The 72,089-nt window shown below is 37.0% G+C and overlaps 1 protein-coding gene across 1 annotated transcript; it reads left to right on the forward strand.

Annotated features, from left to right (window-relative positions):
* Positions 1-35,715: 35,715 nt before the first annotated feature.
* On the forward strand, positions 35,716-36,329 carry LOC137771595 (large ribosomal subunit protein uL22-like). The gene has a single exon (XM_068555117.1). It carries the CDS (start codon positions 35,734-35,736, stop codon positions 36,286-36,288), a length of 555 nt encoding a protein of 184 aa, XP_068411218.1. The 5' UTR covers positions 35,716-35,733; the 3' UTR covers positions 36,289-36,329.
* The last annotated feature ends 35,760 nt before the right edge of the window (positions 36,330-72,089 follow it).

Here is a 72,089-nt window from a genome sequence, read left to right on the forward strand (position 1 = left end):
AGGGAGACAAAAGACCTGTATGCAGAAAACTGTAAGACACTGATGAAAGAAATTAAAGATGATACCAACAGATGGAGAGATATACCATGTTCTTGGATTGGAAGAATCAACATTGTGAAAATGAGTATACTACCCAAAGCAATCTACAGATTCAATGCAATCCCTATCAAATTACCAATGGCATTTTTTACGGAGCTAGAACAAATCATCTTAAAATTTGTATGGAGGCACAAAAGACCCCGAATAGCCAAAGCAGTCTTGAGGCAAAAAAATGGAGCTGGAGGAATCAGACTCCCTGACTTCAGACTATACTACAAAGCTACAGTAATCAAGACAATATGGTACTGGCACAAAAACAGAAACATAGATCAATGGAACAAGATAGAAAGCCCAGAGATAAACCCACGCACCTATGGTCAACTAATCTATGACAAAGGAGGCAAAGATATACAATGGAGAAAAGACAGTCTCTTCAATAAGTGGTGCTGGGAAAACTGGACAGCTACATGTAAAAGAATGAAATTAGAATACTCCCTAACACCATACACAAAAATAAACTCAAAATGGATTAGAGATCTAAATATAAGACTGGACACTATAAAACTCTTAGAGGAAAACATAGGAAGAACACTCTTTGACATAAATCACAGCAAGATCTTTTTTGATCCACCTCCTAGAGTAATGGAAATAAAAACAAAAGTAAACAAGTGGGACCTAATGAAACTTCAAAGCTTTTGCACAGCAAAGGAAACCATAAACAAGACGAGAAGACAACCCTCAGAATGGGAGAAAATATTTGCAAACGAATCAACGGACAAAGGATTAATCTCCAAAATATATAAACAGCTCATTCAGCTCAATATCAAAGAAACAAACACCCCAATCCAAAAATGGGCAGAAGACCTAAATAGACATTTCTCCAAGGAAGACATACAGACGGCCACGAAGCACGTGAAAAGATGCTCAACATCACTAATTATTAGAGAAATGCAAATCAAAACTACAATGAGGTATCACCTCACTCCTGTTAGAATGGGCATCATCAGAAAATCTACAAACAACAAATGCTGGAGAGGGTGTGGAGAAAAGGGAAACCTCTTGCACTGTTGGTGGGAATGTAAATTGATACAGCCACTATGGAGAACAATATGGAGGTTCCTTAAAAAACTAAAAATAGAATTACCATATGACCCAGCAATCCCACTACTGGGCATATACCCAGAGAAAACCGTAATTCAAAAAGACACATGCACCCGAATGTTCATTGCAGCACTATTTACAATAGCCAGGTCATGGAAGCAACCTAAATGCCCATCAACAGATGAATGGATAAAGAAGATGTGGTACATATATACAATGGAATATTACTCAGCCATAAAAAGGAACGAAATTGAGTCATTTGTTGAGACGTGGATGGATCTAGAGACTGTCATACAGAGTGAAGTAAGTCAGAAAGAGAAAAACAAATATCGTATATTAATTCATGTGTGTGGAACCTAGAAAAATGGTACAGATGAGCCAGTTTGCAGGGCAGAAGTTGAGACACAGATGTAGAGAATGGACATATGGACACCAAGGGGGGAAAACTGCGGTGAGGTGGGGATGGTGGTGTGCTGAATTGGGCGATTGGGATTGACATGTATAAACTGATGTGTATAAAATTGATGCCTAATAAGAACTTGCAGTATAAAAAAACAAACAAAACAACTAATACTAAACTTTCATTGGGTTATTTGTATGGAAATATGTTAATATAAATGTTTCAGACATTACATGAAATTTCTAAAAATCCTATATTTGTATTTGTATGGAAATATGTATGGAAATATGTTAATATAAATGTTTCAGACATTACATGAAATTTCTAAAAATCTTATATTTGTATTTGTATGGAAATATGTATGGAAATATGTTCATATAAATGTTTCAGACATTACATGAAATTTCTAAAAATCTTATATTTTCTGGTATAATGTTATAAGTAATAATCCTAGTTATTACTTTAAAATGTATATCTCAGAAATAACTAATATTCTTGTCAACTGCATTATTATGAACTTTCATCAAATCTTTAACCGTGGTCATTTTTAAGTCTTTTGTCATTTACAGACAGTTCTGGGTGTACTCTGATGATTTTGCAAATATGTTCCTATAAAAGGGTTTCATCTTCAAGAAATTCATGGAAAAGACTCTGACAAGTACAGGTTTCTGGTAACTGACTGTACTGCTGAACTGAATGAATAAGCATTTTCAGAACTCTAATGAAAATCTGATGAACTCATAAAAGTGCTAACAAAAGATCAAGATGAAAAAAAAAATTAATTACATGGGACTGAGTGAACTGATGAGGATGAGTATAATTTTTGTGACTTTCTGTCTGAATTTAAAAAAAAAAAAAAAATCCCACAAGGACTCAGAGGCAAAGAATATACAAATCAATTTTCACTGCAAAGTAAAGGAGCTGTTACAGTGGAGGATTACTGGACTGAATGTCAATATTATGACATAGTATGAGTGTGTTTCATGTTTGGTAATTGCAATCATTGTTGCTTTTGTTGTGGTCATCCATGTACAATGCTTGGTGTCAGTCTATTTATCTCTTGTAAAAATAAAATACAGTGTGTGTGTGTGAAAAAAAAAATAAACAAGACCACCTATTCCAAAAAAAAATAATAATAATAATCATAACTTATACTAATGTTAATTACAGTATAACTCCTAGTAAATTTGGGGATTTTTCCACACCCAGAAAATCAGGATAACATCAAAAATTAAAGATGGATGCCAGAGCATCACGTTCACTACTGATAAAGGCTGAGTTTGAGTATGTGGCTTTACTCTGATAGCGAGTAGGCTTGTTAATACTCAACCCAAGAATCAGACACCTCTGTACCCAGTCCCAGTTAGCACTGTATTGAGGTAGGCATGTCCAATTTTCCCAGGTAGAATTCACAGCATGAAGTAGAGAACTCGTGTTCTTTGTGAACATTCGTTCCAAGGACTAAGGGCAGAGCTGATCTGACCAGACCAATTTATTCCCTCCACATTTATGAGTAACTTCACTTCTCAGTGGAGGAGATAATAAAGTAGTAAAAAGAGGCAAAGACTAGATTTAAAGAAAATGATTCCTCATAAGGTTGCAGTTTGGGGAAAAGGAATTACCTTCTATCAGTAGTTCCTAAAAATGGCAGTGTTTTAAAACGTATAAAGAACTTGCTTATATGTAATCTTACATGAAAGTGATATATCCTCATGTTCAGGCAAGCCAAGTATTTTTATATGCATTGTCTAAATAAGAAAAATGAGGAATTTTTATAAACAGCCTCATGATTGATAAGTGCCAAAACAAAAACCCATTTTTATCTGATTCTTAATCCAAAGCGTTTTCATTATGATATATAGTATATGTCTTGGTTTTTTCCTCAAATTTATCTCACCTCTTTTAAGGAATTCTTTTTTTACTTGTGTCTATATTTCTTAAGTGCCTTCAGAAATGCTGGGGGCAGAGTAGTCATTCAATCAAGATTCATTCAGTGATGCCAGTAGTTTCTCAAGGAAACAAGTTTAATGTAGAAGTTGGCTTTGTAGTAACATTGTTGGTATCTCTCAACATGCATTTTTACTTCTTATAGCCCTTGAACAATTCCAGACAACAGTTAGGTGCTCAAGAAGTTGTGTTGTCTTTTTTAATGCATTGAATGAACTCTTAAGGTAATTACCTGTGAGTTCCTTTAGTTTACCAAAACAGTGACTTAAGATTATGATAGATCTAAGAGTATGTCACTTTCTTTCAGTTTCTCAATTAATCCAGCTAAAAAATCAGAGGGTTAATTAAATTAACTCTAGGTTTTTCTAAATTTTTGAAATTCTTTTTGCAGAGAATCATTGCTCAAAATTGCAAACGTGCAAGAGCTGGCTTGTTTTTATTTTATTCACAAGTTAATTTCAAGTCTCAGTGCACAAACTTCTTGTTTAGCAAGTAATTCACTTTTATTCCTTTTTGGATTCAAGAACTATTCAAAAGTCCCAAGCATTTATTTGCTCCCAAGGCATTGAAGATATTTCTCTATCCATTACTTATTAGTTCCTACTGGCTAAAAAGAAGACCTACATCGTCCAGCCCACTTTGTCTCTCCAAGTCCAAGTCCTGGAGCTTTGCAGACACTGTATTCATCACCTTCCTCATTCTCATCGTCATCAGTCGTTGATGTCACCTTCACATTGTCTCTATCGTTACTTAATCACCTCATCAGTAGCATTATAATCACAATCATCCTTGCCATATCACCAGTATCATCCGTCAGCAGCACTTCATCTTTGGTCACATTGCTATGCAATTGGTATTAATTTTAGCACTAGCACCACATCATCATCGTTGCCATCACCTGCTTTATAGTCCCTGCCGTGAGCACCATCCCAGTAACCATCTTTATAATTAACAATGGCAGAAGCATCAAGTTTTTTATCTAAATGTGATGCTTAGATCTCATATATCAAAGCCAAATGTTTCATATATTTTCTACTTTTCCCACCATAATAATGATTAAAACCTTCACATTAAGATTAACATTTTAAAATAACAAAGGCAAGATAGTTAATCATTTTTTTCACAATTTTTAGCTCATGTTAGTTGGTGTGTTTACCCACAGGCTTTATAAGAGGACCTCTGATGCTGTAGGAATGATCTCCTTTGGAAAGTCACCTTATGCTATGGGATCAGTAAATCCATAAGCAGATACCTAATATGCAATCCCGTTCTGCCTAACCCTTTGCTAGTTTGGAAAAACTAAAGATATTAATATAAAATCAATCCTCTTGCCTTAAAAGAGCTGACATGAGTTCCTCAGACAAAAACAAAGAGACAAAATTCTGCCACTATTTATAGAAGACGAGTTATGTTCCAGAAACTGCACAAATGGTTGTGTGGGATATGGGGTGAGTACAGTTGTTGCATGGGATATTGTACTTGCAATTTGAGAGTCACACACTGTCCTGTACTGTTATGCTTGTACTACCTTCTTTAATAGGCTTCGATCTCCTGAAGGGAGATCTCTGTGTCTCTAAAGCACTTAGCACAGAAGTTCTCTGATAGTAACAACTCATTATGTTTTTTGTTGAATGAATGCTGTTGGGATGAATTATTTAACAAAACCAACAAGAGGGCTTCTACAACCTGACTTATGACCACTGAGAGTTATAACAACTTACATAATAGATATTTAACTTTAGCTATTGGAGAGATGTATAAAATTAATTTTAAATCTTGTCAATAGATTTTAAGGTATTATGTCTATTGTGAAGCACTCTAAGCTGAGGAAAAAATATTCAGGGCAAAGTGCATTGATTATCAATTAATGAAATGTTTCCTTGAAATGAAAATTGAAGTGCTGCCTTACCTGAACTTCCTGGAAACAGCAGTCCACAGGAGACTCTCTAGATCCCCAAATATCGATCCTACTCCCACCCTTTTTTGCATATGACCTCATCTCCTTCTTTCCTGATATAGTTGAGGAAACCAGGAACAAAGACCTCTGCTCCAACTCAGGAAACTTGATTTTGGAAAAACCTTGGAAGAATCCACAACCTCTTTCACCTTTCATGGTCCTTCATTATTCCAGAAACTATGGGACTTCCGTTCCATTTTCCCTTCTTTCATTTCATGCTTTTCACTCATAATTAAACAGAATGACTTCCTTGAAAAGAGATTTTGAAAATCTCCACACCGCTTCTATAATAGTTAATCTATAGATTCAGAGATTTCCAAGTTATTGGTCTTTCTTCTTTCTTCACCTTTATTCCAGTTTCTTTGTATCTGTACTCCAACTTCTGTTACTATCATTTTAGTCTTTTAGGTTGACATCCCAGGTTGGAATATATTGTGTTGTAAGAAATGATGGTAGCACTGAGATGCAAGGGAAAGACATAGTTTGAAAAATATTTACTGCAGAAAGCATATATGTTTAAATGTTTCGGCTGTATGTTATGAATAAAAACAACAAAATTTGAATAAAAGAATGAAGAACTGGACAATATGACGTGCTTTAAAGGACCTAGATTAAACACAGGAGATAATAAAATAGGAAAGACTTATGTAAAAGAAATATGAAGAAGCTAAAAATTCACTAACAGGATTAAAATGAGCATTAGAAATGGGAGGTCCATTGAATCAATCAATCAAGGAAAATAAATGATGCGAATGGCAAGCTTCTGAAGCTCCCATAAAATAAAGGAGAAAAATACTAAATAAACAAATAGTAAGAAAATGGCACTGAGACAATAAAGAAGTGTAGTAATGGAGTAACAGGGAACAGAACCTCAGTAGATGAAAAATGTGTGTTTCAAGAGGAGAATATGGACGTTCCTGGTGGTCCAGTGGTAAAGAATCCACCTTGCAATGCAGGGGACGTGAGTTCGATCCCTAGCCAGGAAACTAAGATCCCACATGCTGCAGGGCAACTAAGCTCGTGTGCCATGACTATTGAGCTTGTGAGCCTCAAGGAGAGAGCCCGCGGGCCACAGCTACAGAGCCCACGCCCCTGGAGCCCGTGCGTCACAACTAGAGAGAAACCTGACCGCCGCAATGAAGAGACGGTGTGCCACAATGAAAAGATCCTGCATGCCGCAACAAAGATCCCATATGCCACAACTAAGACCCAACACAGCCAAATAAATAAATAAATAAAATAAGGAAAATAAATTAATAAAATAAATAAATATGTTTTTTAAAACCTGGATTGTATTATTTTTAAAAAAAGAAGAGAATGTATGTATGATATACACAAAATTTTAGGAAATGAGAATTAGAGTAAAGTACAATGAAACTTCTTCTGAACTGAAAAGGACTGTCTCTAAATCACAGGTACCCTTTTGAGAGATTAATGTAAAATAAGCAACATGGCTATAGACTGAATGTCTGTGCCCTTCCCCCCCCAGTTGGTATGTTAAAATCCTAACCCCCAATGTTATTTAGGAGATGCGGTTTGGGGAAGGTAATTAGGTCATGAAGACAGAGCCCTCATGAGTGGGATTGGCGCCCTGATAAAAGAGATGCCAGAGAGCTCCCTTGTCCCTTTCACCATGTGAGGACACAGCAAGAAGGTGGCTATCTGTGAACCAGGAAGCCGGCCCTCACCAGACACTAAATCTGCTGGCACCTTGATCTTGGACTTCCCAGCCTCTAGAACTGTGAGAAATAAAATCGTATTGTTTATTAGTCACCCAGTCTTATATGGTATTCTGTTGCAACAGCCCAAACTGACTAAGACAAACACCTAGGAATAGCCTAAAGAAGATTATTTTGAAGATTAAGAATAAAGAAATTCACCTGCAATCACTCAGGCCAGGGAATGGTGTGAGAATGGGGAGGATTATACACTGTGGAAGAAAAACTAAGTTTGCTAAAGAGCAAAGCCTTTGTCTCCATAAATTTCAACTCCAGAAGACAATGGAACAACCCTGAGTGAGTTTTTATACCCAACTAAGCTTTATTTCATCTGGGAAAAAAAATTTTTTTAAATACAAGGAATATAAAAGATGAAAAACATATTCTTCCTTGAAAACAATACTCAAGGCAAATTTAAGGCAAAACAGAAATAACAACAAAATACCACCACAACATCCAAAACCAAAAAAGGAATGGAGATTTGTGGTATAAATTGATGTCTGAGTACTAAATCTAAAAATCATGAACCAATTATAAATTATCATTTGAATATGACCCAACATAACTACTTGGTTTCATTTATTCTGCAAACATTAAGTGCCTACTATTCTGGTAGCTAGGACCCTGCCCTTAAGGAATTTATTTCATAGTTTGGAGGTGTATTGAACAAACTGTAAAAGAAATATGAAAAAATCAAGATATGATAAGCCTGTTAACAGAGAAACTGATGTGAAGAATGACTCGGTATACTTAGTTTGGGCTGGCAGTGAAGGCCATCTTTAAAGGTGACTTTAAGCTGAGGCATAAATGTCAAAAAGCGTCTTTCAATGAATGGAGCTGTTGCTGCAAGATAGGAATGAATATATGTCTGAAGAATCAGAAAAAAGCACATGTGGCTGAAACATAGTAACCAAAGCAGAGCATAAGCAGGAGATCATACTTGTATCCTCCTTTCCCCAGGATAGTCCCATTTTGTACATGTTGTCTTAATTTTAATAGCACCCTTCTTTATATTGAGTAGTGGCCTACTTTAGACAATATATGATATTGATACCCTGAAAAAGGTATGCAATGGAATCTGAAAAAGGTATACAAGCTCAAAAACAAAACTGTTGACTCCCTCCTTACATTTTCCCGAGGTTTAATCTCATTTCAGCAATAGATCAAAGAGGAATGGAATTGTAACAGAGATGCTCAAAAAATTTAGTTTATTTATAGTACCTATGACTAAGGTCAGTGGGAGTGCTGTTAAAGCCCCAGTTAACCTATAAATTACATTCTTTTCCTCTTTATCTTTTTTTTTTTTTTCTGGTGCAGAACCTCTATCAACTTTTCTTATACCTTCCTCTAAAGTATAGATAAATAGACCATGTTTTGATCCACCTTGAATTTGCATGTGGCTTTTCTACTTATTGCAGAAATATCATTATTCAGGCACTCCATCACCAAGGCAACGAGATGTGGAGCATGAGCAGTTCAACCTTTGCAGATAACCGAGATTTAATTGGTCAGTCTCCACTCTGTGGTGAGAAGAATGTAAACACTCTGTAATTCCTTATTATACTTTAGCACTTTTACAGTATGTTGCAGAAGAGTACATTTCCCCATGAATCTACTTTTTAGTTTTTTCCACCAACTCACGTTGATGTGTTTTCCCTGTCCAAAACAGTCATGTTCCTTTCTGATCTATACTGTGTACCTAACAGATAGGCTGTCAGTGTATGTAAACCTGGGTAAGGGATTTGGATTTCATTCTGAGTGTCATAGGAAGATGATGGCAAGTTGAAAACAAATTGAAAACACAGAAATGATGTGACCTGATGATGATTCTGTCATCAGTCAGAGTCATCATCAGAGGGAACAATTACAGGGTTGTAGCAATATTCCATTTGAAAGATAACTGTGGTTTTGAGTAGGATGGGGCATTAGAGTTGGATAGAAATGGATGAATTCAAGATATACTTTGAAGGTATAGGAAACAAGACTTGCTAATGCGTTGGTTGTGGGAAGAAAGATCATATAAAGTAAAAACCAAGGATATAGCCTTCATTTTGCCCAGCTATTTGGGTGGAAAGTGTGACCACCTATTTATATGGGGAGGAAAAAATGACGAAAAAAGGGTGCTAGGTATCTCAAGAGTACAATTTTGGACCCATGTTTAGGATGCCCATAAAATAACCAATAGAGTTAAAGGATACACAAGCATGACATAAAAGGACAGGTAAAAAGTTTTGGAGTCAGCAATGTCAAGACATTATTACAAAACCCTCAAACTGAAGGGAATTACATATGGAGAGAATGCAGCTGGAGATGAGAGGGGATCCCAGGACTGAGCCATGGGGTATTCCAGTGTTTAGAGGGTTTAGTAAAATAGATGAGCTAGCAAAATCTCCCAGACCACAACAAGTAGTTGAAAGATACACACATGACTATAGACACGACAGAGAAATAGAGACATAAACCTTGTTCTCCTCACTACAGTGTTTGGTTTTAGAGAGAGAGAAGAAATAGTCATGACCCTAGCAAGATTATTAAAGGATTTTTTAAAAGATTTTTTTCATACTGGAATTTTCAGAAATAATAAATAATAAATAATCAGAAAAGATTATTCTCTCTAGTCTGTAAAGCTGTGAGGATATAAACCCAGATTTCCAGAAATTATCAAGGTTCCAGCTTCATGGAGGAAGCTGGAAATAAAACTATTTATATTTATGTTAATTATTCATTTAACTAATCATTGTATACCACTCAACAACACCTGGAAAATTACAATTTCATTTCCTGTCTGTCTTTACTAAAATAGAAGCCTCTGGGGACAAAGACTTTGATTTGCTCCTGTATTTCTAGCACCTAGAATGGTGCCTGGCACACAGTGGATGCTCAATAAATATTTTGAACGAATGTGATATTCATATATTGTCCAGAACAAAGAAAGTTCTCCAAAAATATTTTCAATTAAAGGAACCAACCTACCATTAAGGTTCCTTATGCATTACCATCTGTATGACCAGAGAGCGTTTCTTCGGTCCAAAATACTCTCCCTATTAGTTTTCCATCTCTGTTTGAATTTCCCTTTCCAAATCCAAGATTAAATTCACATCTGCATCCCAGAGGATGTTATCATCTGTTATTTAGCAATTAGCATAAATTGCCTTTTTGTCTCATCTAAACATAAGCTTTCCAAGGATAAGTACAATAGACATATTCAATGGTCTGCCTCATCCAAATATCTTCTTAAAAACCTAGCCCTTCCATAGTACGGAGAAGGATCAAGCACACATATCATATATGGGCACACTCGCAACCAAGTCCTTGCTCTCTGGAGAAGAGACACCTAGACCAAAGTCCTTCAGTCTATTTTTTGTCCCGCAACCATCAGATTTTCTCTGAAGAGAGAATTTAAACTGAGAGACTGTGATGCATTCTCCTCTGACCTAACATTTATGTGAAGCCAAGGCTGGAATCAGTACCATTATAAGGTAAAGTTATGTGCCATCCAGTGTTATAGGAGAACAAAGACTATAGTCTAAGTACATAGAGAGAGACTGAGGCTATATAGAGAGCTGTTTATTTTATTCTGAGTAATTTTCCTGTTCTTGGAAGGCTGATTTATACATTTTTCTGCTCTTGGGTTATATAGGATTCTTCTGTATTCCCGTCAATGAATCCCCCACCCTTTGTTTGAACTGAAACCATAGAAACTAAATTCTCTACTAAATTATTTCCTTCTAATCTGTCCAGGAGGTTTGCACATAGTAGGGGTTCAATAAATCTATGGCAGTGTGTCTATCTTCTTGGGTCTACATTTCCCCCTCCCGAATAATTAGTTCAGTGTTTTCTCACAAATTTCATTATTATCTGTTTGTTTCTAACTGCATTCACTTCATGCAACCAACAGAAGTGATCCCTATCCATGTTTGAGTCACCAGATTGATAATGTTCAGCTTCAACCTGTTGTTTCAGTGGTTGATGATAAAGCATGAATACTAGATTCTACAAGAGCAGATTAAAAATATTTCTTTAAAATGTCAATGGAAAAAGACACTTTGAAATGGTCTCTTCATACAATATGCATCTCCAGTTTCCTGCAGTGATGGTGCCACCCTTTACTTACACACAAAAGGATTATTTTTAGTCAAGTTGTTTTCCCCAACTTGGGGAAAATATTGCCACCAATATTCACTAGATTTATTTGCCCAATGAAGTATTTTTTATTTTTATGTTCTTCATCAAAACATCTCTTGTCCTTGCTGGGCTGCTGGTCGAGGATCAGAAAGCAATATTCCAGCTGTTCTTAAAATCAGCATTTCTTAGCAGGGTTAAGCAGTGCTTTTTCAAACTCCCCGTGCTATATGCGTCATCTCCTGGTGAGTCAAACCTGTTATGTTAGTGCATCGCACAGAGAAAGGCCAGCAAACTTTAAAACTCTGAAAAAGCAGCTTCTCTTCTTGGTCTACCTAAGTTGGCTTGAGATGTGTTTATCTGGACTCCACCTGCAGCTTTAAACTCAATAAGCCTTTTCTTTAAACAGCTGATGCCTCTTTCTTTTTATCTACGGGCTCCTGAACTGCCACTACTTCCCTAACTGAGAAGATAAAGGGAATGAGGGTTTAGAATCAAATCTTTTTTTTTGGAAGAAATCCAATTGGGTGGGTTCCCCTCTTTAAGGGTTTGCCTTTGACAGAAAGCCCTGAACAGCTGGACAATGGCCCTTTTCCACCCTCACACCTGAGCCCAGACTCTGCCTCTCAGCATTTCTGATGACCACGATTCTAAACCTTAGATATGCTCTCCACTGCACTGGGCTAGCACAAGTCCGAGTGTGATCGTTTATGGAATGCAAATAAATAGAGAGTATTCCAAGGCTGAATAACTGGGGAAATGCTGAGCTAAACAACATCGATGGTTTTCTCACTACAGAAATTCTTTGTCTTTAAAATGTTAAAGTACATTCTGCATTTTCAGGAGTGAGATAATGAATGCCTGTTTCCCAGGTTTATTTGACCATAAAACTCTATATTTGGTGTGAAATATCTTGGGAGGCCTCTCTTTAGTGCAGTTCCCAGCCTTGATGTCTTGGACTCCTGACCATGGATTGGTATGGGAATTTTGGTACCTATTTGAGTCTTTAGTATCTTTAGTGTTCCAAGTCCCAAGACCCTCACATCTCCATTCATCTCACACTCATCCTTCATTTAGGTTCAATCATCCAGTCCCACTGACTCTCACCTACATATCATAATTTATGTACTGTTGCTGACATTCTCTCAACCTAATCCTTCTCCATTCAGAATCATTGTATCCCTTTTCTTTCTGATGAAATTCAGTTTCTCTTTCAAGGGGCAACTCTAATGTTATTGCTTCTGTCCTGGACTCAGGGGATGACAGATTAGAAGAGATCTCAGTAATTATTTTGGTTCAAATATCTTTTAGATGAGAAATATTTAGTAGGGGTACTCTGACTCTAGGTCGCAAAGGAAGTGTGTGCTAGAACTAGCATCCTAACTGGACCACATAAAGGGTAAGGTTTCTATGAGCTGTCCAGACTGGGTATGGAATTGTACAGCAGGGAAGAAAGAGGCAGAGTTTGGGCATTGTCCCACAAGAATGAAATGGAGTCACATGTTAAGTTCAGCTGAACAACAAATATACAAAACAGAGTTGGATAAGAAAAGCAGCAATGCCCATGGTCAAATCACAGCTTGAACAAGTAGAATTCATGGCATGAGAAGAAGATAAGTTCTAGGTTTTTAGATTAAATCATTCAATCAAGCAAGAGTAGTTGTTCATTGAGGACCCACCAGTACAGCATTCCTCACCATACCACACTCTCTCCCTGATAGGGAATTTGCTAGAACTTTAGGGGAAAATTCACTAGTTCTCAGAGAGATAGATCAGGCTATAAGATGACAGCCTTACTTCAGCAACAGCAGAGACTGCAGTGTGAATTTTGCTTTGCTAGTTATGGGGATAAATCTTCCCTGAGTCATCCTTGTCCTATCATCTGGTCCCTTGTGAACAGAGTTAAAAAAAAAAAAAAATCTGCAAGTTTCTTTGTTAGCTGTAGTTGAGATCTGCCTTCTCGCCAACAATGACAATATACCACACATTTCAGATAACTGCTTTCTACTCACTCCACAGCCATTTTGACAGAGATGCTGGACTTGTAATACTGAAGACCTATTATTTCATTATGTCTTTGAAATATTTAATAAAATCCACAGTTTTTGAGGTCAACGTCCCTTTGGTATGCTTTGCACATTAGGCCACTTGTCTGTCTTCCTCATTCTTGTATTTAGGTGCTATTACACATTTCCACTTCAGATCTCACTGATGCTTAAAAATCAACACTTCCAGAGGAGAACTTCTCTTTCCCCATAAACAGGCTTTTCTTTCTACATTTCTATTTTAGGAAATAGTATGGTTATCACCAATAACCCAACATCTGGATTTCATCCTAAACTTAGCCTTTTAAAAAAAATCTCCAGCTCTAATTAATTAGAATTTCAGATGTGTTGCTTCCTTATCTTAAACCTTTCTTGAATCCTTGCCTCCTTTCTTGAATCCATTGCCTCCTTTCTATACCCATGACCATTATCCAAGCCTTCAGTGTTCTAGCCTAAAATACTGTCATGTCCTCTTGAATTATCTCCTTGTCTCAAGCATTTGCTCCCCACTGCTGCTAGGAATAATCTATCGAAAATGCAATAGCACTATGCCACTTCCATTCTTAGTGTCATATAATAGCTTCTTATCAGCTATGTGGCAAAAGATGTCAAGGATCTTTCGATTGCCATCTCTTATTCTTGAATCATCTCTTTCTATACATCATATCAATTTACTAATTATATAGGACCACTTGAAAAGCCCCAATTTTCCATGCCCTTCCACCACATCGATTTTGACTTTTTGTCCTACCTGGAATAAGTTTTCCCCTTTTTAACTCATATTTAAGATTCACTTTATACTTTTGTTCTAATAAATTTCCCTCAGACCACACAGAATAGATTATGTGCCCTTCCTCTAGACCATACAGCATGTATCTTCTGCTTTATTAATAACTGCCCTGTAGTCAGCCATTTATGTCTGTTCCGAGAGTTCAGTCAGTCTCCAAAACCACCCTCAGGTTCAATGATTTGCTAAAAAGATTCACAGAACTCAGGAAAGTCATTATACTCAGAGTGATGGTTTATTGCAACAAAAGGATACAGATTAAAATAAGCAATGGGAAAAAGCACATGGCACATTGTACAGAAGAGTTCCAGGCGTGAGCTTCCAGTTTTCCTTTCCCAGTGGAGTCATGTAGACAGCACATACTTCTCCCAGCACAGAATATTGCCAAACAGAGAAGATTATCCAAACCTTGAAGTCCAAGGTTTTTATTGGAGGTCAGCCATGTAGACACAGGTAACCACCTGCATGGCTGACTTTAGTCTCTCTCCCCTTCAAAGGTGGAGCTGATACCTATAAATCACAGTGTTAGCATAGGCTATCTGTCACAGCCAAAGGTCTCCATGTAAACAAAGAGACTCTTATTGGGCAGAATATTACAAGGGCCTAGAGGTTAACTCCCAGGAGCCAGGGACAGATTCGCACACCTTTCTTCAGGTAAGGTTGATCTTTACTGCGCATCTTTCCACTAAAGTACAATCCCCATAAGAGTAAGGACTATGTCATGTTCATCTCTGAATCCTCATTGTCTATGCCTGTTCACCCCAGAGTAAAAGCACCGTATATAACTGCAGAATGAATGAATGAGTCAATTAATTTAAAAATGAATGAAACTTTGAACAACTCTTCAAATCCTTCCACAATTTACTCACCACCACCTTCTAAGACTTAAACTGAACTTACTGAAACTAAATATGTCCCTTTACTCTTATCTCAATAGTCATCCAATTTCTGTCTTTTTCTTCTCTCTTTTTACATAAATGAAGTATACACTGTTAACAGATGAAAGGAAACACAATAGTCAAAGGAAGAGACCTAGTTTGCTACTTTCTCCCATGTATCCCAGGTGGACCAACTCCCTTGGGACAGCTGTGTGATGGAACTCTGTAATGGAAGATGGAGAAGAACACCTTCCCTAGAGGTGAGCAGTGAGGTCTCAGGAAAGGAAACATTTCTGCATCTTCCTTGTGTAGGGCTCTCCAAGAAGTGGGCTCAGGAGAGCGTTGCCTATCTCATACTGAAACGGAGCATGGCTGTATGGTTTTCCCCACCGTGTCCTCCGCCTGCCTTTTGTCTGTGGAAAAACTTTAGCCAAATTATGTGTAATCAGAGAAGTGAGAAAGTGCAGAAACAAAGGAAAACAGTCCAACAAGACCAAATAATAGTTTAGTCATTAAGCCTAGTCAAGGACCTTTAAGTTCCTCCTTAAGGGTCATAGATAGTATTCTGAGCCATATCCTGGGAGCTGTCTTACAGATACTAAAACCCCCGCCAGGTGGAAGAAGTTAACTACATGATGACCAGACTGTAGCCATGACATAAGCTGCCACCGTTCCGAGAGCTGGCCTCAAAGAAATGGGAACAAACCTACTCTGGAACTGACGATTAACTGTACTTAAAGCAATCAAGATGACGCTGGTCAGACCACCGCATGACCAATTTCAGTTTCGAGCTGACTGTGCTGTCTCTGCATGTAGCCCCCTCCCTTCACCTATGAAAGGTCCTGCCCACTGATTGTCAGTGGGGGGGAACTGGCCTCTGGACAGGGGTCTGTACTCCGTCCCCGCCCCCACCCGCCCCCCGGTTGCCGGCCTCAGACAGAAAGCAAACTTTCCTTTCCACCAAACTTGCCTCTTTATTGGCTTTTGAGTGGCGAGCAGCTGGGCGCCCACTTTCGGTGACAGTGCTATTCCTGTGCCTCTAAGAAGGCTGTGTGGTTTCCAAACGTTTACTCCATAGGTATCTCACTCTATCGTATGTATCACCATTAGGAAATGTATTTCTCTGAGTTAATATGCTTTTTTAAAAAATTGCCCTTCTTGTTGTTATACATAATGCTACTCTCAGTGTGCCGTATAGTTACTCGTCAGGTGATCTTTTTTTTTTTCTTTTCTTTTTTTCACATCTTTATGGGAGTATAATTGCTTTCCATCAGGTGATCTTTTAAAAATGCAAATCAGTTTACATCAATACTCTGCTTATACCCTACAGTGGATTTCTGTGTCATTTAGAATATAATCAATATGCTTGCTATGGAATACAAGACCATAAATCCTAGTCTCCGACTGTCTTTCAATCACACCTACTCATTCTACTGTTTTATTTCTTAGTAACAACTTATCAACTCTCTAGAATTATGTCATTCATTTATTTGTCTATATTCTACTTTCCTTTGACTAGAATGAAAGCCCCATGAGGTCAGGAACCTTAATGACCTTGCTCATTGATTCAGCCCCAGTACTTAGAATAGTGGTGGATACATGATATTTATTATCTGTCAACAGTCAATCATTCATATAGAATCATTGATAGGTTTTTTCAGAAGATGAGAGAGCAACTCACTGAATGGCAACTTCTGTAGGAGGGGTCATGCTCACTGCCGTGGGTAAAGCTAAGCATGATGGAACTTTGAGTACCCAGTTTGTGCGCTACTACACCAGACTCCTGTAACCAGGGGAGCCTGCAAAAGAATATGAGGGGAGGAAATATAAGGACACACTCATGCTACTTTCACCTTTCCAGCTACCTCTCACTTCAGTGCCCTTCCGTCATCCTTGGCCACCACTCCTGATGCTTCCAGTATCCAGGAATAGAAGAAAATCACATGAAAAATCTTATTCTCTCTCCAATGTTAATGTCTCATTGGTACTCAGAAATATTTAGTTTTTAAACACCTTTAGTAACTGCATATTACCTACAAGATAAAGCAAGGCACCTGCAACCCTTAATAATATGATTCTAAACTATTATTCCTGGCTCAAATGTTGTCACTATTCCCAGTGATCTTATTTACCCATGGGTTCTTTCAACTACTAAGTGGTACTGGTAGCAATCAGGGCATAGAATCAAGTTTCTCCATCTCAAGGAGGAAGACACAGATAGAACAACAAAGAAGGCCATTCCTCCACCTCACTGTGATGGGAAAAGGAACATAATGGACAATCAGTAGAAATCTACTTCATACTCAAAACATCCATTTTAACAAATGAGGAGAGTGAGATTTTAGCTAGAAAAAAATTAGAGGAAAGGATAATTCTAGTTAAGTGACAAAGCTGAGTTCTGAATCTGTGTCTACTATTCCCCAAGGCCCGTACTCTTTCAGGTACAGCAGGATGCCACTTCAAGGGTGAATCCGAATGGAAGAAAGGGCATTAGGAGGAATTTTGTGGCTCTGCTAATTAATATTGCTATTTAGCAGATCTGTCTTCAGGCCCAGAATATGCATCTATAGGACTGTGGCAGCTGGGACGCTAGAAAACCTTGTGCTATGTGTTTTACTTATTCTTTATTCAAAGAAGGAGAGCAGAAAGAGGCACCTGACCTTGCACACTGAGAAGGAAACACGCTTGGTTGGTTTCCTGTTTCCAACCTGTAAGGAAAGGGTTGGGAGAGAGCCCGTGGCTCTGGGTAGAGAAGCAGCTGTCTCTCTGGGGGAGACGAGCTCTGGTTCAGCCAGGCAGGCAGGCAAGCGGCCCAGAGCTGAGCAAGAGAATCGCCCTCCTCCAACTTGCTATTATGGGGCCCTCAAGGGGTTAAGGATGGCAGGATTTTTGGTTGCTATGTGCAGCCAGAGAATAAGCAAGCAGATCGTTGCTGACAATTCCGGGAGCATCCCCCTTTCATAGGTGAAGAGTGGACTCTACCACAGCGCACTCGCTGACGTGCAGCTGGTCCCCAGAGTCGAGGCTGTTTCTGTGTGTGATCAATGTAATGTTCCACTGCTAAATTTAGGGACCCTGTCTCCTATGACAGTGGCACCTCACCATGACTAATTAACAGTAAAACTGTGGATGGTGTGACAGGTTTAATTATTTAGTCTCCAAGGTTTTGATTAAATTAAAACTCTTTACCACAGGACAAAAAATTAATAATACTCAAGTTAAGATTATAAACAATGAGGCCGATACCACAAATCACAAGACGAAAGGGTCTCATGACCCAGCTTCTCTGTGTGTATATGAGATTAGTCATCTGTGTGAGTGTGTGTGTGTGTGTGTGTGAAACCCTGAAGACGTCTGTGTACCTATATAATGCTAGACATTAGTGTGAGTGTGCAAATAATGTGAGAGATGTATATGCATGTGAATTTCTAAAAACGTAAGGTCGTGTAGAGATATATGTGTACATGACTATTTACATGCATATATGTTTATATATGTGTGAACAACTCTGAAGATTCCTATGTGCATATCCAGCATTGAAGAAGTATGTAAGTATGTGTGTACAACATTGGAGATGCATGTGTCTATAAAACTCTGGAAATGTAGCTCTGTGGGTACAAAACTGTATTTTATGTATGTCACAGTTGAGATGCATGTGGGCGCACGCAAGTCTGTGTGTGCATGTGTCCACTTTTGAAGAAGGACTTTGCTGATCCTGGGGATGTTTTTATATATATTTTGTGTACATAAAAACTCTGTATAGAAGTATGCAAATAGTTTGTATATATATGTTACATGCGATTTTTATATATTATGTATATATTCGATATATAATAATATGCAATGTTTTATATATATGTATATATATATATATATATATACACACAATGAAAATAGATTATATAATATATATTACAATATAGGTGTGAATATACCACCAGGTATACAGGTATATGCATAAAACATTGTAAGTCCTACATGTTAACCTTGCAAGATCTTTTCCACGTAAATTTACATTCAACATTAGAAGTGTGTGGTATATATGATACTGAAGATATGTGTGACCATGTTCATTATACTAGAGATATATGTATAAACATTTACTACACAGGAAGCGTGCAGAACACTACAAATACATTGGGTATGCATATAATATTTTTCAATTGTGTGGTATATACATAACATAAAATTTACCATTTTAATCATTTTAAGTTCAGTGTCATTAAGCACATTGACATTGTCATGCGACCATCACTATCATCCATCCCCAGAACTTTTTCCTCTTGCAAAACTGAAACACTCTATCAATTAAACAATAACTCCCCATCCCTTCTGCTCTCAGTCCCTGGAGTCAACCATGCTACTTTCTGTCTCTGTGACCACTCTCAGTACCTCATATGGGTAGAAAAATACAGTATTCTCCTTTTGTGACTATCTCATGACACTGGGTTCGCCCATGTTGTAGCATATGTCAGAATTTCCTTCCTTTTTAAAGCTGAATAGTATTCTACCACATTTTGTCCATTTATGTGTCAATGGACAGTTGGGTTTCTTTGACCTTTTGATTATGGGGAGCATGAATGTACAAATATCTATTCATGCCCCTTCTTTCAATTCTTTTGGGTATTTATGCAGAAATGGAGTTGCTGGGTCAAACAGTAATTCTATTTTTAATTTTTTGAGGAACTGCCATACTGTTTTCCATAGTGGCTGTACCATTTTGTATATAAGCTTTTTAATGTATGTGTTATCACTGTATAAGAAATACATACAACTATGCATTTATATTTTTATTAATAGGACTATAGATATAGAATGTGAATGTAAAGCACTGGCTATATAAGTGTATATATAACACTGAAGCTAGATTGCGGAATATATACCATGATATATAGGTGTGTTTTCGTGTGTATAGCAGTGATGTTTTCTAGTGTCATGTTTATTTTTATATCGGTTTGCTCATTAACAATTAAATTTTGTATCAGTGACCTTTGCTATATAAAAAACTACCACAAAACATAGGAGCTTAAAATAATGATAAATAGTTTGTAAACCTGAAACTTTGCCAGTGCTTGGCAGGGACAGCTCTTCCCTGTTCCAAGAAGCATAACCTGGGGTGGCTTGACTGAAGCTGGAGGATCTACTTTCATAATGGTTCACTCGCATGGCTGGTAAATTTGTGCTGACTGTAGTCTGAAGACCCTCCCACGATTGTGGGACATCAGCTTCAGTTCCTCTCCACATGGGTCTCTCCTGGGCTGATGGGACTTCCTTACCACGTGGTGACTGTGTTCTAAATGTAAGCATCTCAAGAGAACCTGGTGGAAACTGTATTGCTTTTCATGAACCAACTCCGGAGGTCACATGGTGTCATTTCTGCTAACAGATTCAAGGGAGGGAACACAGACCCTAGCTCTTGATGGGAGGAGTGTCTAAGCCTTATTGTGACTATATGTGGGATGGGAGATACTCTTGTGGCCATTTTTAGAAAATACAATCTGCTACAGTCACAGGTTATTATTTCCAAACAGTTTGAAAGATACATCAATTCATTCCTTCATTCATGTAACAAATATTTATTGAATGTGTACTGTGTGCCAGCACTGGGAATTAAACAGTAAAGAAAATACACAAAGCCCTTGCCCTGATATTCCAGTGCAAGGAATTAGGGGAAAAACAAATATTTGTCATCTCAGATGATAATAAGAGTTAGGGAGAAATATAAAGCGCTGAAATATAAAGCGCTGTAATGGGGAAAAGGAATGGTGAGGACTGGAGAATTCCTATTTTATACAGGATGGTCTGGGAAATTGTCTCCAATAAGGTGACTTTTGAGCAGACACCCAACAGAAGGGGAGGGAACAAATCTTGAGTATAAAGGCGTCAAGAGGGAGTAGTTCTAAATGGAGACATGGGTAAAGGCCTAGAGGTCTAATCATGCTGGGTATGTCTGAGAAACTGCAAAGAGGCCAGTATGTCTGAAGTGTGAGGGGGAGAGTGGTAGGACGTGAAATCATAGAGGTTATGGGTGCCAGGTCATATTGAAAGAGGAGGAAGATGATATTGTTCTTCCTGTTGCAAAAAAAAAAGAAAAATCCCAAAAGAAACATACCACTGATGACATCATTCTTTTTAGCTGCATTGTCTTTGTTTTGATCACATCCATTCCACAAATGCCAAATACCAAAGAACAAACCTCCGCGTGATAAGTTAGCAGGCATCAGCTGTCATCTAGATCAGTAGGAAGTTGGCCAACTGATGGAAATTACCTCCAACATTGGAGATGAAAATTCAGGTCTCAGAAGGCTATGAGACATCCCTTCTGTCTGAATCTGTTCTCTCTGCCTGCTTCATGCCACATCTGTGCACGTAAAAGCCAACATATTCATTGACCTGAATGGTTCATAAAGGTGTTGGATTTTCAGGTTTGTAATCATGAAGGGGACTCACTGAAGATTTTGAAGGTTGGTTTGATTGTCCTTCTGTGCATTTCCCTACTCCCCAACCCCATGATAAAATTGGGTGAATCCTTCACCTTGCCATCATTAACATCAGAAGTAATAGAGAACAAGCTGCAACCCAACCAGCCAAATACCCAGCACACTCTGCTAAGTCACTTGAGGACCTGCTTTCATGGACAGTTGTTTTCAAACCTGGTTACAGGTTAGAAGCACCTGGGGAGCTTTGCCCACCTCAAAGCTCTGGAGTGGAGCTGCAGCATGATTTTTTTTACCTCCCCAGGTGATTCTAATATGCAGCCATAGTTGAAAACCACCACTATGGCCATCATGCTATGACTACTGGATGGTACAGTATGACTCAGATTTTATTTTGTCTTAAATAATGTTGTACAAAATAAATGAATATGCCTAAAGATTAAAATCTATTGAAATCCGAATTTCCAAATGGTTTCTCTGAAGAGGCATTCTTGGCAAGGGCTAAGTTTAGAAATATCACTAGAAATGTCTGCAACATTCCTTGGCCTATTCACCACTCCACCCTTTCCTTCCCAAATCCACTCTGCATCTTCTTTGGGAGAGCAAGCAACATCATTTCTTTCTTCTGAGAGTATCTTCTGAATAATCCCGACCCCTTGCAAAATACTCTAAGGCTGTGTTTTCATACTTTGGTATTATGAAACACATATATTGATTAACTTAGAATTTTTTCTTCCATCTCTTTGCTTTCACTTTTTCTATCCCCACTTTCCTATTTGCATAATAGTTAACTTGTTGATTTCTGTAAATGAGACTAATTTGGGCAGAAATGTGTTTAAATTACTTTGGTTGGTTTGGGGTCAATGTGTTAATGATTAAAAGAGGAGAGACACACAAAAAACATTTTCTCCATTGAATTTTATATAACCATCCTCCATTACTTGTTTTTATTATTCTCATCCCCACCAAAAATGCATGAGAGCTTCTTGAAGAACAATTTGGACCATATTGTATTAGGCTATCATTGTTATTCTTCATCTCACATAGCCCTACAATAATATCCTATTGGATCTCATAATGTGCAAAACGAAGGTTAACTGCCCTGACATCTATCTCCAAGTATGCTCCTAGTCAATGTTGTCACCTTATGCAGAGTTCCAAAACTAGAACTTGTTAAAATTATCATCTATGCAAGTGGTTTTCAAACATTTTTCTAAAGGAGATTTTTCTCAAACCATATAATATTTACCAAGCTAGTAAATAGATAAAAATAAAACATTTCTTTAGGGCTTTGGAGATCAAAGTCTCATTATTTTAGCCTCCTACTTTCTCTCCAGTTACTGTCAGTATTAGTCAGGGTTCTCCAGAGAAATAGAACCCCATAGAATAGAGAGAGTTCTGAATAGAACTTCAGGTTTGGAAGTCCCACAGTCTGCCCTCTTCAAGCTGGGGAAACCAAGAAAAGCTGGTGGTGTAATTTAGTCCGTGTCCAAAGGCTAAGAATTGGGTGACTGATGGTGTAAGTCCTGGTCTGAGACTAAAAGCTCAAGAATCAGGAGCTCCAATGTCCCAGGACAGGAGAAAATGAATGTTCCAGCTCAAGCAGAGTGAATTCTCCCCCTTCCTCTGCATCTCTGTTCTATTCAGGCTGTCAACAAATTGGATTCGATGATGTTCACCCACATTGGTGAGGGTGATCTTCTTTGCTTAGTCTACTGATTCAAATGCTAATCTCTTCCAGAGACACCCTCACAAACACATCCAGAAATAACATTTTTCCAGCTATCTGGGCATCCCTTAGCCCAGTCAAGTTGACACATAAAATTAATAATTATTAATAATAATGGTTATCTCCATGGAACACTAAATAATTTGCAAATTCCTTCTCTACAACATCCTCTGCACATCCAGTCAGTCACCAAAGCCTGTGATTTTACCTTAGAACAAACACCCGAACCCAACAATTCTTCTCCATCTCTACTCACCCTGCCTGTCTTTCATCTGGACCATTGTGATAGATATAATTATCTTCCTTCCATCCAAATTTTTCCCCTCTGAGGCCCACTACCAACAGCTTTCTTTTAAAAATGAAGTCCACCATGTCACATCACTCTTTCTTTAAAGCTCTAGTTGATTTCACACTTTTGATGGGATTATGGTCAAACTTCAAGGCTTGGTACAACGACTCTTCATATCTACTTTTTACCTTATTCTCTAGATTCATTCACTGCCACTCTTTCATATCACAGAATCATCTCATCAACCCTTATGATTTAAAATGCCATGGAAAGGCTGAAACCCTTACAAATTCATTTCTCAAGCCAAGAACTCAAGAACTCTCTCTGAATTCTAGTATCTTACATCCAACTGTTTGCTCAGGATCTTAACTTGGGTCTCTAGTAGATATTGAAAACCTCTATAGTCCAAAGCAAAACTCTTGATCATCCTCTATTCCAAACTGGTTTCTCCTAAAGTACTCCCAACTTAGAGAATGGTAATTCCATCTTTCCAATTGCTTAGGCCCAACTTTTTGAGTCATCCTTGAGTTATCCTCCTTCCCTTCTAAAATGTTCTCCATAGAGCTTTTCACCATCTGATGTATTCTGCATTTTTAAGAATTATTTTTCTCCTCTAGTTCGAATATAGGCTCCAAAGGAACGGGCCATTTTTTTCCTATTTTCTTCACTATCGTACCTTCAGTGACTAGAATTATGCCTGAGACACAGTAGTTGCTCAATAAATATTAGTTCAATAAATGAATGACTGTATTACCCTGAGCTCTAGCCACATAAGTTTTCATTATTACCCAAACACACTAGATACTTTTCTAATTAGTTATTTGCACACAAGTTGTTTCTTCTGCTTGGTGAGCCATCCCTACCACCTCGGGGTCTAAGACCTCTGGTGTTACATGCTTTTGAAACCTTCAGCTCCCTCAGGCAGTTGTGGATTAGCTGTTGTATTCCAAAAGCTTTTTGTTTATTAACATTCTGATATGAGAAGTATCTATTAGAATAGTGTAACATTGTCTCAAAATTGTTTATTTCCATGTCTATCTTCCTTACTATAATAAAAGGTTCTTAGAGGTCAGAACTGGGTCTTATTTATTTTTGAATATAGAGCATAGAATGTCAATACATATTTCTCAAATGCAGGAATCAATAATTCAACAGTTCCTATCTGTATATCAATCTGTGACTTTCCAGGAATGCTGACTGAGAACAGAAGTCAAAAACAACAAGAAGTGCAAGAAAGAATACAGATGACATTTCTTCCCAAGAGTGCAAAGTGTTTGTTTTGTGAATTTTATTTACATAAAGTGATAGGAAATGGAGATTAAAGTAAAAACCAACTAGTGGAATTTGAAAAAGCAAGTCGGGGTCAGATTTGGGTCCTACTTTTTCTTTCCCACAAAGATTCTGACTGGTTGGACCAAGACAGGAGAAATGGCTTTTAGAAAAAGCTTATGTAGCTCTACTAATGAGATCTGGGTCATAGGTGAAAGCAATTTTCCAAATGTAGCACAAACTTTTCTCTTTTGTCTTGGAAATGTGACAGTAATTTTTTATGAGACTTATTCAGTGACTCTGACCAAGCTCAAAACTCTTACCCAGGCAGACCTAACTTAGATGTGATTGATCTTAGAAATAACCCCTTTTAATAGACTACGGGTGAGAGTGTGAAAGTGCATGTTGGGGTTTTTCTAAGTCTCTGCCATTCACAAGATAAATAAAGGAAGCAAGTTGAGGCTGAAAACTCCAGAGCTGCCTCTGGTAGTAGAAAATATTTCTACTACCTCTGGTAGTAGAAAACATCTCCACTTCATTGGAGATGGTGTAATACCCAAATAACCATATTACATATTTACCCAGGGTAGACTCTGAGGAATAATTTCCTGTTGATCCCTATATGTACTCTGAGACAAAATTTTAGTTCTGGGAGTAATTTAAAGCTTAGATAATTTAAAGTTCTCTAATGATTGGGGGAAGTGGGTGATATGTTAATGATATATCTTTGCCTTTATCAGGGGTTGATATGTGACATATGAAGAATATTAATGTAAAATGTACAATCACCAGGAAAGTTTTTAAAAACTCATGTGATACCTTCCTTTCATAACCTATGATGAGTAAGATACAGTTTCATAATGGACATTAGGTAATAACAACATATTTTGCTTTTCTTTTTACCTTAACTGCTAGGAAGCTTAGAGATAAATTTTATATTCAGTCGTTTTGTTCAATCAACATAAGGCAAAGTGGTTAATAGTATTTTCTTTTTCATTCTCCTTGATATTTTTAAGATAACTTCATAGAAGTATGATTTATATACAATAATGTTCACTAATTTCATGTATATAAAACAATAAGTTTGAACAAATATTTACAGACATACAACCATAGTCAAGATATAGAATACTTCTATAACTCCAAAGAGTTCCCTCACTGTACCCCTGCAGTCAATTATTATCCTAGACCCAACTCCTAGCTACCCCTGATCTGCTTTCTGTCCTTAGTGGTTTGGCTTCTCTGAAACGATATTATAGATGCAGTCATACAATATGTAACCTTTTATATCTGGCTTCACTTAGCATGACCATTTTGAGATTTTTACATTTTGTTTTGTGTTTTGGTTGTTAATAAATTTTTAATGCTGAGTAGTACTCCATTGTGTGTATATATCACAATTTGTTTACCCTATCACCAGTTGAAGGATATTTAGGTTGTTTTGGCAGTTATAAATGAGCTTCTACAAACATTTGAGTGCATATCTTCATGTGGACAAATATTTTCACTTCCCCTGGGTAAATGCCCAAGAGTGGAATTGCTAGGTCATGTAGTAGATATGTGTCTAATTGTATAGGAAAGAAACTGTTATATTGTTTTTCCCAAAGTGACTCTAACACTTTGTAGGCCACCGGCAATATGTGAAAGTTTCAGCTGCTCCAAATCTTTGTCAGTGCTTGGTTTTGTCAGGTTTTCTAATTTTTAAAAATTTTAGTCATTCTAGTGAGTGTGTAGTGATATCTCATGTTTTCATTTGAATTTTTGTAATGATTAACAATGTTAAGCTTTTTTTCATCAATTATCATTTGCACATCCCCTTTGGTGAAATGTCTGTTAGAATCTTTTGCCCATTTTTTAAATTGGGCGTTTATTTTCTTATCACTGAATTTTGAGAATTCTTTACATATTTTGGATATAGTACCTTTGTCAAATATTTGCTTTGCAAAGATTTATCCCCATTATAACCTTTTATCTTATAACCTTGTTAAACCCACTTATTAGTTCTAGAAGCATTTGAGTAGTTTCCTTACTTTATTCTAGGTAGGTGATCATCACCTCTGCAAATAAAAATACGTTTATTCCTTGTTTCTAATCTGTATATCTCTATTTCTTGATTTATTGCATTGGTTAGGACCTCCAAAACAAGCTTTGGTTGTTGTTGTTGTTTTAATTTTGCCATATTTGTGACCTTATAGAAAATTATTCCACTTATCCCTTTATGGCATTAGGTATAGATTTTTCTTAGATGACTTTTACCAATTTGAGAATATTCCCTATTATTCGTAGTTTGAGGTGTTTTTTTATTATGGTTATTATGAATGGGTGTTGCATTTTATCAAATGCTTTTTCTGCATTTTTTGAAATTACCGTATAGTTTTTCTCCTTTATTTTGTCAATATAGTGTTGTATTGCTTGATTCAATTTGTTAAGTATTTCTGTGTCTGTGTTCATGACAGATATCGTTCTGTAGATTTACTCTCCTGTAATGTCTTTGTGTAGTTTATGTATCAGGGAAATGCTGGCTTTATAAGTTAAGTGGAAAATTTATCTTCTATTTTCTGGAACAATTTGTATAGAATTAGATTTATTTCTTTCTTAAAATTTTGGGAGAAGTCACCAATGAAACCATCTGCACCTGGAGGTTTCTTGATATGAAAGTTTTTAACTATAAATTCATTATTTAATAAGTATAGAGCTATTTTGATTCTCTTTCTTCTTTAATGAGATTTGATAGTTTGTATCTTTCAAAAAATATGTCTATTTCGTATATATTTACAGAAAGTTGCTCATTATAATTCCTAACATTATACTTTTAACAACTGTAGGATCTGTTGTAAAGCTCTCTTTCATTCCTGGTATTAGTAAATTATTTGTTTGTTTATTTATATTTTCTTATTTTTTCACCACTATGGCTAAAAATTTATCTGTTTCAAAGAACCTGCTCTTTTTTCATTGATTTTCTCGGTTTTGTTTTTGTTTTCAAAACTAAATCCAGTCTCAATTACTCCATTATCGCTAGAAGTTGAAGTCCTATATATTATATTTTGATAATTCTATATTTAATAGCCTTACTGTAATTGTCATCAATTGTTGTTCAGAAGTTGGTGAAGTTTATGTTTTCAATTAAAATAATGCTGAAGGGATACTAAAAATAAATCAGGAAAGCAAAATGTTGAGCTTTTCGATGGAGTAGATCTGCTAATGACTCTTAAAGGAAGAGATATAGAAGCACAATTATATTTATATTTCTGTGACTATGAATTTTCTTCTCCTGTCCTTGATTTCTATTAATTTAATGAAAATTCTATTGACTGCAGAACACTGTCAGGGATAGTCATGAAGACCTGACCACTGTGCTAGAGTGGTTTACAGTCAAGCAAGAAGATGAAATTTAAGGAAAATATCAACAATGTGAGGTGGAATGGGATGTGTCATAGAATATATGGATAAAATATTACAGCATTTTATTTTACTATATTTGAAAGCACTTTTCATGACTCATGGCTAGAATCAGTCTGAGAAGCAAGACAGAGCTAAATATTTCCATTAGAAGCTCTAACATTTATTTCCTATAATAGATGAAAAGCTATGGAGAGTCCAGAAATATTCCTAATTGTTTACTTACAAAAAGCAGAGGCTGAGCACAGGATGGAGCAAAGTATTAGCGTGAGGTAGGGAAAGTCAATGTAACTCATAAATTGTCTTGATAATGGCTACTCCATTTTGGACGTCTCAGTGAGAGTGATGTAACAAACAATTATCTAACAAAAACTAGACAGAATACAATTATAAAAATATCTTTAGGTCCTTATTTGAAAGTAACTTCATAGTATCAAATTTGGTCCATAAACTATTTTCTGATTACCAAATTATAAAATATTTCAAAGATATCATGAACCTAAAAATTATTGCCCATCATTTAATAGTTTCCATATTTCAGGGGAGTTGTGAGTAGAAATTAATATTTCTGAGAAGAAAGAGCTCTTGCTAAGATGGAAGAAATCTGACAATTAGATTACCAAAAAAAAAAGTTTAAATAGAAAAGTAGATCTGCCCTACAGTGTCATATTATTATCATATTATATTATAAGTGGCAATATCATGTGACCCTTAGAAATTGCTTGAGAGTGGTTTTACCAATTCAGAGCAAGTTCTGTGATGTTGAGAATCTAACAATAGCTCTAAAAAAGAGACAAATTGGAAAACTGAAACAATTAAAATAATTTTCAAATTTTTTTTGTTTGAGAAAATGATCAAAATGTAATTTTTTAAGTTAACAAAACAAATATAAACAAATGTAAAGTATGATGGAAACTTCTTTGTAAAGAAAAATATATTTTAAAGTAGATTAAAAGTACACTAAAATATTACCAATGCTTATTGCTGAGATGGTAAGATAATAGATGATTATAATTTTTTCATTTAACTTTTCTGGATATTTAGGATTTTCTAAAATTTAAAAAAAAAAAAAAAACCTATGATGAAATTAGAATTTTAAAAATCCAGAATTAAAGATAAGCAACAAATATGATTTAGTGGATCATCATGTTTTAGAAAAATAATTTCCAACAAATTCTAAATTTGGGGAGGATTTCAGAATTGTAAATTTTACTTGCTAGGTTATTATTCTGTGATAAAGAGTTCACTTCTGAGTTTATAAATTTTCCCTTCATATGTTTTGTTTATTTTCAAAATTCTGCCCCTAAAATTTAGGCAAGCTGCCCCTAGAAGGTACTTAAGTTTCAAAAAGTGAGCTCTCCTTTCAAAACTGGGTAGAATTTTATGATTTCTCATACATTTAATAATAATAAAGCTAATCATTTACTAAAGCAGTTAAATGTAAACAATTGGTCAGTAATTTCTAAATTGAAAGGTAATGCTTTAAAACTTTTTTTTTAAATGAAGAGGTATTTTTCTATTTTCTCCACCCATATATCACTTTTCCTTTTCATGTATTCTAATGCTAATTTTACATACTGACCTGGATCAGAAAGTCCACCTAAATTCACTGAGTTTAAGGTCTCTTTTCAAATCATTCTGGAATATATGCAGTGTTGTGAGTGTCAGACTGGTTGGTACAATGGAAAAATGTTGATCGTCTAATCCCTTCTGTCTTACTAAAAGAACCCTGATTTTGTTCTAGGGGTCGTCCCATTTAATTTATGAATGTAACAATCCCTTCTCCTGGTTCAGAAAATGCCCCAGCTGGCATCAACCAGAACCTAGATTTTGCAGAGAGATTTTGTGGAAACATTCTTAAGGACACAAGAAGAGAGAGCCATTCTTCTGCTTATTGTGAGGAGTGGATGTGAACTGCAAAGGCATCTCTCCCTCCTGAGGATGAAGTCAACACACTGAGGAGAGCGGAGCCAAGGAATTCACAGGCAGTAGAGCCAGAGCCTCTTGATTTAGTCTCTTGTAACATCAGATCTACTTTTCAACTTTCCGTTAGTTTAGTCAAAACCGTTCTAATTTTTTGAGCCAATTTGATTTGGATTTTCTGTCACTTGGTAGCCAGAAGCCTCCTGATGGAGTAGACAGTCATATCCTCAGGGAACTCTCTTTATAGGGCTGGCACCTGGATCACCTCAGGGCCACTCATGGCCACTGGTTTTCCTTCTCAGAGGTTGTTCTCTAAAGTTTACCTTTTTCCAATCACCATGTCTCTGAGCCAGATTGATAAAACGGATGCCCAAAGGGAGTTTTGAAAATAAACTTTTCTTCTAGTCATATGAATTTGCCAATTGAACAACATTTACTGATACGTGTGTATATGTGTGTGTGTGTGTAATATACATATATATGTATATAGTTTATGTGTACATGTGTGTTTGTGCGTATAAGTATATATGGGTATGAATATATATAGTTTCACCATGTTTCCAAATGAAATTTTGGAAGACCAAATTGGCATTTATCAAGGTTTTTCTCAGGGAGATTGGCTGCATGGACCCTGGATGTAGGGTATTTTCTTTTCTTTTCTTTTTTTTAATGGAAAGAGTTTATGAAGTAAAATAAACTCAAGTTAATCCCAGCTATGTCATTCCCAAACTATGCGCCAAGGGCAAGTTATTTCATCTTTCTATTTTTAGAAATATCCTTGTTCTTAGTGGTAATAGTACCTACCTCACATGGTTGTTTACACTGCAATGTTTTTAGAAATATCCTTGTTCTAGTGGTAATAGTACCTACCTCACATGGTTGTTTACACGTTTAAATGAGATAACATTAACTTTCCCATCTTAGATCTCAGCACAGGCAATCAACTAAATGTTTATTCCCTTCTTTTTTTGTTCACAAGAAAAGCCCATGTGAATCTCATCATCTAGTTATTCTTCTACCTACCTGCATCTGCAAAGTATAAAGATATTTACATTTTTCTGTTTTATTTTCAAGAAACTGAACTCACCAAATACTTTGTTATTTGGCAACATTTTGCATATTTATGTGCAAGTCCTAAAGTTTCCATGACCTTGCAGTTTGCTATTAAAATTTTGTGTAGTCTTTTGTCCTAGCTAAAGATATATGAACACATTTTACACAAAGCCCAAAGCTGGCCAGACCTTCCTTATGTGTACAAGACAGATCTTTCCCTTGGAACTAATTTTCCGCTAAGATATATTACAGAATATGTTATATTTTTCCTGGCCAGCAAGAAAACCACACTCTATTCAATATCAAATATGTGAGTTGATACACTCAGAATTTTCAATAATCTTGGGTTTCTAGACTAGTAAGGATATGGAACCATTTTCGATTTCTAAAAATCTACTTATATTACTAGGACCAAATTAACAAAAACAGCAACAACAGCCAATATTGTAGTATCTGTTATGTGTCAAGTGTTTTGCTCTTTTGTGCTTTGTGTGCATTTTCTCAGTTAATCTTCAGAATATTCTTTCACGTAGGTACTATTTGATATGACTGTTTCACAGAAGACAAAAATGAAGCTTAGTGAGGTTAAGAAATATTACCAAGGTTACCGGGTGGAATAAGGAAGAAGAAATTTAAGGTATTATGTCTAAAAATATGTCTAAATCTAGACTTAGTGTTGCTAATTTGGGTAAGATATTCCCTTCAAAAAATAGATTGGGTTTATACTTTGGTTTTAAAACATGATCAAACAATTAGTCCAGTTTGAAATGCACAAAATTTATGCTGAGGAAATTTCAAATATATGCCTATTTAATTTATAAGAATACGTGACTTTTCTCTTAGTCATGGACATTTGCTCACTTGAACAGCCTTTACAGACACTTCTCTACAGCAGCAAGTATTTATTTCTCAATGAATTCATGTTTCCCAGTGAAACTTTCCAGTGAAGAGGTAAGAACAAATTGACACATATCAAATTGCAATTGACTTACTTTATTAATTGCATAGGCATTTAGCTAAGATTTTCCAAAAGTTAATCTATATTTTTTCTAAAATAATTCATCACTGAACATTCAGTTTTGAGCTCTCTTCAAACTTGACTTATACAAACTTGTGTAATATAACCACTGAGCAAGAGATAGTGTAGAAGGCTCAAATACTAGAATAATTATTGCATTATATTACTATGATAGAGCTTTTAATCTTAGTATATTACAATCAAGAAATATCTCTACATCCATAATCAGCTATTACCCAATCTTTTAAAGAGACAATTAAACTTTCAGTTAAAAAGGAAAGACTTATATTCTGGTTTGGTGTCACCAGTGCTGTTTTTCTTAATTGAAAACTATTTGCCAAAAATCTGTACGTAAACCAGTAAAAATCAATTTGAGTGCTTTTCAATGCATGTAGTAGTACATCTGTTTTAGTCAGAGAATTAGTATCAGACTTGATTATAGAATTAAATTTGTGTAACCCATGCAAAATCTATCTTTACCAGCCAATTTTTTAGGAAGGATTACTATGAATTCCGAAAAAAACCTGGACTATCTTTTTCACCCTTTTTCTGATATTATCTAATGTTTTGCTACTGGCTCCATAATGTAATTATCAAATTGGATTATGATACAGTCGAATAAATTTCATCTGGTATGTTTGAAGATTATCTGTGATTAGCCAAGATATAACTCTCACCAATAAATGTCTTCAACTAACCATTTTGTCCTGAATAACACACAAAAAAGCAAATGTTCTCAGGAATTCTCCATCCTCAGATTCTGCATGGATCCTATGATAACACTCAGCCTTGTGTCCTTCTTCTCTGATAGCTTTAGCATGGCATATGGATTCATATTAAATGAATGTATAGAGATTTATCAAAAGCCACACAATCTTAATGCTAGATGGTCTTGAGAATTTCAATCCTACTCTTAAATTCTACACTTAAGAAAATGAGACCTCCGAAGTGTTAACTGGTCATGCTTTATTCTTAAAGCCACACAAATAAATAGTGACAGAGAAAGGATTCTGACATTATGGGTCAGTAATTTATAAGTTCATTCGATAGCTTTCCAATGAAACAGCTAGATGAAGGCAAGGTTTTGAGACAAGAGTACATACACTTTGATACAGGAAGTAAATCTTTATTGCATAAACCTATTACAAAATACCATGAGAGGAATGTAGCCATCCCATGGTAAATAGACAGAGAGAATTTCATTGGAAATAATTACCCCAACAACATGTTATCCACCCCTATAATCCCATGACTATGCTTCCCATTGACTGATCTCGACCAGAAGCCGGGGGACAAATGAGTCCACTGAAGAAGTCCATAAAGGTCAATCTGCTGGGGCAGCCCTTCCTGGGGCATAGAGCATGGTGAGGAAGTATGGAGTATAGTAATGAAAGATCAAAATGGAATAGGTCAGCATAATCCCACACTGGATCCTCTGTGGTTGTAGAATTGTCTAATTCTCTTACACAAACGTATTTTATCCTTTGATTTTTCACCTTGGATTTAATACCTAATGCAGTACAGTTATGTTTCTACATGCCAGTTTCTTTCCTATTAAAAAATAAATAAACTTAAAGATACAGGTTTATGTAGAGTAGACCTGATAGAATTCTAAGGGGGGAACATTGCAGTGTAGTAAAGGAAAACATGAAGATGTACTAGCTCTCTTTTCCCCTCCTTCCAATAGAGAGTATGGGAATCTACCTTACACAAAGGATTGCTAAATAAAGAGTAGAGTTCTGATGTTCTTACCATTGATTTGGAAAGGAGATGAGCTAATGGTTAATATTTGGCATATATTCTGAACCATTGTGTCAAAGCTGGAATGAGTGGGATGAAAACAGCATCTGTTGCTGCTGATTTGTCCTCCCCCAGAGGCTGGGCAGCATTTGAACTTGTGACTAAGAGGCAACAGGTTTATCACACGTGATAAATTCCCCAATCTCTCTGTTAGTCTTTAGGAAAATTCCCAGCAAAAATAACAGAAAGAACCGTGAGTGAACTATGTGCACAGTTTGTGAAATACAATCGCTCAGGTAGGAATGAGCTCCCACATAAATGATTAGGAATGGGTTGAAAGTCAGGGAAATAACAAGATATGTGAGTCTTGAGTTCATTTATGAACCCAGAAAAAAGGGAATAATACATTTCTATTTTAAAGTATTAGCTCTTGCAATGCACTGAAATAGAATATGCTTTTCTGTGTGTAACTGAAGACTCTGGGAGGCCAAGATGTTAGGAAAGATAGACGTCAACTTGCTCACATGCAAACCACCATAGATTTTGGCTTGAATACACTCTCTTTCCTACGAGGTCTTAACTTACACAAAATTGGAAAATCAGCCAGGCTTGACCTAGGCATCCTTTCTGGTTCCTTTCACCCATTTTCTCCACTTCTTAGAGCCCCTCAACTAAAATATTCATTATCCTCATGATGTTCGCCCTCTCTACTTGAGTGTTACTTTACTCAAGACCAACATGCTCTGAGCCAAATCAGTCCCTCTTCTTCATGGTCCATTAACTTATACCCTGCCAATCGTTAAAAATGGCTCAACTATCTCTTAGGATATTTACATTGGACAAAAGTCTTCTAAAGCCTAAAATCATAAGGAATATATTTCTAAAGGTGTCATTCTAAGTAGCCAGGAAGCAATTTACCATTGTATGACCTATATTATGTACACATCAGACAGCTATGCCTTTCCACAATAGTACTTTGGATATTTCCTTTGTTAATCCTGCCTTAAATCACGGGGTCCATCAACAAGGATATTATACATTCTTGACTTTTGAGATTTTCTTTTTTATGCTGAACTTTCGCCAGCAAATTTTGATATGTGTATTATACTCACCCATCTTTACTATTAACTAGAATTTCTTCTCAAAAGTTATGTGAGATAGTTCTGTCCCTCTCATAGCTGTGAATTATTAAGCTGGTACTATAGAGACAGCAGGCCCTCTCAACCTTTCAGAATCTGCACAGAAAAAAAAAAAAAAAAGGCATCAAATCTAAGCCATATATTGAAAGCCAATGAAGATGAAACCTATCACAATCTCCTCACATTGCTGAAAATTAGGAAATCAAGAGTGAAATGTGAGGGGCAAACTTTTAAAGTCAAAATACGTAGACTAATTGCCACTGTAACCTGCCCAAACAGAGAATAGCAAGGGATATCCTAAAAGTTTTTTAGGTATTTATCCATTTGTTTGTTTATTTGTTTACTTATTAATTAAAAATATATATTGAACTCTGCTAGATATTTAGATACACAAAGGCAACCAGCAAAGTTCTCTGAAGGAACTTATAGTGTAGACTCATAATTTTAGATTTGCGTTCCAACCCAAACTATCACTTAAGATTATGAGCATTTGGGCAAATAATGGCTTCTCTGAAATGGGTATTTTATAGCTTCACGGAAGATCAGATTAGGTAATCTATATAAATCAGTGTTTTCTGGCACATGTTAAGCTTTGTGTGTAAGAATTTTCCGGTGGTAAAGAGTAGAGAATCTGGAGTCAGATCACCAGGGTCTGAATCTACCTCTTGACCGTAGATAAGATAATTATCCTCTCACAAAAATTAGCTCCTTTTCCAGTCAGCGGCCTGAGGTGACCTCTCAAAATGGTTCGCTATTCACTTGACCCAGAAAACCCCGCAAAATCATGCAAGTCGAGAGGTTCCAATCTTCGTGTTCACTTTAAGAACACTCGTGAAACAGCCCAGGCCATTAAGGGTATGCATATCCGAAAAGCCACCAAGTATCTGAAGGATGTCACTTTAAAGAAGCAGTGTGTGCCATTCCGTCGTTACAATGGTGGAGTTGGTAGGTGTGCCCAGGCCAAACAGTGGGGCTGGACGCAGGGTCGGTGGCCCAAAAAGAGTGCTGAATTTTTACTGCACATGCTCAAAAATGCAGAGAGTAATGCTGAACTTAAGGGCTTAGATGTAGATTCTCTGGTCATTGAGCATATCCAGGTGAACAAAGCCCCCAAGATGCGGCGCAGGACATACAGAGCTCATGGTCGGATCAACCCATACATGAGCTCTCCCTGCCGCATTGAGATGATCCTTACTGAAAAAGAACAGGTTGTTCCTAAACCAGAAGAGGAGGTTGCCCAGAAGAAAAAGATATCCCAGAAGAAATTGAAGAAACAAAAACTTATGGCCCGGGAATAAATGCTGCAAAAAATAAATGCAAATAAAAGTAAAAAAAAAAAAAAAAATTAGCTCAAAATAGATTAAAGACTTAAATATAAGACCTTAAACTGTAAAACTCCTAGAAGAAAACGTAGAGGAAAATCTCCTTGATATTGTCTTGGCAATGACTTTTTTTGGATATGGCACCAAAAGCTCAAGCATCAGAAGAAAAAATAAGTGGAACTACATCAAACTGAAAAGCTTCTGCACAGAAAAAGAAAGAACAAAATGAAAAGCCAACCTACAGAATGGCAGAAAATATTTACACACCATATATCCAATAAGGCATTAATAGCCAATTATATAAGGAATTGTACAATTCAGTAGCAAAAAAACATACCCCACAAATAATCCAATTAAAAATGGGAAAGAGATCTGAATAGACTTTTATTTTCCAAAAACCACATACAAATGGCAAACATGTACATGAAAATGTACTCAACACCACTAATCATTAGGGAAATGCAAATCAAAACCACAATGAGAGCAAGCTAAGTGTCCATCAACAAATGAATGGATAAAGAATATGTGGTATATATATATGCAATGCAATACTAGTCAGCCATTAAAAGGAATGAAATTGTGTCATTTGCAACAACATGGACTTGGAGATTGTTATATTAAGTGAAACGTCAGTTAGAGAAAGACAAATGCCATCTGATATCCCTTACATGTGGAATCTAAAAAATACAACAAACTAGTGAATAATGCCATTTTCATTATTGTTATTTAACATGATCTTGACATAAATGACTATAATACAACACAGATAATGGTGAGCTCTATTAGATATTTAAAGATATATTACTATAGGATCTTGTAAAAATAGAATATTTTTAATTTTCAATTAAGTGGATTTGTAATTACTGAGTTTTAAGATAGATATATATGATATAAAGTGTACGTAACACAAGGTATATATAACACAAGATTATATATGTATAACCTCACTGAGTTTACAAATAGACTTCAAACTTATCTATATACTGCATTAAAAAAACCTAAAATTTGGAATGTTATGTGAAATATGTCTTCTTTAAGAAAAAAATCTCATTTCACTGCTCTTACGCCTGAGTTAGAGCAGATAGACTATTTAGGACATTATAACCCTAGGGTACTTATCATCAAAGTCATACACAAAGAATAACCCATATATAACTGTGGTTTCCAAGGTAGGCAGATAAGAACAAATATAGACAAACTGAAAATATATAATTAAGTGTACAATCTTAAGAGTTTACGCTGGAAGGAAGGTTGTAGGACAGTCATTAAGTGAACGTCTCAGAATCAGATATGTTATGTCTTGGGTACAAGGAACAGAAATCTGAAGAGAAGATGGGACCAAGTCAAGGGCTGGCATGACAGGAGGCATTCCCAGAGGACTATTCTGTTTTAATTTGCAAATTTAGTGATATTCAGCCAGGCATGGGCTCAGCACCAAAGAGAAGCAAACAAGGGAGATGTGCTGGGCCTTAAGAAGCTCTTTTAGAGGAGAATTGATCAATTATCATTTCTTGAGAAACTTCTATGCGCCAGATAGTGGGCACTTTACAATGTATTACCCCATTTTATTCTGATAGAAACAATCGGGGGCATGTCAGCAAATTTAAATGACTATTGTGAGAGAGATCATTAGTGCTCACTCACATCCAGCTCCCATCTCCTTCCTGGTGCCCAGGAAGACTACAGTCCCCAGGTGCCTTGCAGTCAGAAGAGCCATATGACCAGTTCTAGCCAATGAAATGTGAGTGGAAACGAAAAGAGCCACTTTCTGGACAAGGTAGTATGAGCTTGTATGACACCTCCACACCCTCTTTTTCTCTTCTGAACAAATTCGGAGGCCACAGATGAAGATGGGAGAGACACAGGATGAAACAACCTGCATCCCTGAGTCATTGTTTGGAAGAGCTGTCTAACTCTCAAGGGCTGCCTAATCCACATTAGACCTAGTATGAATAAGAAATAAATCTTTCTTGCTCTAAATAACTGAGGCTTTAGCATTTATTTACTTCTACAGAAAAGTAGAGCCTGTCCTTACTGATATATAGAATATACAGTGGGCAAAGGGTAGATATTGTAATCTATACTTGCCTGACTCCAAAGACCAAGCTCTTTCCACTCTATCATACTGCCTCTAATAAGCAATGTAAACCACTGCTGATGGTGGTGACTAAGACTGTATATTCTATGAACTCAGAATAAAGTAGATCTCATCTTTAACTCAGAGTCCTGATTGTAAGGAGGTGGGCTTTGACTTGGATCTTGAAATAAATGGTGAAGGAGGTAGGGGACTATCAATAAAAACAAAAGGAAGCTGTGTGAAACCAGGCCTTTGAAGTGGGCGTGAGAATGGTCCATTTGAGGAGGAGATAGATACATTAGGAAACCACAGAATAAGATTAGAGTGGAAGAGGAGAGATTTTCTTAGGAATGTCAATGTCAGCCTGAGGAACTTTGATTTAAGACAGGAAAATGATGGAGAAAGCACTGGACTGAGAGTCAAGTTTTTCATGCTGTTATCAGTCGCTTCATCTCTGTTAAATATGAGCACCTTCTTTTCTTACACGTGAGGTATATCCTGAATAATCTCTAAGATCCTTTCCAGTTCTCTGTTTCTTCACGTCTACATCTCGAAGTTCCTTTGTGCGGATTCATTAGTTGTTCTACTTAGGGGAAATTAGAACCAATGATACAAGTTACACAAGTTACAACATTGGTATATGGGAAGACATAGTGAATGTGTAGTCTTAGGAATTTAAGGCGGATCATGAAAGAACTTGAATAGCAAGTCATCAATTATAAACTTTATTAAGTCAGCAATGGGGAGTCTCTCAGGGTCTGTGGAAAGATAGATCTTGTAGAATTGGTTGTAGAAGGAAGAAACAGGAAGTAGAAACAGCAGCTGGGAGATTTCTGCATAACTCAAGCTAAATGTACAGGAGAACTTCACGAGGATAGAAACAATGGGAGACGTAATGAACCTATATGTCAAAATTAACTAAACAAAATAGTTCAAATAGTGTTGGATTGGATTTTTTTAATGGATACTGCAAAATCAAAAATGCCTTTCCTTTCCTTTCTTCCTTTCTCCACTAACGCTTCACCTTTTTATGAAAGATATGCATCCTTTACCTAAGGCATTGGCAAACCCAGATGCCTCTATGAAACAGCCAGGTAACCTAGAAAAATAATGAGTGCTTGCCAGAATGAGACTGTGAAGAACTTGGGGTTTCATGACCTGTCTTAAGTGGTAGCCATGGCACTCTCGGCAATTATTGCTATGCAGAAATGTAGCCCATAAGGGCCAAGTGTTCTCATTTTTTTCAAGAGAAGTAGAAAATGTGGATCTTTAAAATGTGAAAACTACCAACGTTCACATGTTGACAACTACTTTGAAAATTTTAAAAACCCTCTGTAGGCCAAACAAAACATGTCTGTAGGCCAAATGTGGCATGTGGGTCACCAGTTTGTGAAATCTGTCTAACTCTGTTATCTGGCAAGGTAATGGAGCATTCTGGTTAGTCAACATTCTGACTGAGTTGCCACATATGTTATATAAGGCTTCGCAACCTTCCAAGAATATGAATACATCAGCTATACTAAACACTATTTAACATTACTGAAAATTTCCCTCTTGATTCAAACATATATTCAAGTAACACATATGTATTATTTAGCTATATTTCATACACAACAATAGTTATTTGGGGATATAGAAATGTGAATGGGGCTTCCCTGGTGGCGCAGTGGTTGAGAATCTGCCTGCCAATGCAGGGGACACGGGTTCGAGCCCTGGTCTGGGAAGATCCCACATGCCGCGGAGCAGCTAGGCCCGTGCGCCACAATTACTGAGCCTGCGCGTCTGGAGCCTGTGCTCCGCAACAAGAGAGGCCACGATAGTGAGAGGCCCGCGCACCGCGATGAAGAGTGGCCCCCGCTTGCCGCAACTAGAGAAAGCCCTCGCACAGAAACGAAGACCCAACACAAGCCATAAATAAATGAACAAATAAATAAAAATTTAAAAAAAAGAAATGTGAATGACCTGTTCTCAAGGAATTCACAATTGATAAAGGTAGAAACAGAAGCCACAGGGAGTACCAACACAAATCAATTTGACAACTCGGAATCCTTCAGTATTCCAAGAGCATCAATGATCAACAGATAGAAAACATGGAGAATGGAAGGTACTGGCACATTTCAACTGACAGATATTCTAAAAGTCCTGTTTTAGAACTTCAACTTTGAATACTGATAATTTCTCGGAAACACTGCATCAAACTCTCAAGCCAGATTCTGTACTAGGTCCTGTCTTTTTCCAAAATACTTTTTCTTAAGACATTTCTTTTAAAAATTATAGACAGGCAGAAACTAACACACCATTGTAAAGCAATTATACTCCAATAAAGATGTTAAAAAAATATGGACAGGATCTGCCTTTAAAAATACTAAAAAATTCCATTCTAAGATTTCTGGGCTTGTAAATTAAGTTCCATGGGTGGGAAATAGGAAGTAAGAAGAGGAATGAGTCTGGGGAATACTCTATTCCTTTTCAGTTCACAACAACAACTTCTCTCCTAAAGCCGTTCTTCCTTGCTACCCTCAAGAGCATGGTACACAGTATGTCCCTTTGCTCTGGTTAGCACTGTTCAGCAATTTGAGAAACTATTAAAGAAGTAACTATAAAAATGAGTACAATATTATTCTGCCTCTCTTCCCTAACACAGGATTTCCCTGGCTACATACCCATTTTTTGTGGGGGTCAAATTAGTTTTTAAATTCATTTCCTCCTTGGGTATCACAAGTGGGAGAAGCGGAGAGCATACATTTTCACATGCAATTTTGAATAAATATTTAGGGTAAAAATACTTTCTTTCTTTCTCTTTTAATGTAAAATCAATGAACCTCACCCACCCTCCCCAATTCTCATCATTTGGTATCACTAAAAGACTATTCCAAAAGTTCAAGTTGAAATAAATCACTATTTTATTCTTATAGTTGATATATCCAAAGAGATGAGCAGGACCATTACAAAGAAAACCACAAATCAAGAAAATAAGAATTAGGGGCTTCTCTGGTGGCACAGTAGTTGAGAGTCTGCCTGCCAATGCAGGGGACACAGGTTCAAGCCCTGGGCTGAGAAGATCCCACATGCCGCGGAGCGACTAGGCCCGTGAGCCACAACTACTGAGCCTGCGCATCTGGAGCCTGTGCTCCGCAACATGAGAGGCCACGATAGTGAGAGGCCCGCGCACTGCGATGAAGAGTGGCCCCCGCTTGCCACAACTAGAGAAAGCCCTCGCACAGAAACGAAGACCCAACACAGCCATAAATAAATAAATAAATAAATAAATAAATAAATAAATAAATAAATAAATAAATAAAAATAAAAATAAATAAAATAAAAATAAGAATTAAAAGTGTAAAGTTCTTGGCTCAATTGTATATAAAATAACTATTTTTCCTTTGTGGTAGTAAGTATAACATCATGTACTCCAAGTTGTGTAGAGAACAGGAACTGAATGATGCAAGATTAATTACTACACTATTGTCATCTCTAGCTAATAACAACATAGAGATCATCCCTGCTGTTAAAGTCTCTCTGGACATATTTGTTTGCCTTTGGCATAAATTAGGGAAGCATACAAGTAGAAAGAAGATAACACAAAATAAAGTTTGTGCCTTGGGAGGAACAGAATTTGTTATTACTTTGTCACTGCAGACAACAGGGTGTGAAACCAGTAAGAAATCAAGCCAGTTCTTGACGTCAGTTATTTCTAATTTGGAGCAATTGAGTGCATCTTTGACTTATGTGCAAGGGCTGATCATTGATTAAACTACAGGGGTGTTTCCTATGGTGTTCCTTTGGCCTTATTACTGTGAATCACAATGCGTTGTCAGGTTACTTTTTGTTTTGTGTTTTTGTTTTGTTGTTTTCTTTCTCCAGAAGACCTTGAATTAAAATCTTCCTGAAGTTAGTTACAACCAAACTTAATAATTTCCAGAGTATTAGCCACGTATTTTCCCTTGATTTTGACCTTCAAATTTGGGAAAGCAAACGTAACATTTTGGAGGTTTCATAGGTACAGAGAAACATTTTAATCTCATGTTTTCAAATTTGGATAAACGGTACCGAGAACAATCATTCTGACATGCAAAATAAACTCTTCAATTATTGCACATTCATAATAGTCTGTTTCAATTTAAATGAAACATTGCTTAAAAGAAAACACAACTGATATAGATATTTGCTCAGAGTACAGGGAAGTTAAAGGAGATTTTAATATTTGATAAAAATTAACAGCCATTATGAAACCTAAAAAAATCGACCAACATCTTGGAGTTGCCAGGAAGAAAAATGGAAAGAATCTCAGTCTCCAGTAGCTTTACAGAGCTGTTGAATTACCCAACTCCACCACTACAGCCTCTAATTGTGTTTGTTATTTGAGACTCCCATGTCCTAAAGATCTCATTTTCTACTTCTAGAATTTTTCAAGATATTTTCCTAAATATGTACAGGTTCTTCCCTAAGATGGGTTTGGATATCATTTGTTAAGATACAACTAAAAATAATCATCTCTTCTAAAATGAAAATTTACTAAACTTTTACTGTGTGCCAGGTAGTACACTAAACATTTCTCGCAAATGATCTTGTGTATAGTCCTAGATTTATGCACTATAATCATTCTCATTTGAAAATGTGGAATGGTATTTCCCTTGGAAGAAGAGATTTCAGACTCAGTAAATTTTAAGGAACTTGCCCATGTTCAGACAAAGTCTCTGACTCAGTACTGAATTACTTCTTTATGGGGAAAAAAAAAATGATTTCTCTTAGATTAGTGGTTTTTGATGTTGAAGATATACAGGATTTTTCCACTGTAAATGTCTTCATCTGAATTGGAGTGGGTCATTCCACTCTCCATGGGTTACCATCTTCCCAAGAATTGTGTCTGTATTCTGCATGCCAGCTAAGGTTTCAAATTAAAATGACCTGAATCCCTATTTCACTTCCTCTGCAAAGTCCAATGCCCTCTCTAAGATTTCTCATGGTATTGCCTGTCTTGCAATTACTGATTCCACTAGATTCTTTCACTTCTATGAGTTATCTCTTACTTCTTTTTGGTTAATGCCAACTCAGAAATAGAAATTGGCCTCTTTATGGTATTTGTGCAAATCTCTGACAAAAGGCATGTGGTTTATTTTGCATGTATTTGTACACATCTCTGACAAAAGGCATGTGGTGCATAGAAGATTTTGCTGAGGTTTTGGAATAATTGAAATGGTTTTCCTTAAGCAATCAAGAAAAAGTAAAATTAAATATTGGGTTATTTTTAATAAAAGTTCTTCCATCAATCCCTCACCAGAAATTTCTTAGGGACCATCTTGCTTTGCAGGATCATCCACCTGTCTTATGCTTGGTTTCCACTCTACTCTCTCCCATCCCTTCTCCTCTTTTACCTTCTTCTCTCTGAATTTTATGTGTATTTATTAGACAGAGTACTTTAAGTATACTATTTAAAGTACTTTATAAAACTGTGGCCCTAGAACATCAATTCCACATTCAAGCTCACTTAGTCAGACACTGTCCCTACCAAAGACGCTTCCCTCCCCTAGATGTAATCTGTGCCAATTAATAAAATAATTAATCTTTAAAAATCTGCTATACGTACCTGGAAATTTCTCTCTAATGTTTATGGGAGGAGTGGTGTGCAGAATTGAAAGAGAGAGTAATATTTGCTCTCCTCTTCGGGCAAATAACTAAACCAATATGGATAGTAAAATGTTAAAATATATAACATAACCTGAAAATAAATGTGTCTGGGTTGTTAATTCCTTAACTTTTACACACCTAGATGACTATTGCCATTGTCTTTCCAACTCCTCAGTGACCAGAGCCACTATCCATTGCAATATAAATATTTTTGGATTTATTTAAAGGTAAAGATGAAAATATTTTGGCCATTTATTATCAGATAAAAATTATAAAGAATTTTTATTAAGCCTCTGGTTTATCGTAAGTACAAACCCAGACTATTTACAGTCACTTTTTAAATTTTTTTATTTTATATTGGAGCACAGTTGATTAACACTCTTGTGTTAGCTTCAGGTGTACAGCAAAGTGACTCAGTTATACATATACATGTATTTATTCTTTATCAAGTTCTTTTCCCATTTAGGTTATTACAAAATATTGAGCAGAGTTCCCTGTGCTATACAGTAGGTCCTCGTTGGTTATCTATTTTATTTTTTTTTTAAGATTTTTTTTCATGTGGACTATTTTTTTAAAGTCTTTATTGAATTTGTTATAATATTGCTTCTGTTTTATGTTTTGGTTTTTTGACCACGAGGCATGTGGGATCTTAGCTCCCTGACCAGGGATCGAACCTGCTCCCCATGCATTAGAGGGCAAAGTCTTAACCACTGGACCACCAGGGAAGTCCTCTGGTTATCTATTTTAAATATAGCAGTGTGTATATGTCAATCCCAAACGGTTACCAGGGGGTAATAAGGGAAGGATAGATTGGGAGTTTGAGATTGACATTCACTTTTATTCTTTATAATAAAACCAAGATATAGGAACTATTACCACCAGTCAACCAGTAAGGAAACCAAAGCTCTGGCTGGTCAAGAAAGTTACTTGAATTTCAGAACTCTTAAGTGATGAAGCCAGGATTTCCCACGAGATCTATTATATGATTCTAAGTGCATGTAATTCCATTTGGTGATTCTGAGCACAGCCATCCTTACTCCATCTCATTTCCAATGAGTCTTAATAAGAGAAAAGAGGTAGGAAGTAAAGACATCTTGCTGAGGGTCTGTTCTTTAACATAAATGGAGTGGGTTAATAAGAATAAATTATTTCCAGTATTGAGAAAGGATGTAAAAATGGCTTTACATCCTACAAGGTTAGAGGAAAACAGAAAAACAATGAACAAAGGGGAGGTGGAGTGACAGATGCTGGGACAGATTGTGTACCTTCTCCCCAGCCTCAAATGAGAAAAGAAAAGTGGGGGGAGGGAGGAAAAAGAAAGACAGAGACAGAGATACAAAACCATTTACACATGGGGCATTTTAGTTGATGCCTCTGGCATAGTTGATGCCACCCGCCAAAAAATATACAATGCAAATGTTCCATCATCTGCTTTACGCCTCTCCTGTTGGCCAGAGTATACAGCTCGTTCCTTGCAGGCTGTCTCACGTTTCTAACGGTGCAATATTTCAGCGTTTGGTTGCAATTGTCTAAAACAAATCTCATGCTTTCTTCTGTCTCTGAGTGAACTGGGCTTGTTAAGATGCTCAGGAAATATAATGTAAACATATAAAAGCTTCCCCCCATATTTTCATTTCCTCATATGTGAGGCATTTTGAATTCTTCTGCCATGTCCTCTTGCGGATTTATATGTGGTTTTACTTACTTTTCCGCTTTATTTAGCTGCGTGGGGGTTTTTGTTGTTGTTGTTTTTACAAGTCTCAAAAAGAAAAAATCACAATTATTCTGGTGTTATAGAGTAAATAAAAAGTTAAGAAAAAATGATTTTAAACAAAACTGAACACACTCTGCTGAGTCAATAGGATGTGAAAACATCTGGCTGCAATGTGAAAAGTTTAGTCAATTGATAGCCCTTTGGTTTTAGATTTGTTTTGTCTTATCTCTGGATTCACCAGATCTCTAAGTTGGCCACATTGGCACAGCATAAACCCAGCTATAGATTGATTTTCGTCTTGTAGACTACTTAACAATATATAGAGTAATTAGAACACACTTTAAATAACATCTAGAGATGGGGGGCAGGAAGGAATTGATACTTGTTGAACCTGTACCTTGTATCAGGTGTTATTTCAGAAGTTATGAGTATGCATTATTACTTTTTTTTTTTTTTGGCTTGGCTTGGCTGGCACAGTGATTTATTTTTTTTTGAATTTTTTTTTATTGGAGTATAGTTTCTTTACAATGTTGTGTTAGTTTCTGCTGTACAGCAAAGTGAATCAGTTATAGATATACATCTATCCACGCTTTTTGATTTCCTTCCCATTTAGGTCACCACAGAGCACCGAGTAGAGTTCCCTGTGCTATACAGTAGGTTCTCATTAGTTATCTATTGTATACATAGTATCAATAGTGTATATATGTCAATCCCAATCTTCCAATCCATCACCCCTTGGTAACCATTAGTTTGTTCTCTACATCTGTGACTCTATTTCTGCTTTGCCAATAAGTTCATCTGTACCATTTTTCTAGATTCCACATATAAGCAGTATTATACGATATTTGTTTTTCTCTTTCTACAAGAGACCCACTTCTGACCTAGGGACACATACAGACTGAAAGTGAATATACATTATTTGTTTGTGTGTTTCACAACAATCAATGAGAGAAAGCAAGTTAATTTAAGCATTTGTGCTTACTACTGTATAAAACACTCCCAATACCTTATCGAATGTAATATCTTAAATTACAATATGAAGTAGGTGTTATCCACAATGTACAAATAAAACATTAAGAGAACATAAGGAATTTGACCTACAGTCGGAGTTAATTAGACATGAAGCTGGATTTGAAATTTCACCTCTCGAATTTCAACACCTATGCATTTTCCACTATGCCAATACAGTGCTGTAAGATCATGTTCGTGAGCCTTCACAGAACAGAATTTAGAAAACATTTATGTTTCAATTATTTATTAAGGATCTTTTCAATACATAGTAGGTGAGCAAGGTACACATACTCCTCAATAGACGAAATAAGAAAAGACTATTGAATGATAATATTGCAATGCGCCCCTTATTCCAGCATAATTTCAAAGGATTTACTCAGATCTGAAATTCTTAAATTAATAATTTGAGACGTGGTGGAACAAGGTTTCTAAGAGAGGGGGTGGAATTAACATTGATCAAGTGCCTGATAACTGTGAGATGGTATTGTTTATTTAACTCTTTTTTTTATGAGTGAGGAACATGGGAAGTGGTAAGCATTCTACGTTTATTACATCCTTTGATATTTACAATGACCTTGTATGGTTATGACCCATGACTGACCTCATTTTACAATGGAAAAAAGAAGTTGGTCAGTAGTGAAACCTGAAATCAAACCCAGGTCCTTTGTCCTCAGACATCCTGCTGGAAGATACATACAGCGAGTAGCCATACCAAGCAAGTTCCACTTAGGATAACTCCATGGTTGCTTCCTAAACCAGAAAATGAGCAGAGGATTTTCATCACATTAAAGATTCATTACTCAGGATTTCCCTTCATCCATTTAATTAAGTCATTCCTCAGCTAGTGCTAGTATTTGGCCAGCCTTCCACAGTCTCTCAGCCTCTTTGTGTTTATGGACAGGTCAACCAGCAGAATAATTTTCATCTGACAAGCACCAATTGCACTTGTTTCCCCGGATCATTAAGCACATTGGCGTTTACATTAACAACCATCTTCTGCCTTGTTGGTTTTCATCTACTTCATTCACAACTTAATAAGCACATAAAGAGGACTCAGTTAACGCCTCTTTGAACACCACGACTAGCCTTCTTAGTGGCAGAGAGGGAAGCTTCAATGTGAAAAGAGAAAACCTGGAAACAAGCTGAACTCAAACTGGAATTGAGATTCATTGAGCTTTTTAGACTTAGAAACTATGCCAAGAAGAATGAGTCACAGATTTGTAAATTCAAATTTGCTTTGGACGTTGTCAATATTCCCCATCAAAAGCCCTCTAACCAGGGTTTCTCAACCTCAGCACTATTGACATTTAGGGCTGGAGAATTCTTTGTTGTGGGGACTGACTGCCCTGTGCATGCTTGTCTTCTGTCCACTAGATGTCAGTAGCATTCCTCCTCCTCTCCCCACCTTTTGTTGTGACAGTTGTCAGAAATGTCTTCAGATATTGGCAAATGTCTTCCTGAGGCAAATGTCTCAACTTCTCACCCCAGCTGAGACCCACTGGTCTATCCTCATCAAGATTTACTTCTCTATGCTATTCTCCTAGACCTCTGGAACCAGCACAAGTCTTAGAGATAACATTCTCCCGTTTCACGGATAAGGAAACTAAAGCCTGAAAAGAAGTGAGACGCATACATGGGCAATATTTGATGAATATATACTGTGTGCCAGAATCTTTTCCATATGCTACAGGGATTCTCATGGGAGAAGCCTTGCTGTTCTTATTTTATAAATGAAGAACTGAGGGCCAGATCTTGCCCAAAAACTCCAGACTAAGTTGTCTTGCTAAGACTCATGTGTGAGAAACCCAACTTTTAATCCAGTACAGATAACCTACAATATTTTTTAAGTCACCATAAAGACTTGCAAAATTTTATTGACTATTCACTATCTGAAATGAAAATCAGCTCTAATGGATTCACACGGTCACGGTAGAAAAAATATTTCAGTTGCCCTCAAGTTCAGGCAAGAGGATATTGAGTCCTCTGCAGTCATAACACAGTTGTTACTTTCCCATCTCCTGCTCTATTGTTTAACATGTTTGCATTATTGCTATCGTCTTCCCCACCTTTTCCCTTAAGATGTAACTCTTCGTGGATCCCAAGTTTTTCCATCTGCCAGGCCTGGGGACACCACCAATTAGTTCCAATTTATATAATACCTTTCATATCTTTAATATCATTTCATTGTTTGTTTACTTAAACATTCCTTAATTCCTGAAATATCCTTGAAAGGTAGGGGGAAAAAGTACCTGGTACTCTATGGTATTGTAACTTACTGCATAGATGTGAGTTCATTAAATGTCAAATAATTTGATAATTGACTTTGTAAATGCTACATTTTATGTTGAAATCCTAGTGTTTAAGAGTGGTTTAGTATTATTTGGGGAACTTATTTAGGGTTTTTGGATGGGTCTAAAAGCATCCAGTATCCTCATGTTTTTAGAGTCTCTCAACAACCTTTTTCTCCTGCAAATTTGCTCAATCTATACTCTGACCTTGAACTTAATGCCAATGAAAATACATGTGGAAGTTTTTTAAAATTAATTAATTAATTTATTTATTTTTGGCTGTGTTGGGTCTTTGTTTCTGTGCGAGGGCTTTCTCTAGTTGTGGCAAGCGGGGGCCACTCTTCATCGCGGTGCGCGGGCCTCTCACTATCGCGGCCTCACTTGTTGCGGAGCACAGGCTCCAGACGCGCAGGCTCAGTAGTTGTGGCTCACGGGCCTAGTTGCTCCGCGGCATGTGGGATCTTCCCAGACCAGGGTTCGAACCCGTGTCCCCTGCATTGGCAGGCAGATTCTCAACCGCTGCGCCACCAGGGAAGCCCCCCATGTGGAAGTTTTAAATCACGGATCAAAATTCTTTGGTTGTCCTCCCATCAAGATTGAGGTCTATGTCCTTTCCCCTTGAATCTGGGTGGGCTTGTGACTGTTTTGACTGATAGATTTGGCAGAAGTGTTGCCATATGACTTATGAGGCTAAGTCATAGGCTGTGCAGCTTCTGCCTTGGTCTCTTGGAATGCTAATTTCTGGATGTTCCCTCTCAAGCTGTTCCATCTAAGACCCACTGTCTATGTCTTGAGAATCCCAAGCCACATGAAGAGGTCACGTGTAGTTGCTCTGGTCAACAGATTACCCAGCTGAGAATTACAGCATTGGGTAATCCTATCACATAGGGCATGTACATATTGAGTGCAGAAGCCAACTTGGACATGGATCTTCCATGATATTTCAATCCATAGCCATGTCAGTCACCCCTAGCCCTTAGACTTTATAACTGCTGTCCCAGACACTGTGGAGCAGAAACAAAACATCCCTACTCTGATGAGTCTGAATTCTGGACCACAGAGTCTGTGGGTATAATAAATTTTTTTATTTTATGCCACCAAGTTTCTGAGTGGTTTGTTATCAGCAATTGATAACTGGGACATTGCATTTATCCTGGTCCATTCCCTCTAGGTCCTACTCTATAACAGTTAATGGAAAATATCTGGGATCATCAGAAAAGTCCCATCGGTTTTAACCTAGTTAAATATGAAAAGCCTTTTGTAGGAAAGGGCCTACTTGCTAAAGATTTCAGGCTGACCACTTAGAAAATTACTTGGTCATAGGAGAGTTCGTGTCAGGCCATTTTTCAGAATAGACCTGCCCACTCCCTATAGAAATTTCCAAGGAGGTAGGAGGAAATGGGAAGGTGAGCTATGAATAAAAGACAAATGAGAATATAAATACAGAGATATAAATAAAAGACAAATGAGAAAATAAATATAGAGATATGAATAAAAGACAAATGAGAATATAAATATAGAGAAATATTTTGAAGTTAACAAGGAAACTAAAAACTTTCTAATGCAAGTGTTTACCTGAACAGGTGAAACTGACTTTTGCAATGGGTGTAGTTGGGTTTGAATTATATTTTTCAAATTATGCTCTACAAAATAATACATCCCATGAAGCAGACATAAATTATGTATACATTTCTATATACTGTGATAATTAACTGTTTGTCTAGATGTTGCTGTGAAGGTATTGGTTGATTTGATTAAGACCCACAATCAGTTTACTGTAAGTAAAGAAGATTACCCTCAATAATGTGGGTGGGTCTCATCTAGTTAGTTGAAGGTCTTAAGAGCAAAAACTATTTTCCTGAATTAGAAGGAAATCTGTATCAAGACTATAACATAGAAATTCTGCCTGAGTTTCCTGCCTGCCATCCTACCCTGCAGATTTTGGACTTGCCAGCTCCCACAACTGAGTGAGCTAATTTCTAAAAATCTCTCTCTTTCTCTCTCTCTCCACACACACACACACACACACACACACACACACACACACATACCCTATTGGTTCTATTTCTCTGGAGAACCCTGACTGATACACAACTTAAATATATACATGCATATTTATACACATATATACATATGCATGTACATACATATATAAGTACTGAAATTAAATGTTTGAAAAACATTGGGATAAGCCAATATTTACAAAAGAAGAATGCCTCAAAAGTTACCATATTTCATTGTGTATAGAGTGTTTCTCAAACTTAATTTACCATAGAACCCTTTGGTTGCAAAGCATTCTATGAAACGTTATATGGCAAACATTTTGAGAAATTTTGGGTTAGCAACTTGAGAGAAGCAGGGAAAGTTTGAAGTAGCTACTGTAGGACAGTGAATGAGGTGAGGCAAATGCTTTTTGGAAGGCACTGATATTTCAAGTATTGTATGGAGCACAAATATTGTGCAATAGTTTATGACGTTCTCTATGAATGAAGTAGATAGTGGAATTTACACACCTCTTGGTAAGAGCAAAAGGTACAGTAGAAAATCAAGAGGGTATGTAACCCTAAAAGTGTTACTTATGAAACTGTTGAACTGTGGGAAAATTTCCTATCTACCCAAGCTATTTACCTAAGCCAGAAAGCTAGCAATCGTTACTGATCTTCTCCTTCATCACCTTATATCAGAAGGATGCAAAAGCAAATCATTATACTTTCTAATTTCTCTTAAAGCTATATCCTTTCCTCAATCCATATTACCTTAAATGGGTCCCATCATTTCTATGCTATATTTATCTATTTAATAGCCTTATAGGTTTTCTTCAGTTCAGTCATCAAAGGATCCTCCTTGCTGTAGCTAGAATGATCTCCCTAGAACATAAATATGATCTTACTACTCTGAGACTTTAAACCAATCATTACCTTCATAAGGTCTAAACTCAGAAATATCATGGTTTACTGGTAGCTACATGACGTCACCCATCCCGATCCTCCTTCAGTCACCTCCCTCACCACATCCCCATAGCAATCGTAAATCAAATGTACAAAATGAGATACAGTTTCCTAACTCATTTGTCCCCATCGTACTTCATGTCATACATATGATTTTCCCATTGCTTGGGGTGCTAACCACTAATTCTTCGAGAAGCAAAGCAGGAGCCATGTCTTAAAAGCATATTCACAGTTACATGAGTGAAAAGAAACTAGATCTAGGAAGTTAGAAACCTGTGCAGTCACTTCTTTTAGAGGACAGGGGACTTAGAAATGTATTTCCAATATTGAAAAACATACATAAATATATGCAATACTTGGGGAGCGCCTGTAATGTTCAGTTAATTAGGGTCAAGTTCTAATAATTGACGCCATAGCTTCATTTTCTCCTTTATTGTTTTAACATTACATTTTAAAATGTATGTTGATATATTCTGAAGCTAGATGGCAAAGTGTACAATTACTGCAATTAAAATAATTACATGTGTACTTACGATGAAAAAAGTGACAAATGTGTTATACTAACAAATAGTTGTGTCTTAAAAAGCTAAAGCTATAAACCTCTTTGCTACTTAACTAGTTCTTTTTCAAAAAATAACATTTTCTTAAATTCTTTATTTACACATTTTAAACTATAGATACACCTAAAGAAAAAAAATTTTTAATTTTGTCTATACATATATTATTGAAAATAGCCATTACTAACATTTTGTTTGGGTTTGTATCATTCTGTTACATTCTTTATGCAAATGAAATATTTTGAATTAACAAAATTGGATTAAACAGTAACATTCTGTCATGAACTGTTTTTCTTAAACAAGGTGTACTGTGTTTATCTTTCTACATCATCACATATTTTTCAAGGAATAATTTTCAAAGGCCTCGTAATGTTGCATGATATGAAACTGCCATAATTTAAATAATTAATTTCCTTTGACTGGATATTGAGTTTCTTTTCATTGTTTCATTATTATAAGATTAAACTACTGTAGGATTCTTATAGGCATATCTTGGTACACCGAAAGGCCCCTTTCCCATTTAAGATTGATTCCTGGGGGAGAATTGCTGACTCAAGGGATATGCAAGTTCAAATACAATGATAATATATTGCCACATTTTTCTTCAGAAATGCTGTAACAATTTTCATTCCCATTAACAAGGCATGAGACTGACCATACACCATTGCCAGATTTAGCTGGTTAACTGTTTCTGAAATGATTTTTAAGTCTTCTTCTAACCTTTTATTGGTAGCAACTTTCCCTAAGGCCCTGTCTTTGCAATCCTGGTTTTCTTTTCTTTAAAAAAAGGAAACTTTGATATGGAAAATTTGATTAGTAAGAAACACATCTCACCTCCTCATAAGCCTAGAAGACAGGAGCAATGAGGGGAGGAGGGAGCTTTTGAAAATTTTCTAGGAAGACAATAGCCACAAAAAGATGCTAAACTTAGCTGAGTGATTTTACAATGTCCATGACTGTTATTTTTTCACCAGTTAAAGAGCATGGCAAAATCAGGGACTAGTGTGTGTGTGGTTGCGTGTTGATTCTGATTAGCATTAACCCCTCTGTTAGATGAGAATTAGGTTCACAATCAGATACTAAAGAAAATGCTGTGGTAAGATGTTACAACAGAAAATTAGAAAATTCTACACTACATTCAGGTTGAACTAATAATCAAGTGGATGAAACACTTTAAAAAAGAAGGAAAAAAGATACATTGAATTATCTGATTATAAAAAAATTCGTCACAAAAATAATGATACATCCATATAAGCTTATAAGCAAGACCTATTTAGCTAAGCAAGCTGACCTTGGCATTCAGCTGATACTGGGGGAGGGGGGAAACAACAGCAACAAAGCCTGACCATAATGCACAGAGGGTTGTAAAACATGACTGTGCATGTGTCTGTTTTTACACTTATACACCCTCACTTTACACATTCTTAATATACCCATCTTAATTCTACCTGTTACCCTTACATTTACATTTTGGTTTTCTCTAGCTCACTGCAAAAAAGCCCTTTAATCCAGTATAATTATGACATTCAGATCTTATCACTGTCTTCATTTTCCTCCCAAGGAAATATGATTGTTTCATTTCAACAAAACCTTGTGTGTGAAATGAGGAGAAAACTGCTGAATTTTCAATACCCAGGAAATAAATATTACATATGAGTTTTCCTCTCCCCTGGGAGTTGCCCGGAGCCAAGGAGAGCATCTACCCTGTCCGATCAGCTCAGAGTAGTGCTTGTCAGTGCAGTGAAGGTGAAACATTTAATTATTTCAACAAGAGATGGTAGCGGCAATGGGTAAAAAGGAAATATTATTATTAGCTGAGAAGGCAGCACACCTCCTCCAGCAAAAACTGGTCACCCTAATAAAAATATAAATAAATGAATCAGGTAAGAAGCACCAGCAGGACTGAAAAGGTGCAGACATGTGACTCTCCATCATCTGTTTAGAGAAGGATAGTCTTTTCTAGTAAAATAAGTGGTCAGGGTAAAGGGGCCAGGATAAGTGGGAAGAGAAATCCAGTCAAGACAAAGCCTTAGGTTCTTAAACAGGAGATCTGTGCCATGTGTGCTTGAGTCCTAACAAGTTCTTCCATTGCGGAAGCTGGGCTGGAGAGAGACAGAGAAAGATGGTTTGCTCTAGATTTGTATTAAAGAAACCCACCCTGGTTACACATTAATTACCAGCTGGTATTTTCCAGGGCTAGGTAAGAGTGTAACTGTTTTCCCCCCTTTCTTTCTTTCTTTTTTTTTTTTAACATCTTTGTTGTAGTATAATTACTTTACAATGTTGTGTAGTTTCTGCTGTACAACAAAGTGAATCAGCTATATGTATACATATCCCCACCCTCTTGCATATATCTCCCACCCTCCCTATCCCACCCCTCTAGGTGGTCACAAACCACCGAGCTGATCTCCCTGTGCTATGCGGCTGATCCCAATAGCTATCTATTTTCGTTTGGTAGTGTATATATGTCCATGCCACTCTCTCACTTTGTCACAGCTTAGCCTTCCCCCTCCCCATATTCTCAAGTCCATTCTCTAGTAGGTCTGTGTCTTTATTCCTGTCTTGCCCCTAGGTTCTTCATGACCTTTTTTTTTTTTTTTTTTAGATTCCATATATATGTGTTAGCATATGGTATTTGTTTTTCTCTTTCTGACTTACTTCACTCTGTATGACAGACTCTAGGTCCATCCACCTCACTATAAATAACTCAATTTCGCTTCTTTTTATGGCTGAGTAATATTCCATTGTATATATGTGCCACGTCTTCTTTATCCATTCATCTGTTGATGGACACTTAGGTTGCTTCCATGTCCTGGCTATTGTAAATAGAGCTGCAGTGAACATTTTGGTACATGACTCTTTTTGAATTATGGTTTTCTCAGGGTATATGCCCAGTAGTGGGATTGCTGGGTCATATGGTAATTCGATTTTTAGTTTTATAAGGAATCTATATACTGTTTTCCATAGTGGCTGAATCAATTTACATTCCCACCAACAGTGTATGAGGGTTCCCTTTTCTCCACACCCTCTCCAGCATTTATTGTTTGTAGATTTTTTGATGATGGCCATTCTGACCGGTGTGAGATGATACCTCATTGTAGTTTTGATTTGCATTTCTCTAATGATTAATGATGTTGAGCATTCTTTCATGTGTCTGTTGGCCATCTGTATATCTTCTTTGGAGAAATGTCTATTTAGGTCTTCTGCCCATTTTTGGATTGGGTTGTTCGTTTTTTTGTTATTGAGCTGCATGAGCTGCATGGGCTGCCTGTAAATCTTGGAGATTAATCCTTTGTCAGTTGCTTCATTTGCAAATATTTTCTCCCATTCTGAGGGTTGTCTTTTGGTCTTGTTTATGGTTTCCTTTGTTGTGCAAAAGCTTTTAAGTTTCATTAGGTCCCATTTGTTTACTTTTGTTTTTATTTCCATTACTCTAGGAGGTGGGTCAAAAAGGATCTTCCTGTGATTTATGTCATAGAGTGTTCTGCCTATGTTTTCCTCTAGGAGTTTTATAGTGTCTGGTCTTACATTGAGGTCCTTAATCCATTCTGAGTTTATTTCTGTGTATGGTGTTTGGAAGTGTTCTAATTTCATTCTTTTACATGTAGCTGTCCAGTTTTCCCAGCACCATTTATTGAAGAGGCTGTCTTTTTTCCATTGTATATTCTTGCCTCCTTTATCAAAGATAAGGTGACCATATATGTGTGGGTTTATCTCCGGGCTTTCTATCCTGTTCCATTGATCTATATTTCTGTTTTTGTGCCAGTACCAACTCTCTTGATTACTGTAGCTTTGTAGTATAGTCTGAAGGCAGGGAGCCTGATTCCTCCAGCTCCGTTTTTCTTTCTCAAGATTGGTTTGGCTATTCATGGTCTTTTGTGTTTCCATAAAACTTGTGTAACTTTTTGTTCTAGTTCTGTGAAAAATGCCGTTGGTACTTTGATAGGGATTGCATTGAATCTGTAGATTGCTTTGGGTAGTAGAGTCATTTTCAAATGTTGATTCTTCCTGTCCAAGAACATGGCATATCTCTCCATCTGTTTGTCTCCTCTTTAATTGCTTTCATCAGTGTCTTATAGTTTTCTGCATACAGGTCTTTTGTCTCCTTAGGTAGGTTTATTCCTAGGTATTTTATTCTTTTTGTTGCAATGGTAAATGAGAGTGTTTCCTTAATTTCTCTTTCAGATATTTCATCATTAGTGTATAGGAATGCAAGAGATTTCTGTGCACTAATTTTGTATCCTGCTACTTTACCAAATTCATTGATTAGCTCTAGTAGTTTTCCAGTAGCATCTTTAGGATTCTCTATGTGTAGTATCATGTCATCAGCAAACAGTGACAGTTTTACTTCTTCTTTTTTGTTTTGGATTCTTTTTATTTCTTTTTCTTCTCTGATTGCTGTGGCTAAAACGTCCAAAACTATGTTGAGTAATAGTGGTGAGAGTGGGGAACTGTGTCTTGTTCCTGATCTTAGTTGAAATGGTTTCAGTTTTTCACCATTGAGAATGATGTTGGCTGTGGGTTTTTCGTATATAGGCTTTATTATGTTGAGGAAAGTTCCCTCTGTGCCTACTTTCTGGAGGGTTTCTATCATAAATAGGTGTTGAATTTTGTCGAAAGCTTTTTCTGCATCCATTGAGATGATCATATGGTTTTTCTCCTTCAGTTTGTTAATATAGTGTATCACATCGATTGATTTGCGTATATTGAAGAATCCTTGCATTCCTGGGATAAACACCACTTGATCATGGTGTATGATCCTTTTAATGTGCTGTTGAATTCTGTTTGCTAGTATTTTGTTGACGATTTTTACATCTATGTTCCTCAGTGATATTGGTCTGTAGTTTTCTTTTTTTGTGACATCTTTGTCTGGTTTTGCTTTTCTAAGTATTTGTCCATTTCTTCCAGGTTGTCCATTTTATTGGCATATAGTTACTTGTAGTAATCTCTCATGATCCTTTGTAATTCTGCAGTGTCAGTTGTTACTTCTCCTTTTTCATTTCTAATTCTATTGATTTGAGTCTTCTCCCTTTTTTTCTTGATGAGTCTGGCTAATGGGTTACCAATTTTGTTTATCTTCTCAAAGAAACAGCTTTTAGTTTTATTGATGTTTGCTATCATTTCCTTCATTTCTTTTTCATTTATTTCTGATCTGATCTTTATGATTTCTTTCCTTCTGGTAACTTTGGGGGTTTTTTTGTTCTTTTTTCTCTAATTGCTTTAGGTGTAAGGTTAGGTTGTTCATTTGAGATTTTTCATGTTTCCTGAGTTAGGATTGCATTGCTGTAAACTTCCCTCTTAGAACTGCTTTGGCTGCATCCCATAGGTTTTGGGTCATCGTGTTTTCATTGTCATTTGTTTCTAGGTATTTTTTGATTTCTTCTTTGATTTCTTCAGTGATATCTTGGTTATTTAGTAGCATATTGTTTAGCCTCCATGTGTTTGTATTTTTTACAGTTTTTTTTTTTTTTCTGTAATTGATATCTAGTCTCATAGTGTTGTGGTCAGAAAAGATACTTGATACGATTTCAATTTTCTTAAATTTAACAAGGCTTGATTTGTGACCCAAGATATGATCTATCCTGGAGAATGTTCCATGAGCACTTGAGAAGAAATTGTATTCTGTTGTTTTCGATGGAATGTCCTATAAATATCAACTAAGTCCATCTTCTTTAATGTGTCATTAAAAGCTTGTGTTTCCTTATTTATTTTCATTTTGGTTGATCTGTCCATTGGTGAAAGTGGGGCGTTAAAGTCCACTACTATGATTGTGTTACGGTTGATTTCCCCTTTTATGGCTGTTAACATTTGCCTTATGTATGGAGGTGCTCCTATGTGGGGTGCATAAATATTTACAATTGTTTTATCTTCTTCTGGATTGATCCCTTGATCATTATGTAGTGTCGTTCTTTGTCTCTTGTAATAGTCTTTATTTTAAAGTTTATTTTGTCCGATATGAGAATTGCTACTCCAACTTTCTTTTGATTTCCATTTGCATGGAATGTCTTTTTCCATCCCTTCACTTTCAGTCTGTATGTGTCCCTAGGTCTGATGTGGGTCTCTTGTAGACACCATATATAGGGGTCTTATTTTTGTATCCATTCAACCAGTCTGTGTCTTTTAGTTGGAGCATTTAATGTATTTACATTTAAGGTAATTATCGATATGTATTTTCCTATTACCATTTTCTTGATTGTTTTGGGTTGGTTTTTGTAGGCCGTTTCCTTACTTGTGTTACCTGCCTAGAGAAGTTCCTTTAACATTTGTTGTAAAGCTTATTTGGTGGTGCTGAATTCTCTTAACTTTTGCTTGTCTGCAAAAGTTTTAATTTCTCCATCAAATCTGAATGAGATCCTTGCTGGGTAGAGTAATCTTGATTGTAGGTTTTTCCCTTTCATCACTTTAAATATGTCCTGCCACTCCCTTCTGGCTTGCAGAGTTTCTGCTGAAAGATCAGCTGTTAACCTTATGGGGATTCCCTTGTATATTTTTTTGTTGCTTTTCCCTTGCTGCTTTTAATATTTTTTCTTTGTATTTCATTTTTGATAGTTTGATTAGTGTGTGTCTTGGTGTGTTTCAGCTTGGATTTATCCTGTATGGGACTCTCTCTGCTTCCTGGACTTGATTAACTATTTCTTTTCCTGTGTTAGGGAAGTTTTCAACTATAATCTTTTCTAATATTTTCTCAGACCCTTTCTTTTTCTCTTCTTCTTCTGGGACCCCTATAATTCGAATGTTGGTGGGTTTAATGTTGTCCCAGCAGTCTCTGAGACTGTCCTCAATTCTTTTCATTCTTTTTTCTTTATTCTGCTCTGCAGTAGTTATTTCCACTATTTTACCTTCCAGGTCTCTTATCCGTTCTTCTGCCTCAGTTATTATGCTATTGATTCCTCTAGAGAATTTTTAATTTCATTTCTTGTGTTGTTCATCATTGTTTGTTTGCTCTTTAGTTCTTCTATGTCCTTGTGCAATGTTTCTTGTTTTTCTCCATTCTATTTCCAAGATTTTGGATCATCTTTACTATCATTACTCTGAATTCTTTTTCAGGTAGACTGCCTATTTCCTCTCCGTTTGTTTGGTCTGGTGGGTTTTTACCTTGCCCCTTCATCTGCTGCATATTTCTCTGTCTTCCCAGTGTGTTTAACTTACTGTGTTTGCAGTCTCATTTTTGCAGGCTGCAGGTTCGTAGTTCCCATTGTTTTTGGTGTCTGCCCCAGTGGGTATGGTTGGTTCAGTGGGCTGTGTAGGATTCCTGGTGGAGGGGACTGGTGCCTGTGTTCTGGTGGGTGGGGCTGTGTCTGGTGGTGTGTTTTGGGGTATCTGTGAGCTTAGTAGGATTTTAGGCAGCCTCTCTGCTAATGGGTGGGGTTGTGTTCCTGTCTTGCTAGTTGTTTGGCATGGGGCATCCAGTAACACTGCTTGCTGGCTGTTGGGTAGAACTGCATCTTAGCGTTTAGATGGAGATCTCTGGGAGAGCTCTTGTCGTTTGATATTACGTTGGCCCGGGAAATCTGGTGGTCCAGTGTCCTGAACTCAGCTCTCCCACCTCAGAGGCTCAGACCTGACACCAGGCCAGAGCACCAAGACCCTGTCAGCCACACGGTTCAGAAGAAAAGGAAGAAAAAAAGAAAGAAAAAAAATTTTTTTTAATAAATAAATAAATAGAATTAAATAATTAAAATTTAAAAATTTAAAAACTATTAAAATAAAAAAATTAAAATGTTTATAATAAAAAAGAGAGTATCAAAACCAATAAACACATCCACCAATGATAACAAGCGCTAAAAACTATACTAATATGAACATAAAAATCAGAAACAAGTCAGTCGCAGACAGCCAACCCCAAGTCTACAGTTGCTCCCAAAGTCCACTGCCTCAATTTTGGGTTGATTTGTTGTCTATTCAGGTATTCCACAGATGCAGGGTACCTCAAGTTGCTTGTGGAGATTTAATCCACTGCTTCTGAGGCTGCTGGGAGAAATTTCCCTTTCTCTTCTTTATTTGCACAGCTCTTGGGGTTCAGCTTTGGTTTTGACCCCACCCCTGCGTGTAGATTGCCCTCAGGCATCTGTTCCCGCCCAGACAGGACAGGCTTAAAGCAGCAGCTGATTAGGGGGCTCTGGCTCACTCATGCCATGGGGAGGGAGGGGCACCATAGTTATAATTGGAATGCGGGGCGAGCCTGTGGCAGCAGAGGCCGGCATGACTTTGCAACAGCCTGAGGCGCGCCGTGTGTTCTCCTGGGAAAGTTGTCCCTGGATCACGGGACCCTGGCAGTGGCGGGCTGCACAGGTTTCTGGAGCGAGGCGGGGGCGGGGTGGGGTGGCGTGTGGATAGTGACCTGTGCTTGCACACAGGCTTCTTGGTGGCTGCAGCAGCAGCCTTAGCATTTCATGCTCCTCTCTGGTGCCCGAGCTGATAGCTGCAGCTCACGCCCGTCTCTGAAGCTCATTTAGGCCGTGCTCTGCCTTCTGTAGGCACACAGGGAACGAATCCCCTCTCCTCGCACACCCCGAAACAATGGTCTCTTGCCTCTTTGGCAGCTCCAGACTTTTTCCTGGACTCCCTCCCGGCTAGCCGTGGTGCAGCAACCCCCTTCAGGCTGTGTTCACACCGCCAACCCCAGTCCTCTCCCTGCGATCTGACCGAAGCCCAAGCCTCAGCTCCCAGCCCCGCCCGCCCCGGCGGCTGAGCAGACAAGCCTCTCGGGCTGGTGAGTGCTGCTCGGCACGGAGCCTCTGTGCGGGAGTCTCTCCGCTTTGCCCTCCGCACCCCTGTGGCTGTGCTCTCCTCCGTGGCTCCGAATCTCCCCTCCTCCGCCACCTGCAGTCTCCGCCCGCGAAGGGGCTTCCCAGTGTGTGGAAACCTTTCCTCCTTCACAGCTCCCTCCCACTGGTGCAGGTCCCGTCCCTATTCTTTTGTCTCTGTTCTTCCTTTTTTCTTTTGCCCTCCCGGATATGCGGGGAGTTTTCTTGCCTTTTGGGAGGTCTGAGGTCTTCTGCCAGCGTTCAATAGGTGTTCTGTAGGAGTTGTTCCACATGTAGATGTATTTTTGATGTATTTGTGGGGAGGAAGGTGACCTCCACGTCTTACTCCTCCACCATCTTGAAGGTCTCCTAACTGCTTCTTAATCAGTCCAATCTGCTTTAAGTCATTTTTGCCTTAAAGTCACATGTACTGTGTCCAGATGGTCTCAACACCACAGTGCTCTCTCAGGGCTGCCTCCTTGAAGTAGCTCCCGCTGTGGAAACTGGGCAAAATGCACATACCAAAGATGAAGGAGGAGGTGAGGAACCTCTGACTGCAGAATCTAGCTTCCCCCCTTTCTTTTTTATTTTGTAACCCTTTAAAGTACACCAGCCAGCATCCTAGCAATTGCCAAACCTGTATATATGTAAGTGTGTGTGTGATCTACCTGCATATGAATACCCTGACAGTGACATCATACTTAACCATTACTATCCTCCATGGGCTATATTTACAGAGAAAATTAAGCAGAAACATGATTTGTATAAATAATCTATTTTTCTTTATTTTCAGTGCAGGGGTTTTTGAGAGTTGCTATGTGATCACACACTTGTAGCTTTATTCCTCAGATTGTAAATGCTGAAACCACGCTGTCCTTAACGCTTGCACTGTCTTATTCAGAAAGAGCATTTTAATCAAAGGGCCACTGGTGGCAATGGTGGGGTGGGGCTTGGGGAGGAGAGTGGATTTTAGAATGTCCCATAGCCACAAACACATCATGCTCTTTAAGTGGTATCTTTAACCATTGCAGTTTGCAATCATCAGAATGAAAAAGAAGCCAGAAGAGGGGAAAATGACATCCTTTAGAAAAGAGTGAAGGGATTGATTTTTACATCAGTCACTTGAATGAGTGATTCTCTCCAGAGGGTGCAGGGAGGAGGCTCCTTTCTCAGTGCTAAGGGTGTCTTTGGATTTGAATAATGGATTAGGAAGTGCACACACATCACGATTTTCAGATTTCTCCTGCTGAATCAGGACAGCTTGTCCAAAGCACCAGGAAGAAAGCTATTCTTTACCTTGGAAGCACTGTGACAGGGGACCCAAATAATGACATTGCAATAGGGAGGAAGTCCCCAAAGACCCGTGTGTATGAGGCTGAGCTAGGATGATCAGAGGCAGTTAGCTATAGGTGGATGGGGCTCTGAGCTCTTTACTGATTGTCATTTTCTTTCCATTAGGGCGGGCATGTGTGGGGAAAAGGGACTGCAAATTCCGAATGCTTTAGGGAGAGCAGGTTGTCGAGGGTGGGGAGGGGGAGAGATCCTAAATATTTTCTGACTAGAGTGTCTGATGGTACTGTCCTTTGAGACCCCCCCTGCTGCCAGCCTATTACTCATTTGCAGAGTGAATTATCACTTTCATAATGGTCCAAAGTTTATATGACATCTGAATTGAAGCCTAAGAATCACTTCTAAAAAAATGATGCTGTTCAGACTAAAGAATTGGAAATTGTGTTAAAATCCACCCCTATATCTTAGGAAAGAACTATATATTAAAAAGCAGGCTACAGGAGCTAAAGTAAACAATCCAGACCTTCAACACTTTCTCTGAAGGGAAAATTTTTTGAACCTTGAGAGATTAGGGGGAAAGCTGTAAGAGAGGGTCGGCTGCTTGGAAAGAAGTGGGTACACTTTTGAGTGGGAAGGGGGGCATAGCGAGTCATTTTTCTGGTCAAAGAACACCACCAAACAGTTTCAGGGATGGAGGCAACCGTCTTCCATCTCTTTCAGAACAAAAAACTGAGCGAACAGCCAGCCACATGTGAGGCTATGTAAACAGGACACTTCTGATCCCAGGATTTAACAAAGACAGTGCCAGAAAAATGAGTCACTCAAGCATCACCACAAAAGCCAAGGCTGAGGTTGGGGCTGAGTCATTGGAGAATCAGATCTAAATTCACGTCCCTGCCTCCTTGTCCAGCCTCCCTGGACGGCGCAGGTGAAATGGGCTCCCAGCTGCGTCTCCTGTGAACATTGGCTGTGTGGATAAATAAGCCAGAAGATCTAGGGTTTTTGAAAAGAGTTTTCTTAACTGTAATTTTTCTCACTGAATTAGCCAAGTCAGCCTCTCTGCCCTCCTTTTCTTTCTCCAGAGCTATCCAGACTGGTATTAAGATTGGGGAGAAACTATACCCAAAACGATGGTTAACACACTCTGAGGAGTCCTCAATAATTAATGCATAGAATTATCCACATGCCCATCTGGCCAAATCACTACTATTGGGTAAATAACAATTTGTGTACACAGAACATCTTTCCTCTGCCTCCTAAAGCAAGTCCTTGGTTGCCGGAAGAGCTCTCTGACTGCCATGTTTAATGCTGGCTGGGCCAACAGGCCTAAAACAAATCACTGCCTAAGACATAATCACTGCTCTCAGAGAACTAATCGTCTTTTCAGTAAGATAAATTATGTAAACATATAACTTTCAAAGATAACCCAACAATAAAATAAAAGAATTTTGAGAGGATCAGGGTAAGTATATAGACAAAGTTACAGGAGTCTCAACAATAAATTTTTTAAATTATGTGTCTATATTGTTGGTCAAAGAGTACAAACCTCCAGTTACAAGATGAATAAGTTTTGGGGACCTAGGGTGCAGCATAGTGATTGTAATTAGTAATACTGTATTACATACTTGAAAGTTGCTATGAGAGTAGATCTTCAATGTTTTGACCACAAAAAGAAATGGTTATTATGTGACATGATGCAGGTATTACTTAATGCTATGGTGGGAATCATTTTTCAATATTTAAGGGTATCAAAACAACACAGACACTTTCAACTGAATGTTATCTGTCAATTATATCTCAATAAAGCTGGAAAAGTAAATGAAAAGATATATATATATTACATAATATATATATTTTATATATATATATATATATATATACACACACACACATATATAAGGTATTTGTGTGTGTGTGGAGTCCGAGATGGATTTTAAAACTGCAACGGGATGATATTGAAGCTCTTCAAAATGGATAATATGGAAATATTGAGACAGGCAGAAAAGCAGAAGAAAGATAACTCTATTCATAATGGAACACAGGTTAGCCTGAAGTGCAAACAGAATACTATTTTTGACCTGCAAGTAAGTGCCATGCCAGCCACTTTGAAATGTTTCTTTAACCCCCACAATTCCTTGAAAAGCTGGTACTGAGCCGCTCTCTAGGATGGCCAAGCTTACACATGAGCAGAGGAATCAGGATTTGTAACCAAGTTTTTCCTGACTTCAAAGTTTGTGCTGTTTACATTTCACATGTTAGGTTAAGGCAGATACATTTAGAAACTGGCAGCTTCTACTTTTCTCATGTCTCAAAAGCATGTAATAAAGTCAAATAGGCAAAAGACTTGCATGTTATTAGAGAATTTCTACGTGCATAGGATTAAAACATATAAACTCTCCCTAACTTCAGCTTTTAGCAACAATTCTTCATTCATGTGTTTTCATTTCTTCTCATGTCTCATTTCCATTGAGCACAGTAAGTGTCAACCAGCTTGAGTTCAATGAGGGTTTGAGGCTAAAGACTTACCTGTTTCCCAAAACCTAATGATTTTCCCCTTTGTCTCAATTTTACTAAGTTAAGGAAACCTACTTTTTTATCACTGACCTCGAGTTCATCCTTCTTTTTTTATTTTATATTTTTAATTTAAGGGAAAGACATAAATAAAGCATTTAAATAGTTGTAAACACTGTAGACAAAGATGGTGGCACTGATCAAAGTATTTTGTTGGCCAGAAAAAAAACACCTGCCTCTAAGGTATCAAGTGTTCACTTGGGAGTTGAACTGTGGAAATCCCAAATCATAGGGCAGAAAGAAGCTTCAGGTTGTCAAATAATGTACATGTGAAAAAGGAGGAATTGTAAAGAGCCAGTTCTCAGCATGCCAGTGGTACTTATCATAAAATGGGTCCATGCATTTTTAACAATCTGGAAATGTGGAAAATACTCTTTTCTCTTTTAAAGTACAATAATTTTGTATTAATTTACTCATATACATAAGGCATTCTGTTGAGAATATAATCATAAACACACACAAAAAACCTTTAAGTCCTCCTCTAAACCAAAGTTTGAAAAACTTATTTATGTTATATTTGACATATGACATTTGATGCATATATCAATCAACAGAATTATTATATTTTTGTAGATTTGGTGTGACATTTAAATTCTAATTTCTTGGTAGCCTATAGGGGACTTATATCTCTCCTAGAGCAATAAAATGATAGGAGCAAGTTCCCTTGAGATGGTTGAGTTGGAATAAGTAGAATTTCTTACGGTCTATAGAAATGAATCTAAAGAAACATGTATCTTTAGTTTTGTTATGGATAAAATGAACTAGCATTCACAATAAGAAAAATGATCAAATTTATCAGCTAGAATGCGTTTTCATTTATATTCTGAAGAATATTACTATGTTTTTTTTCTTTTAAAGGAACTCCTTAATTAATTTATTTATTTAATTAATTTTTGGCTGTGTTGGGTCTTCGTTTCTGTGCGAGGGCTCTCTCCAGTTGCGGCGAGCGGGAGCCACTCTTCATCGCGGTGCGCGGGCCTCTCACTATCGCGGCCTCTCTTGTTGCGGAGCACAGGCTCCAGACGCGGAGGCTCAGTAGTTGTGGCTCACGGGCCTAGTTGCCCCGTGGCATGTGGGATCTTCCCAGACCAGGGCTCGAACCCGTGTCCCCTGCATTGGCAGGCAGATTCTCAACCACTGCGCCACCAGGGAAGCCCAGAATATTTACTATTAATAATGATTACTTAAGGTCAGGGATACCTATATATTTACCTCTCTACCTCTTTATCATATTTCCAGAGGGGTGTAGTTTTAGATGTATATATATATATACATGCATACACATATATATATATATGCATACACATCTATACATACATATTTATCAGCTATGAATTTTAGTTCACAATCAGAAGATGCAAGAGATTATCGTGCTTCTTTTTTCTCTAAATCAGATTTAATTGCCTCAGAGTTTTCACCAGTGAAATACAGGAATTTCAATTTGAGTAATTTGGGAGATCTCTATCTACCTACATGGATTGAAATATGGAGAAGGCTGCAGTCTTAATCCATGGAGGTTGTCATTGTTAAAATTGCTCCTATGGCCACATGATGCTGTTCTCAATGGCCAGTCCTAGCCATCTGGCTCGTTAAAACTACTGCTCTACGCTGGCTCTGATATGACCCTTAAAGAAATGCCCCTATTAACTTGATGTCCCACAGCTGTTCCCTTATCTGGGGTCTCAGACATGCCACCAGTCTCAGCCACCCCATCATCTGTCTCCCCCTAATCTAGGGAGGAGTTAAAATTTTCTTGATAGGATGGAAGCTTCCACATCCCCTATTCAAAGTGCTTCCTTCTGTCTGTCACCCCTAATCTTCCCCCTTCTTAGCCTTTTGAAACATAACAACATTCTTGTTATTAACTTCCTCTGTTATATATGGAACTTTCATGCTGTATAATTTGAAGGTTTATTTCTCACTAACCTATTCTGAAAAATGTTGGAGGCTATTTACTCCATTCAACAATGTCATACTAGTTATGCATATGCATTAGGTCACCGTGCATCTGAACAGGCGATGCTTAAAGGGCTGACGTCCAAATTTTATTTTCAACTATGTTTAAGCAGGCAAATAATTTGACTCCAACCATTTAAAACAGTTATTTAATCAACAATCATAGTTTAGTTGACTGAGTTTCTTTCAAGCTTGCCTTTCATCTTTCCCTTCCCTCAACTCCCTGGGCAAAGAAACCAGGAGCTAGACAAGCTGACCTGATATGTTATTAAAATGACTGCCTCTGCCATTGAGTTGTCCAGATAATTAATTAAAAAATCAAACTGCGTGGTGTCAGGTAGACATATCCTTTATTCAAAGATCGTTTGATCCTGGATACTGGGCATCTCAAAAACTGACAGTAGAAAAAAAGAACCCTAGTTGTTAAAATAGCCTTGTATAGTCGCTATAAACAGAATTTTTTAACACGCAAACTGTACAGTGAATACAGTGTTTAAATCCACAAAGAAGCTTTAAATAGAGTATTTCGGTAAGGCAACATCTTGTGTTTTCATATTTCCCATCATATTCAAAAATATTCTTCAACATAAAGAAAAAGTACAATATATTTGCATAGAAGGAATTGAGTTGAAAACACCAGAGACTATAAAGAAACTGGAATAATAAAATACAGTACTTTCTGTATATTCTAAAAGTGAGTGTTTATACTTATAACTTATTATATACAGAATTACTATCAAAGTCATGATTTAAAAAAAATAAAGTAGCAATGAGCAATGTTTTGTTTAAATCTGGAGTCACAAGGATTAAGCTATGATTATTTTCTTGAAGACATGGAGGTGTCAAAGTGATGCATAGCCTTATAGATTATTCTTTACAGAGAGAAAAAAATCTAAGCAAAGTAATATAAAGTAAAATAAATCTCATAATCACTGAAAAATTAATTAAGGCCTTGTTTATACATCTAAAGATAAGGAAATCTACTCACTTTTTACAAAAATATCCTGCTTTCTTTAGAATTACTTATCACATGAAAATGATTAGGCATTTTTATTTTTATAATAAAGCTTGCAATTCATCCATGTTACACTTCCTTGAAGAAAAGGAGAGAGAAAAGTGGTTTGTGGGTTGCTTCAGGCAGCATATTCCTTATTCACTCAATAAATATGTATTGTGTTAGTTACTAAGCATATAGCTGAGAATAAGACAGACACAGTCTAAGCCCTCATACAGTCAAACCCAAGCCATTATTAAATTAATAACACAGTTTTTTTGATTTTGAATTAACCAATTGTGTTTCCTAGATGTGCATACTAGGAATATACAAGTACAGAAACATTTTATTTCTAGTAGTAGACTTGGCTTTACCACACATTACATGCACCCTGTTGTCTCTATGGTTTCATTTTTACCAGGAAAACTAGAAGGTCCTTTCAAAGATAACTATATAATTCAAATGAGAAAATTCAACAATTGAAAAGGAATATTTTACAGTCAATGATGGGCCTTAGTTTATTTATGATCAACTCCTAGAGGTTGGTACAGAAGAGTAATTCTCTTCTTACACACTCCAATAGTATTATTTTGGAAAAACCATCAATTTGAAATCTTTTGAAGATAGAATAGAATTGGAAGTTGTTACAGTAAGCTATTACGGCATACAAAACAAAGCCAAACTTAATTGAATAAAACAAAAATTATTTTATTATGTTCATCTATTCTGTGGGTCAGGAATTTGGAAAAGGCACAGCATAGATGGCTTATTTCTGCTCAACAATTTCTGAGATCTCGGCTGAGAAGACTCAAAAACTTGAAGTAACTCGAAGGCTAGGACTGGAATCATCTGAAATCTCACTTAATCACAGGTTTAGACATTGATGTCAGCTATGGCTGGACCTCACTGGGGGCTGTCACCCAGATCACTTACATGTGGCCTTTCTATGTCATCTTTTTTTCTCTTCACAACCTGGTGCCTAGGGACTAAGAGTGAGCTTCCAGGGAGAAACTGTATCATCCTATATGACTAGTCATGTAGTGTCACTCTCACCATAGACATAGACCTACACAGATTCAAGGGGCCAGAGACGCCATACCTTAATACGAGAAACATCTGTATCACCATGTAAGAGAAGGAGCTATCTCATTATGGCCATGTTGGAAAACTCTGTCCACCGCGGAGGCAGCTAAAAATTTAAGACTTGTATTTCTCATCACATGTTTTGTTTATGAGCATTATGGCATGCTGGATTCTTTTGCAAGACTGAAGGACTTTAATAATAATAATAACAATAATAATAAGCATTTAATATATATTAACATAATAATATATAAATGTAACAAAATAAAAACAGTAATAACTTTTTTGTTTCATGACTGAAAATTTCTCTAAACATGTACATTTTATGACTCGCTAGTGGATCATAAACCAATTTAGTAGATAGAAATTTAAGGTCTAATGTTTTTTTTTTGTTTTTTTTGTTTGTTTGTTTTTTAGGTCTAATGTTTTTAAATAATTGAAATATATGTTAGAATAAAATGGGAAGTATGAGAATGCATTACACATAATCAGATAAGTATTGCTTCAAGAAACTTTTATTTTAATTGTGTGTGTGTGTGTGTGTGTGTACCTGGCTGTGAATTAAATGTGTGTCTCTCCGATTTTTAGTCAAAAAAGTTTGAAAGCCACTTCCCGAAGCTATAGTAAGGAACTTCTGGAAAATATTGCAAATTGTGAACAAGGAAAACTAAACAAGATACTTAATTACATAAGATTGTTGCTTATAAACTGGTTAAATTAGGTTATTTGTCGGTGAAAATTATTTTACTTTTAAAATAGAGTAAGATCCTTGCTTATGCAGAGACAACTGAATGTGTCCATTGTTTGTTCAGGATGCCTTAAGTTTAAATGATAAAACCAAATTTCTGCATACAAAGCCAGAATCTTTGTATTCTTCGTATAAGGAAAGGGGCTGGGGGAAGGATAAGAGCAGATCTTTGAAAGTAACTAAAAGTCATTAAAAAAACAAGGTTAAAAAGATGGAGAACATAGCTCCTGTTTTATTTTTCTGAAAGGCCATTCCTACCGGATCTCCCATTTTCTGAAATAGTATAAACATGCTCTATATGAGCATTTATAAATGAGGATCTTATGGTAAATTTTGGCACCTTGGGCCATAAATGAACCCTGTCCAGAGAGTTAAAGGTGAGGAACATTGGTGAATGCCACATATAGTTGATAATGTTCCCAATGGACTTTTCCACACGAGAAAAAGTTTTAAAAGTGTGGCCTGAGTATCCTAGGTTGAAATGTGCCAGTTAAGTAGCTGTCCTACAATTAGGAGAAATGTCCAATAAACTGGAAATGCATGACTTCGAAAGATTGGAGAGTTGGTCTTTGCAAATATGAGATCAATTCTACACTAGATCCAACTGACACAGTGATATCTGTAAAAGGTAAATATGAATTAGCTAATGAGGATCATTCATTCATGCCTTTATGTTTATCAGATATATACTGACTGCCTACTACATGCCAGTCACCGTGCCGGACCTAGGGATTGCAATAATAAGCACAACAGGTAAGTTCCTTGCTCTCATGACATTTGCACTGAAATTTCAATTGTAGAGAATGACTGTGAGAAGTGATTCACCTACAGTATTTCACATGGTTTTTTTTCTTTATCTCTTTATGCAAATAAATTTTCCTATCCCCATATATTTTCTATCAAGGCAGTCACCAAAAGTTACCACGAGTGACACTGCAGATATATTATAACAGGCTAAGAAGTTTTAAAAATAACTTTTTGCTTCGTTTTCATGTTAAAAAGTATGAAATAGTTTAAGTGAAATCAATCATTATCAGCAAAATAATGGTGAACCCTACAGACCAGAAATCTTAGCCAAAGCAGGTTTCCATAGTCTTTGACTCTAAGTCACTGTTATAAAACCACAAACATTAAAAGTCTCTAGGCCTTATTTTCTTCACTAAGGTCAAGTGTCTTTTATTACCATTTAAAATAGTTGGACTTGTTTTGTTTTGTTTTCTCTTTGAAAGAGGAAGTGTGGGGAAATGATCAAGTGTCTCTTAGCCATGTTTAAACTGATTATATAATTTGTCTCAGGGGTATTCTTTGATAGAATTTTGTTAAAGAGAAAGTAGTCCTTTTCCTTATTAAGAATGAATTGCTTTTAGAGTTTGTGTCCAAAATGTGTGTGTGTGTGTGTGTGTGTGTGCACACACAGTACGCCTGTGAGCGGGTAGTGGGGCGGAGCAGGAGGGGAGAGGAGAGAGATAAATTCATTTATTCTTCTTGTGCTTTAATTTTGAATCTGATCTTGCTAATATTACCATTCTTTCTGAGAAAAAAAAAAAAAGGCAATTAGTACCAATCCTTAAATACTTATGACTGAAAGTCATGTTCAGTTAACCAATAGTTCACCCTCACTGAGCTCAAACACATCTACAGGATGGTTAATGAATAGGGTGATCTCACTTCCCAGTTTGCCTAGAAGAACTCCAATTTACACATCAGTATTCCCAGAGTAATTATTAATTGTGTTTCTTTTAGCTCTCAAAACTGTCCTCATTTGGGCAATAAATTCTGTGGTTGCCTTACTAGAGAGGGGCTGTAAAAAAAATAAGTTCTATTTGATTTTAGCTTTTGTATAAAATAGAAGAAATTGCTGATGATCACAGAATAATCGTTGGTACCTGAATCTTAATCTGGAAAAGTATTTCCTAAGTAGAAAACCTAGATTGAAGCCTCAAGCTGCATGATAACGAGGTACGTTTATTTTGGTGAAAGCCAGTAACTTGGAGAGGAGAATCATTTGAAGCCATACTTTGGGGATTGTTAGTGCCACGTGGATCAAGCTGATAATACAGTTCATATACCATGCCTACCCCCAGACAGAATAAAACAAAACCAAAAGTGACACCGCTGAACCGGAAAATCTTCCCAGTCACACTGTGGGGCAGAATGATGAGATG

The sequence above is a fragment of the Eschrichtius robustus genome, chromosome 11 (assembly GCF_028021215.1).
Source record: "Eschrichtius robustus isolate mEscRob2 chromosome 11, mEscRob2.pri, whole genome shotgun sequence".
Lineage (NCBI taxonomy): Eukaryota > Metazoa > Chordata > Mammalia > Artiodactyla > Eschrichtiidae > Eschrichtius > Eschrichtius robustus.

Bases quoted from the DNA above. Each gene is read 5' to 3' on its own strand.
- LOC137771595 (XM_068555117.1), top strand. From the start codon at position 35,734: ATGGTTCGCTATTCACTTGACCCAGAAAACCCCGCAAAATCATGCAAG.